Genomic DNA, 72,089 nt, shown 5'->3' with positions numbered 1-72,089 from the left:
ATCTACCAAGGGCTACGGCAAAGATGCGTGTTAGCCCAGATCCTCTTTAACCTCTTCCTAGCGGACCTTCCGCCAAGCCTAGCGCAAATTAACTCTCACTCACAGAAGCTGGGAAATACTCTCCTCCTGTGTTTGATGTATGCTGACGATTTGGTGCTACTCAGTCAGACTGAAATTGGCCTCCAAAGGCTTATTGAGGCCACAGCTCAAAACTCTGATGTAAACTCAATGGAGATTATTCTAAAGAAACTCAAAATAACGATTCAGGGTAAACCACCTCAGAGCCCACACCAGTGGCATATGGGCAAGGACAAAATTGAGGAGGTTCAAGAATATAAGTACCTGGGGATGCTCTTAGGCAGCCGGAGTTCTTTTAAATCAGACCCTAGATGTTATACTTTGTGAATCAGTTGTTCTCACTGCTGCTTTAAAGCTCATTAAGGCAGGCACAGGATCTTCCACATTTCTACTGCTCCTGAGAATAACTCAGGCCAAACTATTCTCTACTATCGCCTATGGAAGCGAGGTATTAAGGGGGATAGATGCCGTCCAACTAGGCGATGCCATCACTAAATTCTTTAAGTATGTCTTTTTCCTGTTGGCAAACTCGTCCCCTGCCCAGCTGCGCCTCAAATTCAGGCTAGTTAAACAATCCATAGCAACGTAGGGAGCCATCATCAAACTCTGCTACAAATTGAAGGAAGCCAGCAGTGATACCTTTAACCATCAATTATGGGGAGAAATCAGAGGCAGAGACCACTCTCTGGACAGAGTTTATCTCGCCTGTTTCCTGGCATCACTAGGCCTAACAGATCAATAGAAGATCCTCTCCACCTACTCCCAAGTTAATATCACGGTCAATAAGCATGTTAAAATTTGCTCGCTGATTACAGATAAAGAGGAATTTGCATGGAGACGGCATGCTTGGCTCATAGTGATGTCCTACACTAAGTTAGCACCTTAACCGTACTTGGGCATTGCCATCAAAGCTCAGTAAAAACATTATTTCTGAGGATTTGTGTGGGTTGCCTGCCATCAGTTTCACATCTACCTCCATGGAAGCTTACTGGCTTGATGGAGCTCTGTTGACTTTGTGGAAAAGCTCCTGAGACCCTGGTCCATCAGATCTGTATTTGTGAAGCCAATGCAAAAGACCGAAGATCTAGTCTGAAACCAGCTTGAAATCAGAGGGGGATACGCTGCTGAGTGCCTGCAATACTAACTTCTTTTAATGCGTTGGGCATGCGGCTTAGTTGCATGCTCACAAAATGCCTGACTTCACCAAATAATAAGCAGTTCATCTGACACTATATTCCCTGTGGCCACTTTAGACCACTGAACAATCTTTCTCATGTTTTTTGTGATGTAGTGTCATCTTATTATAAACTAGCAATCAGGGACTGAAGCTGCACTTAACCTTATGGACAAATTGGTCACATTTGGTATTTTAGCCTTTTTAGAACTTGAACTATGTCTTAATGATTGTTCTTAACCTATGTGTTACTTTGCTACCCTCTATTTTAATGTTTTTATGTAAGCACTTGGTGCTATGATTTTAATTAACTGTACCCTTACTAAAATAAACTTAAATATAATTCCTGATGAATGACTACCTGTGGATGGTAAATAACCCCCCCCCCACACACTATTGACACTCAAATCCCCAATTCTGATGTAAATGGTTTGCATGATATAAGGAAAGTGAAAAGTCTTCAACTGAAAGCCATACGTTTTGGGATCCTTTATCTCATAAAAAAGGAGAGAGGAGGACATTGGGGAAAGACATTGTATAATGATCCTACTTCTCAAAAACAGTTGCTGGACTGGATGTTCTGCTTGAACGACATTGTTCATCAAAGATTCTCAGATCAGACACTCTTTCCTAAGACTGCTGCCTATTTGCAAACAATGTTATAAAAGCCAACATAGAAGGAGCTGCCTTAGGGTAGAGCATCCTTGACCTTCCCTCAATGGCAAGGTTGCAGCAACTTTAGAGGGTTGATCTAAGCTTGCCAATCTTATTAGGGGAGTTTTCTAGGGATCCAGCGTAAGTCTTGGGAGAGCCGAGCATGGCTGCCAGGAGAAACTCTTACGCCTGCTGGCCCCCATTACAAATAATCCCCAAAGCTTCAACTGCAGTTGTGAGCACTCCAAAAATATCACCAGAGAGCCATCATAGTCAGTCAGACCAATTCATTTTTATTCATAAGTTTCTTGCACAATATGTTCTTGGCAGACAACACATGTCTTGCCACCTGGAAGTATCTCAATGACTTCCTGAAGGCTAGAGGAAATATATACAGATTTGCAGACAGTCTGTATGGACGTTTCGTGGAAATTTACCTTTACCTAATACAGTGAAAACACCTACATACACTAGGGAACACTATGCGTTGGGGTCCCCCTGTGATTAGCATGGCCTCCTCTGTAAGCCCCATGTATATAATAGGGCAGGGGGATTAAAACTACCTCTTAAAACGTGCCGCAGGGCGTGAGTTGGGAGATTAAGTCCCCTTGAATCTTGAGGGTCCCTAGGGTCCACTAGCCCACTAGGTACCTCCAGTAAGCGCCACAGAGCTGCGTTACATAGAGGTGTAAAAATGGGCATGGTCTAGTCCACCTCTCTGTAACGCAGTGCAGTGGCGCTTACTGGAAGCACCTGGTGGGCTAGTTGGCCCCCAGGGGCCCTCAGGTTTGAAGGGGAATTATTTCCACAACTTAAAACCCGCCACAGGGAGTGTTTGCACGCTGGATCCCTAGAAAACTCCCCTAATAAGATTGGCAAGCTTAGATCAACCCTCTAAAGTTGCTGCAACCACCGCAGGCCCCGTCCCCTCTCTTCCCCACTGTGTAAACACGTCCTGTGGCCGTTTTAATTTGGGAGAATAGGTCCCCTTGAATCCTGAAGATCCCTAGGGTCCAACTAGCCCACTACGTAACTCCAGTAAGCGCCACATAGCTGCGTTGCATAGAGGTGTAAAAAGTGGCACGGACTGGACCACCTCTCTGCAACGCAGCACAGTGGCGAATACTGGAAACAATTGGTGTGCTAGTTAGCCCCCATGGGCCCTCAGGATTCAAGGGGAATTATTTCCCCAACTTAAAACGTGCCATCAGGGCCCGTCCCCTCCCTTCCCCACTGAGCAAACACGCCCTGTGGCCGTTTTAAGTTGGGAGAATAACTCCCCTTGAATCCTGAGGGTCCCTAGGGGCAAATTACCCACTAGTTACCTCCAGTAAGTGCCATTGCAAAGAGGTGTAAAAAGGGGCAAGGCCTGCACCACCTCTCTGCAACGCAGCGCAGTGGCACTTACTGGAAGCACCTGGTGGGCTAGTTGGCCCCCAGAGTCCCTCAGGATTGAAGGGGAATGATTTCCCCAACTTAAAACGCGCCACAGGGCGTGTTTGCACATGTCACCTCACGCCCTGTCCCCTCCCTTCACCAGTGTGTTAACGCGCCCAGAGGCCGTTCCAAGTTGAGAGATTAAGTCCCCTTGAATCCTAAGGGTCCCTAGGCTCAAACTAGCCCACTAGGTACCTCCAGTAAGCGCCACAGACCTGCGCTGCAGAGAGTTGTAAAAAGGGGCGTGGCCTCTGACGACCTGTCTGCAACGCAGCTTCCTGGCGCATACTGGAGATACATGTTGGGCTAGTTATCCCTCTGGGACCCTCAGTATTGAAAGAGAATTAATTCCCCAACTTACAACTCGCCACGGGGGGGCTGTGGAAAAGTACATTTTGCCATGTTCTGTGTCCCTACGTGTTCCCCATCTTATGTTATGTGTGCATGATTGATATGCATATGTATTTCCCCATGTTTGATTAAAGACGCAATTACAGTTGTGTCCATCTCTAGTATGCCAGTTTCCAGTTCTCGTGAAAGCTACGAGTATTAAGCCTATGTAAAGTTACGTTGCCACGTTTCCCAGTGTGCACGTTATTTCATTGTAAAGTCCCCGTTTCTAGGCCTCAAAAGGGCCTGGACACCAGATTCAGCTCCTGTCTCCTGAGCCCTCGCTGAGGAGCGATACAGCCCCCACCTGTATCCTCGACCCTTCACTTACTTCCTGCCTCACAGTGCCCGGCTCGGCCTGGCTCTGCCTGCTAGTCTGCCAAGAGTATGTTATGATTCTAGTTATCAGTCCAGCCCTCCTTCTCTGCATTCCTAAGCTACTGAATCGCATCAATAGTTTCCGTCATTGTCTACCCTTTACGTCTCCATGTAGGAGAAATACTGTATTAATGGTCATTTAATATTCTTCAACACGCACTACATGTAGAATAATGCATGCACCAGCCTTAGAGTCTGTTAGCCTTTACCCCGATAACTTTTAGTTTATATCAACATGTTCTCTAAACATCAGATACTAGATATTGTTTAGGTACATGTCGCCCTGACTCTCCAGACTTCAGTCTCTACTCCTAGCACAGAGTTCATAGCCCCCAGCTTCTCCTAGTAACACGTCATTGTCAGTTTGCGCGCACCATTAGGTTAGAGGTCCCGGCTCCTTAGGTAGCCCCCTCCATGTTTCCGCCCCATTTATGACATATTCTGTTACGTCTACATCACATGTCTATGTATACGCCTCTTGTTACACCTACTTTCACCCTTATCTTTCGCGACTACTATTGACCACACCCACTGCTCCGCCTACTGTATTCATTGTAATGCAACTGTTTTAGTATATATGCTTGTGTATTGTTATTAAAGGTAGCGCGCTCATCCCAGATCCAGCCCCGGCAGCTGCCGGGCCACGCCAGCTCATTCCCTGTCCCCCCTGCCGGGCTCTGCTATCCTATTCCTGTGCAGGTTGTCCTGTTCCTGTCCTTTATGCTGTATTAAACCTGCAAACTCCTACTACCTCGAATCTTGACTCTTATTTATTGAGCTATCTGTTATTACTATGTCCAGTAAAACCTAGATCCGGTATTATTTATTTATATACCACATAATGGCGCCCGAATAGGGACTTGCCCTTTCCCCACGCGCCGGTGAAGCCACGCCGGCCCCCTGACCCTCTGCAGCCGTGACGGAACCATACCGTGCACGTGCAGATATTTCTGCTTCAAGTATCCCTCAGGCCCACGGAGGAGACAGAGGTGGCGGTCCAGCATCCAGACGAGGCGGTGGAGGAACGCGGCGAGTCCCAACCAGAGCCCAAGCCGAGAGTCCAAGGTCCGAGGTATCCGGAGGCCCACCCGTAACTGAAGTCCGAAGTTCGTCCGTCCGGCGTCGAAGCAGTCCAGTCCAGTCCGAGGCCTTCCGTTCTTGCTGCCCGGTGAGTACCGTTGCTGGGGTAGTATCTAGACAGGGTCAATCTAATTGTCTCTGGTCCGTGGGGTTTGGTGGTACACAGATCCCAAAACGAAGTGTCCACTCCGGTGGATGCGGGTCCTGACGTGTCTCTTAATGAGACCGGTAAGTTTCGTACTGTTTCAGCAGTGTATCTAGTTTCTGTTCTAGTCAGTTCTGTTCTCAAGAAGATTCATGTATTCTGTTTTCCGTATTCCAGGTAGTATTCTGTCCGAACTGTTATTTTAAATGTTCTTCATGTATTTTAATGTCGTGGTATGAGAGTGGTGTAATTATCGTGTTCATTGTGTATTGTATTGTGTCCAGATTACAGTTCAGTCATGCCGTTATTTTCCAGACTACGTCAGTTAAAAACTAGAAAAGGTCTGTTAGAAGAAGCAGTTCCTGTCCCGCCTAGGGACAGTCCAGGTCATTTTATGTATCAGAAGCATGGCATAAGTGCCATATTATATCTAGATTTATGGGTAGAGTATACCAAACAGTTAGAAGAAAAGTATAGATGGCCCGTATCGGGTACATGGGATGCCGAGTGCATCATGCGAGTAGAAGAAGCATTATGGAAAAAGAAAGCCAGACAGTCACAGAAAGATGCCATCGAGTTATGGCGCAAAGAATCTCATAAAAGAACCGAAAAAGAAATCAGAAAGTCAGAATTAAGTAGAGAATCCTTAGAACGAGCCCAAGAAAGGGAATTAATCGAGATAGGTGAACGAGTCAGAACCGAACAGTCAGACAGACAGAGGAATGCCCTCATTAAGGGTATGTATCCTCTTCTTGCCGAGGGCTTGCCAAAAGCAACCCCGGAGGCATCCAGTAATTTTCCGCCACCATTAGTTCCGACCAAGCTACGTCACAAACCGACCGCAGCTGATATTTTTGTTTCGTCCTACTTGGACGACACGGTTCCAGAATATGCAAATCCTGTTCCGCCAGTCCCTGTAAATAATGTAAATCCTGCTCCTCCAGACACCGGAGTACCTGCCACGGTACCCCCGGTTCAGCCCACATTACAATTTCCCACTCTGCCAGCACGAAGAGTATCAGTCGATGATACCAGTTTAGGGGCCGCAGGAGGAGGTCCTCCTGGTACCCCGCCACCACACCAACGTTTAACATTAGTCGAGTTACATGAATGTGCGTTACAGCGTACGCCCAAATATAAGTCCGTTGCAGATATCCGACGAGCCCTTACTGAATGCCGCTATGATCCAGTTGCAGGTGATGATAGTACAGTTATATATTCCATCCGTGTAAGACGGGTGACCGGGTATTTGGACACCCTACCAGATATGAAAGAAGATCTAGACAGAATATATCGTTTCATCCGTACGGGGAATGATCCAGAAAGTATTGGTGAAGCCATGTCTCAAAGGAAAGCTGAGATCCAGCTCATGTTATTAAAGTTTCTGATTAATTGTTTAATAAGAGAACAAGATTATCCGACCAAAGATCCGGCCGAAATGAGAATCCTGACAAGGTGGAGTGATAATATAGCCGAGGGTAAACACAGAACCGTCAGTAGTATAGAAAGTATGTACAAGAGAATTCGTAAAGAAATAATAAAGTTACATGAACAACGTAAAGCAGCACAAGTAAGCGAGAAAGAGAATGACTCTTCTACTGAAGAGGTAGAGGACGAGAATCCCGCCAGAATAGCGTATGTAGGTAGAACTAGATTTCCAGACCGACATTCACGTCTAGACTACAAGAAAACTGTTCCTCACCCAGCACCAGAACAAGGTTCTCTAGAACAAGTATTCCAAGCTACCGATCATATTCTGAAATCACGAATCGGTTATAGTGAGTTAAGTACTATGCATGAACAGGAACTAGCCCGATCAGCAGTCCGATGGATTACTGATTCTACCACTTTTCCAGATGAAATAGTGGCACAAATGTTTCTGAAATTGCCCCCAGCCGAGCAACGACTGGTGGGTATGTATATGATCCAGCACCTCATTACTCTGTATGAGGGTCAACATTCTGATCCAGGTCCGTTACACGATGTCCTGAACGAGTTACTCCAGTATAGATGGAAAGGTTTAGGTACCGATTTAATTAGTGTCATTCTAGAACAGCGTCACAAATATAGAACGTTCCTGAACCCGCATTTTGTTCATGTCTCACCTCCAGAAAGTAAACCGTTTTACATAGATAGACAGAATCCGTTACGAGAAGTACACCCAGTTAGGACAGCGGATGGTGAAATGCAACGAGTATTTGTTTACACCCCGATTACAAAGATGGAACTCTTAGAGATGAAGAAATTAATTCCCTGCCATGACAAAGATCCAGCAGGGTTCCACCGAGAATTAAAGGACATGCTCCGTATGGGAGAATACACGTATCCAGATATTATTAAAATGCTAAAGGTCCTGTTGCCCGCAGGCATATATGAAAAACTCAAGGAAAAAGAATGGGAGGTGGGAGAGAAAAAGATCGATTGGGCAGTTCTAGAAGCTGAAGATAAGATACGAGTACCAGGTACCGGTCTTGGAGAGAAATGTAAAGAATTACCAGAACTATTAATACAAGTTTTGCCCAGATTATTAGCCACTAAAAAGGAAGACTGGGATGCAATCTCAGCTTGTAAACAGAAACAAGATGAAGACACTAGTGATTTTTATTCTAGATTTGAAAAATGTTTTATTATAAACAGTGGCCTCAAGACAAGTAGTGAGTCATACCCTCATCTTTTTGTTACTAAATTAGTCGAGAATTCAAGTCCACAAGTTAAGAATCGAGTTTTGAAAGTCGAAAGTACATGGCAAGCTAGTACCCAGTCCCAGATGTTACAGATGCTTCAGTATCACCAGAATAGAATCAGAGAAGAGCAAGATCACGAAAGAAAACGTATGAAAGACACGAAAATGAAAGTACTAGTTGCACAATCTGTTCCTCAAGACAGTCAGAAGAGGGGTACGAATCAAGCCAGTCATCCTACAGTTCCCGTTAAAGGGACCTGTAATTATTGTAAACAGCCAGGTCATTTTATAAACGAGTGTGCAGTTCTGAAACATAATATAGCCACTGGTAAAACTAAAGAAAGACCACGTCCGCCTAGACAAGAACAAGTTTCACAGACTTCTCAGCCACAGAATGCACAACAGACAGTTCCAGCACCGCAGCCTATTGCTGCAACACAGCATGTTACACAGCAGATGTACCAGTATGCACAGTCTGAGTATCCAGAGTATCAGCCATATTCATGAAACAGCCTAGAGAGGGAGGTAGGCTTGCCTCTCATCGAGATTCCTGTAGATCAAGAAGGTCCCTATGTTCATAGTCAAGTACTAGGGAAAGACAGAAAGTTTCTGATTGATACAGGGGCAAGTAGGACGACTATCAGTCACGCCGAAGTTCCAGGGGCTCCGCTCTCAGGCTCTAGAAATGTTTCCCTTGGATTTTCAGGAAAGCCTATTGTAAACGAGATATCTAAGCCAGTTACTCTAGAAGTAGGTCCATTGTCCCGAACTACTGATCTGTTACTTACGAAGTCATGTCCAGAAAATCTGTTAGGTATTAAAACACTGAAAGAATTAGGTGCAGTTATTTGCTGCTCCCCAGAGGGAATACGCCTGTTTCTACGTGACTTCAAGGGTCACTATGTATTACGAGATTTTGATCCGAGATTGTCTAATGTTCCGCAGCATCTATGGGCGCAAGGTCCAACTGATGTAGGTCTTATGCAAATCACACCCCATCGTGTGACTCTCAAGCCAGGTGTAGTGTTACCACGAATCAGACAGTACAGATTGCCACCTGAGGCTGTAGCAGCCTTATCCAAAATTATTGACGAGCTCATCGCTCAAGGAGTAGTTGTAGAAACTGACTCCAATGTATGTAATTCTCCGATCATTCCAGTCATGAAACGTACTGATCCAAATGCACCCCCAGTATATCGATTAGTGATTGACCTTCGAGAACTCAATAAATGTATTATTCCCCAGTATCCAGTTGTCCCAGATATCTCTTCCCTATTGACAGCCATTGATTCCGAAGCCTCATTTTTTACAGTCATAGACCTCAAGAACGCGTTTTTCAGTGTCCCCATTCATCCAGACAGCCAGTTTCTTTTCGGATTTTGTTTAAATGGAAGGAGCTATATGTTCACACGAGCTCCTCAAGGTTTCACAGAAAGTCCTAGTATTTATAGTCAAGCACTTAAGAGACAACTAGACAACATTCACATGCCAACTGACACTGCCCTGCTCCAGTATGTCGATGATCTACTGATCACAGCCCGTTCTGAACGTGCTTGCGAGCAAGCATCACTTACAGTCCTGTATTTCCTTGCCGAGATGGGGCACAAGGTGTCCCCTTCGAAGCTTCAATTCTGTGTCCAGCAAGTGATCTACTTAGGCCACTTACTGTCCAAGTGGGGTAGGCAGTTGACACCAGACCGTATCCAGTTAATAGCGAGTCTTCCTCAGCCCAAGACCCAGAAGGAGGTACGTGCTTTTATCGGCCTTACTTCTTATTGCAGACAATGGATTCCTCAGTATGCATTTTTGGCCAAACCACTGATACAGTTAACGACACAGGAGGCAGTCGTATCGACTGTCCTCCCTTGGACATCTGAACATACACTTAGTTTCAATGAGTTAAAGAAAGCTTTATGCCAAGCTCCAGTTCTAGCTACACCGAACTACAGTAAGCCTTTTACACTTTTCGTCACTGAACGTGAAGGTACAGCATTATCTGTTCTCACACAAGATCAAGCAGGACAATACAAGCCTTGTGCTTATTTTTCGAGCACATTAGATCCTGTAGCCCAGGCTCTGCCTGCGTGCCTCAAGTCAGTTGCAGCCACAGCACTAGCTATCAGACAAAGTGATTCCATAGTATTAGGACATTCCTTGACAGTACAAGTTCCACACTCCGTGGAAGTTCTTTTAAACCGAACCCAGACTCAGCACTTGACAATTGCACGTTTAACAGGTTATGAATTGACACTGTTCCAGCCACACATAGAAATCAGACGCTGCAACGTTCTAAATCCTGCTACACTGTTACCGTCAGTTATTTCAAATCCTGCCACACACGACTGTGTGGAAGTAGTTAACACTATGACAAAGCCAAGACAAGACCTGACAGACATTGCCTTACCAGATCCCGACCTGACACTTTATGTGGATGGTTCATGTATGAGAACGAGTACAGGAGAACTAGTAGCCGCGTATGCAGTGACTACTGACACTGAAGTTATAGAAACACACCGTATTGACACCCTGTCTGCTCAAGCAGCAGAGCTAGTTGCTCTGACCCAAGCCTGCATACACGCCAAGAACCTGAAAGTTAATATTTATACAGATTCACGCTACGCATTCGGAGTCGTACACGACTTTGGAGTACTCTGGCAGGAGAGAGGTTTCATGACTTCTCATGGAACCAAGATTCAGCATGGTCTCCTTATTCAAGCTCTGTTAGATGCCATACACTTACCGACATCTATTGCCATCATGAAATGCAAAGCACATACGAAAGTTACTGACATTATTTCACAAGGTAATGATCTGGCAGATCGCACAGCCAAGCTTACAGCACAGACTCCAGACATGTCAGTTAATCTGACACAGACACCTACTCCAGATTCAACTACCTGTATGACAGTTAAGGACCCTACTCAAGATGTCATAGATATCCAGTTACATGCTACTCTCGATGAAATCAAGAAATGGTCCGAACAAGGAGGGGTCCAGACAGATCAGGGATGGGTAACGAAGGGTAGAGCCACATGGTTTCTCCCCGACTCTATGGTTCAAGTCATTATCAATACCGCACATAGTCCAGCACATTTAGGAGAAAAAGCTATGTTAGACAGTATCCAGAACATTTGGTTCAACAAGCATTTACGAGCTGCAGCCAAGCAGAAAGTCCGTACCTGTATGATATGTTGTCAGTTTAATCCAGGTAAAAGTGTCCCGGTGGAACAAGGTGGATTCCAACCTCCTGACCACCCTTTTGAAGTCCTCCAGATGGATTATATTCAGATGGAGCGATGTCGAGGTTTCAAGTATGTCCTTGTAGTTGTATGCGCTCTATCCAGGTGGACAGAAGCATATCCAGTCCCAGATTACACAGCCGCGACCACTGTCAAGCAGCTGGTTCGTGAGTTCTTCCCCCGTTATGGACTCCCTAGAGTCGTATATTCTGATAACGGCCAGCCATTCTCATCTGAGCTTATGAAACATGTCTCCCTTTTGTTAGGGTACCAGTGGAAGTTCCATTGTGTACGCCATCCTGAAGCAGCCGGTCTCGTAGAGAGACATAACCAGACCCTGAAAATCCGCATTGCTAAAATATGTAAAGAGAAAGGTGTGGACTGGCTAGTAGCTCTGCCAGTCGCTTTGTTTTATATGCGCATGGTCGCACATTCCAGATCAGGTCTGTCCCCGTATGAGGTCGTATTCGGCCGCCCCCCTAATATGTGGGGTACACCTAGACCCCGAAGTATTACAGATGTTTCAAGTAATATGCTGACAGATTACCTAGCTTCCTTGATGTCTGCCCTACACTCTTGTCGTTCACAGGTTGCCGCCGCATTTCCAGACAATACCGAGGTGGCACCGCATGACATCGTTCCCGGATGCATGGTTCTTGTCCGGAACTTTGATCGTTCAAGTCCGCTGGAGCCCCGCTGGAAGGAACCCCGACAGGTCCTCCTGGCCACCCGTACTGCCGTCAAGCTGGAAGGCAGGAAGGGCTGGGTCCATCTGTCTCATGTGAAAAGATTTTACGGACTGAAGCCTGTTTCTAAGAACATTTCCCAGGATTTGAAAGACTGCCAAAATACTATTCTTAAGGACTGTCCCGCAAAAGACAATGATACTGAACCCTCCCTGTTAGAGAAAACTCCGCAACAGGAGTATAAGAAAAAATTAAGGTCTAGTAAAATAAGTCAGCCAGTTTGATTGTCTAAGTCCTCCCCTAGGTGAAACGGTTAGACCGGTTTCTGACATGTATAAAATAGACCCCCATAGTGAGAGAGTTAGTCAAAACTCAATCCGATGTATCGTTTTTCTAAGTTTCATATTGTTTTTCAGCCTCATGATTACCTGCACAGGTTATGCTTTTTATGTGTATTTTCCAGTTTCTCATGTAAATAAGTCTTCTATTGCTACAGTAGAGCACACGTTTAGTGATCTGCCTCCTCATGAACTCTCATATCGTCTTGCTATGCGTAATAATTCCTTTATCCGCATGTTACATTATTCACACCAGACCAGCAATGCCACTAATTGTTGGGTGTGTGGTCGACTCCCCCCATTCCAGACACCGAAGGGAGTTCTGCCACTCTTTCCTTATCCATTTTCACATAATGGTTCATGTGGAGCATGGTCCACGTTAACGTCATCCTCAACAGATATGTCTTTTCTTAACAGTACATGTTTTCCAGACAAGCAAGGTCTTCCCCACAGAACAGGGTTAGATCTAGAAAATGAAGTTTATAATTTAGGTAATTATTCTTCGAATTTCATGGTCCTGAATGTTCAGTCTGATACTACTCCAGACTTACCTGCTATGTCAGTACTACCAGTCAAAGGTGAATTATGTGTCCGAAAGAATGGTTCCGTACATGTAGGACATAGTGATTGTACTACTATCGTCAAGTATAGTGACAGTGGGAAATCTATTTTCAAAGCTTCACGTCATTCTTATTTTGTTTGTGGTCAGACCGCATATGTTCGTCTGCCCCTCGATTGGGAGGGAACCTGTTACATTGCCTTCCTACTGCCACCAGTTTTTCTAGCCCCACCCGACTACCATAGGAATTCCCACCTAGTACATACTAGACACAAGAGAAACCTCCCGATTGTCGATTATACTGAAACTGCTCTAGAACAATACATAGATATCAATAAAGGTGTCTTCCCTTATTTAGGTACTGTTGTGAATAGTAAACTGATACGTAGATTAACCAGAACCCTTGAAGCAGTAGTGATTGAGACTACTTCTGCTCTAAGTAACTTAACCGAAGAGCAATCCTTTATGAGAATTGTCGTGCTCCAGAATCGTCTCGTCCTTGACGTCATACTGGCCGATAGGGGCGGGGCATGTAGAGTCATCGGATCTAGTTGCTGCATTTTCATTCCAAATAACGCGCCGTCTGTTTATTCAGCTATAACCAGACTCCATAAAATTGCCCATATGTTACACCAAGATCCAGGCACCTGGACATGGTCCGGTTGGTTCTGGAATATAATTTCCGCCTGGGGATGGAAAGTCTTGTCATTTCTAGGTATTGCAGTAGCGATCATATTCAGTTGCTGCCTATGTATACAATGTGGCCCTGCGATTTGTGGCATTTGTGCTACCTCTTGTATTCCTAGTCCCAAGTCCCGTTCTAAATCCCGTTCCAAGAAAATTCGAGACGAGCAAATGATACTGTATGAAATGATAGATGGTATCATGAATATTGATGTTTCCTGATGGAAACGTAGTGACAAGGAGGGAATGTGGAAAAGTAAATTTTGCCATGTTCTGTGTCCCTACGTGTTCCCCATCTTATGTTATGTGTGCATGATTGATATGCATATGTATTTCCCCATGTTTGATTAAAGACGCAATTACAGTTGTGTCCATCTCTAGTATGCCAGTTTCCAGTTCTCGTGAAAGCTACGAGTATTAGGCCTATGTAAAGTTACGTTGCCACGTTTCCCAGTGTGCACGTTATTTCATTGTAAAGTCCCCGTTTCTAGGCCTCAAAAGGGCCTGGACACCAGATTCAGCTCCTGTCTCCTGAGCCCTCGCTGAGGAGCGATACAGCCCCCACCTGTATCCTCGACCCTTCACTTACTTCCTGCCTCACAGTGCCCGGCTCGGCCTGGCTCTGCCTGCTAGTCTGCCAAGAGTATGTTATGATTCTAGTTATCAGTCCAGCCCTCCTTCTCTGCATTCCTAAGCTACTGAATCGCATCAATAGTTTCCGTCATTGTCTACCCTTTACGTCTCCATGTAGGAGAAATACTGTATTAATGGTCATTTAATATTCTTCAACACGCACTACATGTAGAATAATGCATGCACCAGCCTTAGAGTCTGTTAGCCTTTACCCCGATAACTTTTAGTTTATATCAACATGTTCTCTAAACATCAGATACTAGATATTGTTTAGGTACATGTCGCCCTGACTCTCCAGACTTCAGTCTCTACTCCTAGCACAGAGTTCATAGCCCCCAGCTTCTCCTAGTAACACGTCATTGTCAGTTTGCGCGCACCATTAGGTTAGAGGTCCCGGCTCCTTAGGTAGCCCCCTCCATGTTTCCGCCCCATTTATGACATATTCTGTTACGTCTACATCACATGTCTATGTGTACGCCTCTTGTTACACCTACTTTCACCCTTATCTTTCGCGACTACTATTGACCACACCCACTGCTCCGCCTACTGTATTCATTGTAATGCAACTGTTTTAGTATATATGCTTGTGTATTGTTATTAAAGGTAGCGCGCTCATCCCAGATCCAGCCCCGGCAGCTGCCGGGCCACGCCAGCTCATTCCCTGTCCCCCCTGCCGGGCTCTGCTATCCTATTCCTGTGCAGGTTGTCCTGTTCCTGTCCTTTATGCTGTATTAAACCTGCAAACTCCTACTACCTCGAATCTTGACTCTTATTTATTGAGCTATCTGTTATTACTATGTCCAGTAAAGCCTAGATCCGGTATTATTTATTTATATACCACAGGGCGTTGCACAATGGTGAAGGAAGGGGGCATGGCCTGAGGTGACATGTCTGCAAACACGCCCTGGGGCGTGTTTTAAGTTGTAGAATTAATTCCTCCTCAATCCTGAGGCTCCCTGGGGGCCAACTAGCACACCAGGTACCCCCAGTATGCCTCAGAGAGCTGCGTTGCAGAGAGGTGTTCAGAGGCCACGCCCATTTTTACAACACTCTGCAGCGCAGCTCTGTGGCGCTTACTGGAGATACCTGGTGGGCTAGTTGGTCCCCAGTGACCCTCAGGATTGAAGAGGTATTAATTCCTCAACTTAAAACGAGCCACAGGGCGTGTTTGCACACGTCACCTCAGGCCCCGCCCCTCCCTTCACCACTGTGCAAACGTGCCCCGTGGCGCGTTTTAAGTTGGGGGATAAACTCCCCTTGAATACGGAGGGTAGTCCCCTTTCTTTTTCTCATTTTTTGGCCCTGGGCACCCCATCCCCCAGGGTCTGCCCCCTAATTTATTTCTTTAAATGAAAAATTCGGGAAGGGGGCCACGTGGCCCTGCTCCCGAGGCCATAATCGCCCCGGGACCCCATCCCCTGGGGCATGGTCACTTTTTTTGTTAATGTTTGGAGGGGGGCTGCGTGGCCCCCTCCCGGGCCACTTCTGGCCCCGGGGATCCGGACCCCGGGGCCTGGCCATTGTTTTATTTTTTTGGATGGGGCCGCGTGGCCCCCTTCCTCAGGCCTAATATGGCCTCGGGGACCCATCACCCGGGGCCGGCCGGCCTGCCTCATTTTTTTTATTGTAAGGGGAGGGAGACCGCGTGACCTCCCCCCAATCCCCCCACGGTCCCAGCCGGCTCCCCGGCACCTGCGGGAGCCGGCATTGCTTTTCCACATGGGGAGCAGCTACCATGCGGCTCCCCATGTGGAAAAGCAATCTGCTTTGCTTTATTGAAGCGAGAGCAGGTTTCCCTGCTCTCCCTTCAATGAAGCAAAGCAGTTTGCAATGACAGTGAGGGAGCCGCGTGGCTCCCGCCCTGTCATTGCAAACAGCAGTGTCCCGGAGGCGGGTACCCCGGGACACTGCAGGAGCCTGCCCTGGGGGGTGGCGGTCCCCAGGGCCATCAATGGCTCCAGAAAGGGGGGCCGCGTGGCCCCCCCTCCTCACATTTTCATAGCCCCGGGGGGGTGCTGGTCCCTGTGGCTGGGGGGGTCCATCACGGACTCCCAATCTAAATATTTAGAGCCCCAGGGAGGTGGCAGACCCCGGGGCGTGTGGGGTGGGGCTTGAGCCCCCCACACAGGGTATTTTATTTTTTAAAAGCCCCGGGGGTGGCGGTCCCCGGGGCTGCGGGGGGCAGTGTGCCCGTCGCAATCAAAATGAAATCGAGCCCTGGGGGTAGGTCCCCGGGGGGCCGTGAGCCTCCCCACCATTCTTTTCTGAAAGCCCCGAGGGGTGGCGGTCCCTGGGGCTGGGGGCCAGGGGAGCCCCACAACTAATTCAAAATAGCCCCGGGGGTTGCGGTCCCCGGGGCTGGGGTGGGCCTGAGAGCCCCCCACCTAATGTAAATAAGCACCGGGGGGTGGCAGTCCCCCGGGCTGGAGGGCCTGAAAGCCCCCCCACCTAATTCAAAGAAGCCCCGGGGGGTGGCAGTCCTCGGGGCTGGGGGTCCAGGCCCCTTTTAAATAATAAGTATTGCCCCCGGGATTTGCCCCCCCCGGGGGCTAATTAACAATGTAGTTTTAAAAAAAAAATTCGGCTGAAATTCGCGCTGGGTGCGTGAATCTCGCCGATTTCTTTTTTTTCATGCTTTTTTTGGCCCTGGGGGGTCCTTGTGGGACTCCCTGAGCAGGTCTAGGGGGTCAGGGTGTTTCTACTCTGCCCCCTTTTTGCAAGTTTTTTTTTCTGCTTTCTTGTGCCTCTGTTCTACCGAGGCACAAGATGGCTGCCAACACTTCCTTGTTTGGAGTGTTGACAGCCAATTAGCATACATCTCGTGCTCGGCAGGGCGTGCGGATCCTGCGCGGCCATAGATATCACTATGATTTTACGTTTGATTTTCTCAGGAACTACTGAACGGATTTACACCATTTAACAAAAAGGCACGACCATGAACCAAAGGCTACCTCCAAATTTGGTGTAATTCCGTTCAGCAGTTCGGGCTGTAGCTGCAATTAAAGGTTCCTATGGGAAATTGCATAGGGAAAACATGTTTTGGGCCCCCCTTTTTCTCGGCCCCTGCTTGACGAATCATCCCGAGACTTTCCGGATAGGAGCGAACCGGAGTGCCCCACCAGTTTTGAAACTTTCGCGAAGATTCATCAACTGGCGCCAAAGTTATTCCAAATAGAATGTTGTGGATTTCCTATGGATAATAGGTCCTAACTATAGCTACCAACTTGCGACCGCCAGTAGGTAATATTTATATATATATATATATATATATATATATATATATAAAAACGTACTTCTTGAAAAGAAGAAAGAAGGCCAGCGGGGATTTGTGAAAGAACAGCTTGCTTTAATTCAGGATGGCGCCAGCAGCGACGAATGCATTTCGGTCTAACAGACCTTCCTCAGCGTCTAATGCTGTGTCCTTTTCAAATGCTGCTCACACTGCGCATTATACTCGAAAGCACTACTTGCTCCTCCCTCTGATGCTATAGGCACACCTGCGCAGCTCCCAGTTGGTTGAAGGAACTACGATTCCCAGCATGCACTTTCCGGCAACAGTCTGGTAAGTGGCGTGAGGGGGAACTAGACTGTAGGTCCGTGCTTTCACAGGTGAGTGGGAAAGGGCAGTTGACATCACCCCAAAGTCCGCAGTCATTCTTCTTTGTCCCCGCAATACTGACACAGCCCTTTCCCTGATGCGAGAAAACGAGAGAGCTGCCAAATGCGAGGCGTGTTGCTCCTTTGAAGTATAATACCTCCTTCCTCGCGCTGCAGCATCAGGTTCCAGGCGGACACCGGCTCTTGTTGATCCCTCAACCGCAATACAACGCTGGAAACAGCGAAAAGCCAGTAAAGAGTCGGGTCGCTTCTTGTGTCAGGGCCTTTCTGAAATGCGCCTCTGGCTGGAGCATAGTCTATGAAAACGTACTTCTTGAAAAGAAGAAAGAAGGCCAGCGGGGATTTGTGAAAGAACAGCTTGCTTTAATTCAGGATGGCGCCAGCAGCGACGAATGCATTTCGGTCTAACAGACCTTCCTCAGCGTCTAATGCTATATATATATATATTACCTACTGGCGGTCGCCAGTAGGTATATATAGTTAGGATTTTTTCTCTATGGGATTTTTGAAAATTCTATGTCTAATAACTTTGGCGTTTGTGGACGGAATTGGCTGAAATTTTCAGGAAAATGGCACATTTTGTTTCTGAGCAGCCCTTGAAAATTTGGGGGGGGGTTCGTCAAGGGGGGGCCGAGAAAAAAGGGGGGTCCCAAAACGTGTTTTTAACATTGAGTTTTCCATAGGGCGGTTGGCCTCACTTTTAGCCCGAACGGCTGAATGGATTTGCACGAAACTTGGCAAAATTGTAGGGACTGGTAGCCCGATGTGCCTTTGCTAGGTCTCAATATATGTGCTTCAGTGGATTTTGAGAAATTAACGTTCAAAAAAAGATATATATCTGTAACAGCGGACCGGGCAGCGCTCCGGTTCGCGGACTTTTCGCGGTACGGAGCTTTGTGAAGCGAAGCTGATTGGTTCTCCGGCGTCTGTGAACATTCCAAACAGTCCGTAGCGGCCGCCATCTTGTCTCTCGGTAGGATCGAGAGACAAGAGGAGGCCAAAGCGAAGGGGCAAATGACCATAAGGGGGCATAGTAGATCCTCGCTGACCCCCTAGGTTTGATGTGGAGGTTTTAAAAGGACCCCGCGGGGCAAAAAAAAAAAATAATAATAATAATCGAACGGCTGAATGGATTTGCACGAAACTTGGTAAAATATTAGGGACTGGTAGCCCGATGTGCCTTTGCTAGGTCTCAATATATGTGCTCCAGTGGATTTTGAGAAATTAACGTTCAAAAAAAGATATATATCTGTAACAGCGCTCCGCTTCGCGTAACGGAGGTTTGCGAAGCTGATTGGTTCTCCGGCGTCTGTAAACATTGCAAACAGTCCGTAGCGGCCGCCATCTTGTCTCTCGGTATGATCGAGAGACAAGAGGAGGCCAAAGCGAAGGGGCAAATGACCATAAGGGGGCATAGTAGATCCTCCTTGACCTCTTAGGTTTGATGTGGAGGTTTTAAAAGGGCCCCGCGGGGCAAAAAAAAAAATAATAATAATAATCGAACGGCTGAATGGATTTGCACGAAACTTGGCAAAATTGTAGGGACTGGTAGCTCGATGTGCCTTTGCTAGGTGTCAATATATGTGCTTCAGTGGATTTTGAGAAATTAACGTTCAAAAACAAGATATATATCTGTAACAGCGCTCCGCTTCGCGGAGATAAAATTATATCTGTATTACCTAGCTGTTGCTAACACCAGTTAGCGACGGCTAGTAGGAGATAGCGACCATCTTGGGCCCCACTTTGCATGTGAGTGATATTTATCACTAATGACATGCAAAGTGGGGATGCCAAGATGTTAGCGACTGGAAACAGTCGCTAACATCGCTATCTCCTATTATCAACTTTTGGAAATATTCGCGATAAGCGCGAATATCTCCAAAAGCTAGCACCTGCCCTGAGCAGTTCTTAGCCATGTCATCCAATGGGAGGTGGATAACATGGCTAAGAGCATTAGCTCGGTAATGCATGAATATCGCTGAGTTTTCAGCGATATTAATGCATTGCGGTCGTTTTTTATCGTATTTGCGATAAACCTTGATAATAGCAAGGTTTATCTGCGATAATTTCTGACGATGCTTAGCGGTAAAAAAATCGTTGCTAAGCATCGTTAGGGATAAATATCGCTTAACTTTGGTAATATGCCCCAACGTCTGTTAACGTTCGATTCGAAGGAAATCAGGAAGTGTTGAAAAACATTGTCTGCGCCATCTTGCCTTTTTTCAAATGCCACACTTTTGTCGTGCACAGCAGTCATTTTAGATGCCTTGACCAGACCCACTCTGTGCACGCTGTCGATCCTTAGCATGGCTCCCCACCCTCGCAAGCATCTCCCCCAGGCAGTGGTCACCCCCGCTCTCTGTCTTATGCATGGGTAATAAACCACCCCCCATCTGCGCTGCTCTTCCCTGAGAATCACACCCTGTGCCCGCCCGACACCTCCCTTTCGCCCTATTCACTACCGCACCCTCTGACACTCCTTTTCCTCTGTGTCCGATTGTCCAGGCCGGTCCTAGGGTATCAGCTAGCTCTGCAGATGTAGTTTATGGCCCCAGCTGTAAAGAATCACCCCTCTTCAAAGGAGTTATAGTAGATCAAGGCCCACACTCGATGAGATCCGTCACAGCAGACGCGTTCCTATTATCTGAAAACCATCCTGTATTGTGATTGGGGAGGGGATCGAGCCTGAAGCGGAAGATTCCAGGGATGACTCTTTGTACATCAAAGTTTTTACAATTATGTGTCACATTAAAAATATATAGCACTCCAACAAAGTAGTAAGATTATAAAACTTTAATAACTTATAAATATATACAAGAAAACAAAAACAGTAATAACATATAAACATTTTTAGGGAAAAACAACGAAGTAGCGGTCGGCTGTGCGAATAGTCCCAACGCAGCACAACGTCCAGATTTCTGGCGTGGGGCGTCGCGGGGGTGGGTCATCAGTAGCAAACTGTTGTGCGAATAGTTCCAAGGCAGCAGAACGATGGCACCAAGGTGATGTCCAGTAAGTTGCCGCACTGGTTTTGGTATCCTACAATGCTGCTCCGAATAACGGCGTGGGGCGCCCCGGGGGAGGCGGCGTGAACGGGCCTCTCCAGGTGGAGTCTCATCTGTTGTAGTGGGGCGCCCCTTTACCGTTTCAGTTGCCATTCCGTCCGCTTTTGGTCCACTGTGTCAAAAGCCGCAATTCAGCTGAGTTGCGCCCACTCTTGCGGTGCAGCGATAGGCGGCTGCGCCCACTCTTGCGGTGCAGCGATAGGCGGCTGTCACAGGACTCTCAAAATGGCGGCAGGCTCTTTCCTTTTTGGGCCTGGTCCACTGAAATGGCCCTGGGACACCTTGGAAATCGGACGCTAGTCTGCTAGGTCTTGGACCCCATTCTCGAAAGCGTCCCCTCCGCCTTGAGGATTCATCAAAAGTTTTGGGGGCCCCCGACTCCTGTAGGCTTCTGGTGGGGAGCGGCTGCCATGATTGCTCGCGGAATGACCACGACGGAGCTACGAGATGGTGGTGCTCTCATGCTGACGCCAGCTTCAGTCTGAAACATCCAGAAACAAGGTGGGGCTTTCATCGTTTGGGAAAAAAAAAAGTTTTCATCCAATGAAAAGTGTTGTTTTTAGGTCATATGATCAAGCCTTCCATCATTAGGAAACCAAAAGTAAAATGAACCAATGAAAAGTTTTATAAACAAGTCACATGACCTGTTATGCGGCATAGGGTATAAAATGCGGAGAAAATACGTTGGCACGTGAGGCGGCGTCAGTAGCGGACTGATGTGCGAATAGGCCGAAGGCAACACAACGCGCCAAGATCCGGATGGCACCGAGGTGGTGTCCAGCAAGTTGCAGCACTGGTGTGGCCATCTTACAATGCTGAAAGTCGGCGTGGGGCGCCCCGTTGGCCTGTGAGTTTGCGTCAGTAGTGGACCGATGTGCGAATAGGCCGAAGGCAGCACAACGCGCCAAGATCCGGATGGCACCGAGGTGGTGTCTAGTAAGTTGCCGCACTGGTGTGGCCATCCTACAATGTTGAAAGTCGGCGTGGGGCGCCCTGTTGGCCTGTGAGATGGTGTCAGTTGCGGACCGATGTGCGAATGGGGCCAAAGGCAGCGCAACAATATTTCCTGAATAGAAGACACCACTAGGCGCTGAGATGCCAAGATCCGGATGGCACCGAGGTGGTGTCTAGCAAGTTGCTGTACTGGTGTGGCCATCCTACAATGTTGAAAGTCGGCGTGGGGCGCCCCGTTGGCCTGTGAGATGGCGTCAGTAGCGGACCGATGTGCGAATGGGGCCAAAGGCAGCGCAACAATAGTTTCTGACTGACACCACAAGGCGCTGAGATGCCAAGATCCGGATGGCAACGAGGTGATGTCTAGCAAGTTGCTGTACTGGTGTGGCCATCCTACAATGGTAAAAGTCGGCGTGGGGCGCCCTGTTGGCCTGTGAGATGGTGTCAGTTGCGGACCGATGTGCGAATGGGGCCAAAGGCAGCGCAACAATATTTTCTGTATGGAAGATACCACTAGGCGTTGAGATGCCAAGATCCGGATGGCACCGAGGTGATGTCTAGCAAGTTGCTGTACTGGTGTGGTCATCCTACAATGCTGAAACTCGGCGTGGGGCGCCCCATTAGCCTGTGAGATGGCGTCAGTAGCGGACCGATGTGCGAATAGGCCGAAGGCAGCACAACGCGCCAAGATCCGGATGTCACCGTGGTGGTTTCATAGTTGAGAGGCACTTCATCTGCAGTGGGGCGCCGAGATCCGGATGGCACCGAGGTGATGTCTAGCAAGTTGCTGTACTGGTGTGGTCATCCTACAATGCTGAAACTCAGCGTGGGGCGCCCCATTAGCCTGTGAGATGGCGTCAGTAGCGGACCGATGTGCAAATAGGCCGAAGGCAGCACAACGCGCCAAGATCCGGATGGCACCGAGGTGGTGTCTAGTAAGGTGCACTGGTGTGGCCATCCTACAATGTTGAAAGTCGGCGTGGGGCGCCCCGTTGGCCTGTGAGATGGCGTCAGTAGCGGACCGATGTGCGAATGGGGCCAAAGGCAGCGCAACAATGTTTTCTGAATAAAAGACACCACAAGGCGCTGAGATGCCAAGATCCGGATGGCACCGAGGTGGTGTCTAGCAAGTTGTGGCACTGGTGTGGCCATCCTACAATGGTAAAAGTCGGCGTGGGGCGCCCTGTTGGCCTGTGAGATGGTGTCAGTAGCGGACCGATGTGCGAATGGGGCCAAAGGCAGCGCAACAATATTTTCCGAATAGAAGACACCACTAGGCGTTGAGATGCCAAAATCCGGATGGCACCGAGGTGGTGTCTAGCAAGTTGCTGTACTGGTGTGGTCATCCTACAATGCTGAAACTCGGCGTGGGGCGCCCCATTAGCCTGTGAGATGGCGTCAGTAGCGGACCGATGTGCGAATGGGGCCAAAGGCAGCGCAACAATATTTTCTGAAGAGAAGACACCAAAAGGCGCTGAGATTCGGTTACCACCGAGGTGATGTCTAGCAAGTTGCCGCACTGGTGTGGCTATCCTACAATACTGCTCCGAATAACGGCGTGGGGTGCCCGAAGGGGGGGGGGAGGCGGCGTGAACGGGCCTTCCTAGGTGGAGGCTCGTCTGCTGTAGTGGGGCGCCCCTTTACCGTTTCAGTTGCCATTCAGCTGAGTTTCGGCTGCTCTTGATGCTACAGCGACAGGCGGCTGCAACAGGACTCTCAAAATGGCGGCCTGTTCTTTGGATTTGGGCCTGCTCCACTAAAATGGCCCTGGGACACCTTAGAACTCGGACGCTCGATTTTTTTTCACCTTTCCTGTACATGCAAAAAAAGGTAAATGCCCGGTACGTTACACGCTTCATCTGCCACGATGAACTCTCCAGAGGAACCGAAAAAAAATATAGTTATGGTAACTATACCATGCATCGTCATATGGAGAGGTGGCACCAATTAATTATAGTGCTGCATAAAAGAGATATTTGGAGGAGAACCCCTGACCTGCTAGTACATTCATCAAAGAAGTGGCACTGACAGCATCAGAGGCAAGGGAAACGGTCCCAAATATTTAGAAGAACTTTGGAAAGATTAAAATGACATGTTAAGATTGTGGCAAATTAATTTCATGTGGACAGATGAGTGTTACTCTAATAAATACAGCATATGAACATCATCATAGTCGATGGTTGGTAGAGACATTTTGACTATATCCTGGACCTGCCCGTCCTCGCCCAAAATGGCGCCGGAATAAATGGGACTCGTAACTCCTTGTTGTGTACTGGTTGCAGAACCTTGAAATCACGAGATACGTATGCAGTTTTGAAGCACATGGCGGGCGGGGACGAGAATTGATTGAATATTTCGACATCCCTATTGATATTAAGTTCTGATGTGTTATTGATTACTGTACTATTGAAAGTTTGAATTAACGTCACCCATGGTACTTGTCCGCAAATGTATATCTAGATAATTTTATTGTAACTGGCCCTGTCGTATTTTAATTATAAAATGTACGTCCACCGATTCCGTAACTGTGAGACACCTTAGTTCTTGCAACCTAATGGCCCGCCCGTTACGTTCCTCTACAGTGTAAATGTCTACTCATCATATACGATTACAGTTTGCTCCGTGGCCGGCCCACGTGGTTATAGGCTCGTATTTGTATAATGAAATTTTCACAATAAAGGTTTTTAAAAGAAAACATGGTAGTAGTATATACATTGGTAAAGTTTTTAATAATAGTCACTGTTTTAGAATCATTAAAAGGCAAGTGAAATAAAGCAGACCAATTACATGAAGGGTAAAAGGTATAATACGAAGGAACGCAGTAAAGATAAATGGTCAAGGGCTGTTGTGTTTTCTATTCCTGCAACATAAAGTGATCGATAAGAATCTCATATTCAGGCGTATCGGCGACTAAGACAGCAGGTCGACCCTCTTTTGCTCAACGGCTCCGTCATGGGACGAAGAAACGCTCTTTTTCTCGAAAAAAGAATATATTTTACTTGCAGGATAGTTGTAAATTTTCCGGGAAAGTACATTAGCCTGGAACATTATAACATATATTTAAGAAAAAATAATGTTCGGAAGTAATAAAAAGCGTAATTTTTAGGTCATATGACCAAGCCTTTCATCATTAGAATAAGAAAAGTAAAATGAACCAATGAAAAGTTTTATTAACAAGTCACATGACTTGTTATGCTTACGTTACGCGCTGCGCGCCCCGGATGACTTCCGGATGCACTAACGCGGCGCGTCATATGACGCATTACGCGACAACGCAGGTCCAGAATATAGTCAAAATGTCTCCACCAACCAGCGGTCGGAACACAACCCCTTTCAGCAGGCTAAATAGTTCTGTTAAATGACAACAGAAGGGACAGGCAACAAGAACCATTAGTCAAAGAGGGGAGGGCTAGTTCTTCTCTACCGGGTTACATTGGGGCGCTACCGGAACTGATCGAATTGGTAGTCTACAGTGTTTCTGGATGTTTCAGACTGAAGCTGGGGTTAGCATGAGAGCAGCACCATTTCGTAGCTCCGTCGTGGCCATTCCGCAACCAATCATGGCAGCCGCTCTTTATCGTTATTTTGGGCGGGGTGGGTGGCGGAGCCGAGCTGTTTTGCAGCCATCATTGTGTGGAGTTCAGTTCATTTCACTAGTTTTGTATTTGTCATGAGGGGTTGTTCCTAATGTTTCTATTTTACCGAGGTCAAAAAGAGATCCCATTAGTGGCCTACTGATTTTGCTCGATTCCTTTTCTTTTTTTTTACACGATTTTTCGTTATCTGCAAAGACTAAACAGAGTATTGCGACTCTGTGTTTGTTTGTAAATAGAGAATGAACCAAAGAGAACCAATTCTAAAACAGTAAATACTTGGATAACAATCAATCAAATGGAGAGAGAAGCAGGCACGACGTATTACAACGGGGGCAAAGGCCTGCGTTAACTACCCTTCACTATGTGCAAAGAGAGAGTACTCCTAATAGAAATGAGGGGGGGGGCACCATTCAAAGCAGATCAGTGTGCATAAACACGAAAATGTTTTCACTTACCACGTACTTGACATTCGACAGCTTATGATATTTGCTATTAAAAAACCATTGAAATTCACTGAAAAAACCATAGGTTATAGATCATATATAGTTAGGAATTAGCATTTACAAAACCTTGAAAATTCACTGAAAAAACCATAGGTTATAGACCATATATAGTTAGGAATTAGCATTTAAAAAACCTTATTTTACTCACACAAAACCATTGAAATTCCATATATAGTTAGTTGCACTAACTATATATCGCGCACCCGCAATCCACTGCTGATGATGTCACATATTACATCATTCATGACATGGTCAGTGACATCACTGATGACATCACTGATGACATCTCAAATGACATCACTGATGACATCACTGATGACATCTCATTTGACATCAATGACCACATCACTGATGATATCATTCATGTGACAATACAATGCATCTCCTCACATTTTAATATAACCTCTGTTTCACCCAGTGTTAAATACAGAGTATAATTTTTGAAACCATTGACACACCAATACTAGTTACTACATATGTACTCACTGATTCCTACGTCTACACACACATTCACTCATTCACCCATACAATCATTCATACATACAATCACTCATCTTTACAACACTATCATATGCACTCATACACCTATACAGACACTCACACTCTGCCACTCATCCATGGAGTTACTCACACACCTAGTCAGTCCTGTAAAGAATCAATCACACTTCCATTTTCTTGTCTATACAGTTAAACATAGAGCACCTTACATTTTCAAACATATACTAACACATACTTACCTTGTTATACAATCATTGATATAAGTACACATTGATCTGCACAGAGTCACACACCTCCCAGCCAGCCACACACACACTCAGTCTCCCATACAAATACTTGGACAATCAATCAGTAACCCATATAGTTAATCATATAGCTACTGATCAACACATGCAGCAGTTTACAGAACAACAGACATAATGATGCACAAATTAAGACACTTTAGTCACTAACCCATGCACTCAGTGAGACACATTTAATCACTCACTCATACATTCAGTCATGCACCTACTAAATCCTTTGTCCAGACACTTATACTTCCACTCATTCTTCAATATGTAAGACACATTTTAACTTTACAGAAACATACAGTCACTGGATGTTGTCATCAGTGATGTCATCAGTGATGTCATTTGAGATGTCATCAGTGATGTCATCAGTGATGTCACTGACCATGTCATGAATGATGTAATATGTGACATCATCAGCAGTGGATTGCGGGTGCGCGATATATAGTTAGTGCAACTAACTATATATGGAATTTCAATGGTTTTGTGTGAGTAAAATAAGGTTTTTTAAATGCTAATTCCTAACTATATATGGTCTATAACCTATGGTTTTTTCAGTGAATATATATATATATTGTATATGAATGAAAGGGCTCCCAATTCGAGTTTTTCTCCCAGGAACCAGACAGATGACTCGCACACCAGGGTCCGTGTTTAGAAATGCGTTTATTGGCGACGCGTTTCGACCAAACGGTCTTTTTCGATAGCCAGCCACAGATAAACACAATCACCATTTTATACATTTAAAAGTGCTCAAGGGTAGTGGTGGAAACCGAGGTAGGACCACAAAATTTGAAATGACTACCATTCATGAAACTACAAAAGGGGTAGAAGACAGACTAATTAGTATACTGTCTCACACAAATTATATTGCTGGAATCATGAATTTTAAGGTAAATCACAATTATAAATTTAAATTAAATGCATGACCAAATTACACGTGCATTTAAAACATATTTACACTTTTTCTTTTTCATTTTCACAGGTCATTTTGATTTTTATTTACACATGGTGACAAATTTAAATGATACCAGTGATATAAAAGATAGACAAAAAGATCACAGTGGTAAAGGCTAAGTGGCCTATGATTCCCAGAATTTAAAAAAAGGAAAAAGACCATATGTTATTGTCACACATTGTCCGTCCTGTTCGGGTTGATCCCCTGAATTATCAATGGTCAAGGGTAGGATGGGAAGTGAGTTTCAAATCTCGGCCAAGTGGCCAATTCATCCATGTATTTTGATCATGGGTAGCTCAATTGAGGTCTAAAGAAAACCTACGTGTCCCCTAAATGGGTGGTCCTCCCCAGTTTAAAGTACCGGACTGCTCCCATTTATTGGAAGAGCACCTCCGATAGAAAATAAAATAAAAGAAATTAAGGGTGAGAAAAGGTACCAAATTGCCTCTTCCAGCACCGTGAACTATGTAAAACGTGAACCCTGTGCTGACTGTGGTTCGCCTAGCCAGGCAAGTACCTAACAGTCAGTCTGTTTGTGATTGTGAAAATAAAAGTTGTGAAGTGAAGATGTGCCTACAAGGGAGTCAGGAAAAGTCAATTATTCTACTGGCGATATGTGATTGCCCATGTGTTGGCCAGAAGTGGTTCTGGCGTTGGCGTTAAAGTTGGTCTTTGGTCTTAAGCTTGGTTGTGAAGCTTCCACCTATCTGCCCTGCACCAGAGAGAGCCCTCTCTGGGAGGGGTTTGTGAGAAGGAGAATGCAAACACAGAAGCCAGGGGATGGGGATCCGGGCAAATAATGAATAAAGGGGGACTATTGGACAGTTGAGGAACAGGTGCAGTGTTAAGGCAGATCTTCCGGCTTAACATAAGGTTCTCAGCCAATGTGCACGTGAAGTTCCTCATCCTCGTTTAAACCAAAAGGGTTTCTTGAATCCAGACGGATGATGTACCGGGATTCCAGGAAACGTAGTTGTTTGAGACGGTTACCCCCTCTGGGATTCGCTGGAACTCTGTCAATGCCAAAAAAGGAAAATTGGTTAACATCACTGTTGTGGAAACGTAGCCAGTGGCGTGCAGTAGCATAAGACATATCAACATTCTTGATCGCTCTCATGTGCTCCAAAATTCGCTTCTTTATTGGGAAGATGGTACTCCCAATATAGAACTTTGCACATGGACAGACAATCACATATACACAATGGTCAGTGTTACAATTCATGAATTTCCCAATGATCTCACTCTTTCCAGTGGGGAGGAGATAGGATTTCACGTTTTTACTAGTAGCACAGGCCTTACACTTGCCACACTTGTAAAAACCTTTTTGTTCCTTTAGCCAGTCCTTCTTTTTGACTGGGCCTTCAAAGTGGCTCTTCACTAGCATGTCTTTTAAAGAGCGTGCTTTTCTATAGGTAACCTGGGGTTGCCTGTTGATCAGTTTTCCTATCATAGGGTCACTCTTAACAATGTGCCAATGTTTCTTTAGGATTCCTCTCACTTTCCCTGCTTCCACGCTATATGATGTTATCATCCTGACATTGTTGGATCCCAGGTTATTGGGGTTAGTGGTTATTTTCTTGCTCAAAAGTGTCTCCCTCTTCCTGGCTTTGGCTTTTCCTCTTGCTACCTTCAAAACCTGGTCCGAGTATCCCCTGGCTTTAAACCTCTGGGTCATCGTAGTCTGCTCTTTCTCATAACTATCATTGGAGCTACAGTTTCGTTTGGCTCTCAGAAATTCTCCATACGGAATACTATCCTTAAGGCTGTTAGGGTGGTGACTTTTAGCATGTAAAATGCTGTTCCCTGAAGTTGGTTTTCTATACAAGTTTGTCTGAATGGCCCCTTCTACTATTTTAACTGTGACATCTAAGAAATCCATTTCTGATTGATCTACCTTGTTAGTGAATTTCAGGTTCACATCATTCCTATTGATGTCTAGAAGGAATTTGTTCAAATCAGACCTTGTGCCATCCCAGATCAGAAAGATATCGTCGATGTACCTGGTATAAAATACAATGTGGCGAGTGACATCAACATTATCCTCTGACCATAGGGTTTGCTCTTCCCACCATCCCATCAGCATGCAGGCAAAACTTGGAGCAAAGCAGCTCCCCATAGCAGTGCCCACCTCTTGCTTGTACCATTTGTTCTCAAACAAGAAAAAATTATTCATAAGGCAGAATTCCAGCATTTCAAGCAACATTTCTGTCTGTTTGAGGTAGAAGATCGACCGGTCTCTCAGAAAGTGTCTGCATGCTTTTAAACCATCAGCGTGTTTAATACACGTGTACAGTGAGACCACTTCAATCGTAACCATACAAAAACTGTCCTCCCCTCTGATGCCCTCAATCGTAGTTATAAAATCCGTGCTGTCTCTACAGTATGATGGAAGGTTTAGAACATACGGGAAAAGAAAAGTGTCCAGAAAAATAGAAGTGCTTTCTAGGAGACTGTTATTAGCTGATACAATGGGCCTCCCAGGTGGGTTGATCTCGTCCTTGTGGACTTTTGGCAACATATAGAAACAGGGGGAGACCGGATTTTGTACACATAAGAATCTAAACTCTGATTCAGCTAGTAAATTCTTACCTCTCCAGTTCCTGAGTTTATCATGGTAAGTAGAAATACTGGTCAAATACTCCTCCCTGTTAGATCTTCTATAGTTACCTGAAAGTTCCAGCTGTTTTCTCGCTTCCTGTCTATATATATCTTCACTGAAAAAACCATAGGTTTCAGGCCTTATATAGTTAGGAATTAGCATTTAAAAAACCTTTGAAATTCACTGAAAAAACCATAGGTTTCAGGCCTAAAATAGTTAGGAATTAGCATTTAGAAAACCTTTAAAATTCACTCAAAAAACTATAAGTTTTAGGGGTGTTACAGTTAGCTGGACATTTCACTCATACAAAACCATTGAAATTGCTCCTATTTAGTTAGTTGTACTAACTATATTTCGCGCACCCGCAATCCACTGCTGATGATGTCACATATTACATCATGCATGACATGGTCAGTGACATCACTGATGACATCTCAAATGACATCACTGATGACATCACTGATGAAATCATCCAGTGAATGTGGTTTGCTTCGTTATTTAAATATGCATTATATATATAGCAATTTGCATTGAAGAATGAGTGGATATATAAAAATAAATATTTGGATGGAGGATTTAGTAGCAGTGTAATTGACTGTTTACTTGACCAATTTATAGTGTCTCACTAAATATAGTGGATAGTGACTAAACTGTTTGAATATCTGTATCACTTTGTCAGTTGTTGTGTAAACTGGTTCTCCAATTGGTTACTAGCTATGTGAAAGTCTATATTAGTTATTGATTAGTTAACTGAGTATTTGTTTGGGGAGTGTGAATGTGTGTGTGGTTCGGTGGGGGGTGGTGTGACTGCCCAAAGATGTGTGAATAGTTGATTCACTAGAAATATGAAGTTAAAACTACATGTTCTAACAGTTGTTTGGGTGAGTGAATATCTTTATGGGTGTGGTGATGAGCAAATACATTTCTCAATGGTACATGTCCAACAAACTAGAAAAATAAAAGGCAGTGTATGTGTCAGTTGTTGTATATAAATAAGTATACATAAGACTCAATGATTGTGTGAGTGACTGCATGGATAACTTTATACTTGTAATAATGATTTTATAATTCACTAAGTATGACTTACTATCTAAATGAATAGATGAAGTTGTGTTTGTATAAGTGTGTAGCTGAGTCAATATGTAAGTATGATCCATTGTTTGCATAAGTGAGTAGGATGACTTGATATGTGAATAGGTGTGTAATGTCGATTTAGTTGTATAAGTATTTTTGATAGTGTTCTATTGTTCATTGACCGCATGTATGAGTGGATCTACAGGTAAGTGATTAGATGTGTGTATACATCTATGAATCACTGAGTGGGTTTTTAGATACTTGTATTGCTGTAACAATGCATTCAAATATGATACTCTGTATTTTACAAAGAGTGATGAAAGATTTTACTAGTGTATGAAAAGGTGTATGTGATTGTCACGTGGATGATGTCATCAGTGATGTCATCAGTGATGTCATTTGAGATGTCATCAGTGATGTCACTGACCATGTCATGAATGATGTAATATGTGACATCATCAGCAGTGGATTGCGGGTGCGCGAAATATAGTTAGTACAACTAGTTATATAGGAGCAATTTCAATGGTTTTGTATGAGTGAAATGCCCAGCTAACTATAACACCCCTAAAACTTATAGTTTTTTGAGTGAATTTTAAAGGTTTTTTAAATGCTAATTCCTAACTATATATGGCCTGAAACCTATGGTTTTTTCAGTGAATTTCAAAGGTTTTTTAAATGCTAATTCCTAACTATATAAGACCTGAAAGCCCACCACGAATCTCCACTATGCGCCAGGGTACTGCATTGCAGAGAGGTGTAATGAAGCCACGCCCCTTTTTACACCTCTCTGCAACGCAGCCCCCGTGCATGTTTGAAGAGGGGGAACTAATTCCCCTTGCATACTGGGGGCCACTGGGGGCCAACTAGCCCACCAGGAACCTCCAGTATGCGCCAGGGGGCTGCATTGCAGAGGTGTAATGAGGCTATGCCCCTTGTTACACCTCTCTGCAACGCAGCCCCCGTGCATGTTTGAAGAGGGGGAACTAATTCCCCTTGCATACTAGGGGTCCCTGGGAGTCAACTAGCCCACCTGGAACCTCCAGTATGCCCCAGGGGGCTGCATTGCACAAAGGTGTACTGAGGCTATGCCCCTTTTTACACCTCTCTGCAACGCAGGCCACTGGCGCGTTTGCAGAGGGGGGACTAATTCCCCTTGCATACTGGGGGTCCCTGGGTCAAATCTGCCCAAACGCCGATATTCCGAGCGATTGAAAATGACTTTTCTTGAGAAACATTTGGATTTGGATTATCATGTCCTATACTTTGGAATTTTTGAAAGACTGACTTTGAGGATGCTATAAATTACTCAAGTCTGCCCGAATTGTGTGGGTAAAATTGATACCTAGTCACTTTGAATAAGAATGTACTTACGTCTCGTCTAACATTTGGAAGAAATATCTAGTTATATGACAACAGGATACCGACATAACTTGAAGGAAATAAGAACGCCCTGAAGAAGTTCTGTTGTACAGAACGAAACACGTCGGCTGGCTGTGGTGCATAAACTTAAGGAAAATAAAAGCATTTGAATACACACCAAGATTCAGCGCTTAAATAAGGACTCTAAGTGATATGATTTGATTGGACTTATTGTGCAAGTGGTGCTGTGCCAAACTTTGGAATATTCTCCACTACTCTCTACTACTTACTCTCTACTACTCCACTACTCTCTAATACTCACTCTCTACTACTCATTCTCTACTACTCTACTACTCTCTACTACTCTCTCTCTACTACTCACTCCCTACTACTCACTATCTACTACTCTCTACTACTCACTCTCTACTACTCTCTACTCTCTACTACTCACTCTCTACTACTCTCTCTCTACTACTCACTCTTTACTACTCACTCTCTACTACTCACTCTCTACTTCTCACTCTCTACTACTCTCTACTAGTCACTTTCTACTCCTCTCTCTCTACTACTCTCTACTACTCACTCTCTACTGCTCACTCTACTACTCACTTTCTACTACTCTCTACTACTCACTCTCTACTACTCTCTCTCTACTACTCTCTACTACTCACTCTACTACTCACTCTCCACTACTCTCTACTATTCTCTCTCTCTGCTACTCACTCTCTACTACTCACTCTCTACTACTCACTCTCTACTACTCACTCTTTACTACTCTCTACTACTCACTCTCTACTGCTCTCTACTACTCACTCTACTACTTACCCTCTACTACTCTCTACTACTCACTCTCTACTACCCACTCTCTACTACCCTCTACTACTCACTCTACTATTCACTCTACTACTCTCTACTACTCACTCTCTGCTACTCTCTCTACTGCTCTCTACTACTCTCTATTACCCACTCTCTACTCTCTACCTCTCTAACTCTCTCTACTTCTCTCTCTACTAGTCTCTACCTCTCTACCTCTACCTCTTACCTCTACCTCTCTACCTCTACTTCTCTACCTCTACACCTCTACCTCTCTACCTCTCTCTACACGCACACATATACACATATATATGCATATATATGCATTTATATATCTATATATATATGTGTATTTTTTTTTTCTCACAAGAAATTGTTCGCCGCACTCAGGAATTGTAAATATCGTATTTATTCAGCAAACGCCACAATCAGTCTGTCACACCGACGCGTTTCGGGCACACGCCCTTTCTCACGGTAGGTGGCACCACTTTTTCCTCTGTTTTTAAGGGCTATGCATTGTGAACCTCTCCCATGGGATTCTGGGATTGGTAGTTCCTATATATACAAACAAAGTAACACCTATTTGTGACAGTGGTCAACGTAATTCTGCAAACATATTGTATGACACAATTTAGTGATACTACTGCACTTGGATCCCCTTATAATCAAATCATAATTAATGGTATAGTACCCTTTTTACAATTATGAAAGGCATTTGTAAACAAATTATTTGTTATCTACATTAATGCAGTTGTGTATTCAGCCGATATGCCACGTTTTTTTGTGTATGTGTATACAATCCATACTCTATTTTAGGTATAGTACCTGACATTTGTTGACTTGTATTTATACCTGGCTATTCTACTATCCCTATCAACCTATAAGCTCAGCAGTGTCTCAATTGTCTGATTTTAGTCCTTTCAGTTTTGACAATCACATGATTGATTGTGATATTTCTTATCCCAAGTGATTGCTACAAATGTACAAAAAGCTCCTCATCAAGGTTCATCCCCCTCGGGATCTTGGTTTTCATGCGAATTATGTACTTCGATTCTAGTTGGCGTAATTTCAATTTTCGATCTCCCAGTCTTTCATTTGGTTCCATGTTGTCTATTCCAAAAAAGCACATTTTCTTCCAATCTCCACCCTGGCATTCGAGCATATGCTTGGCTGTTGCATATGTCATATCTCTGTTCTTTACAGCTCTTATGTGCTCAAGCATTCTCTTTTTTAGGGCACAGATTGTGCTTCCTATGTGCATTTGTGCGCAGTCACATTGGATTATGTATACTACATACTGAGTAGTACAAGTTATTTTTGGTTTTATTTCAATCAATCGTCCTTCTGGGTCTCTGAAGGATTTGACATTTTTCCCAATTTTGCACGCTTTGCAATGTCCACATTTTTTTATAACCATTTTGTTGATCCACCAAGCAGTTGGTGGATTTCTTGCTTGTTATTTGAAAATGGCTTTTTACGAGCATGTCTTTCAGAGAGAGTACTTTTCTGAATGATAGTTTGGGCTCATTTCCAATATTTTTGTACACATCCTCGTATTTTATGTGCCTCTTTACTGTAATTTAGGATCAGTCTTATTGTCAATATTGTCTGGTATCAATTGGAATCCTGCCTTTTTACTGGTTACAATAGATGTTGTATCCCTTTACACATCAATCAGACACACAATAGGACTAAATGCCTGTGCCTACTTTCTCAAACAAAGGAACATCTCACAACTGGAACACTCTGCCATGCTGCTAACTCTGATTAATACATGCCTAAACAATAACATATTCCTCTTCAATCAAAACATCTACCAACAACTATGTGGATGTGCAATGGGCGTCTCCTTCTCCCCAAACTATGCAAACCTTACCATGGGCTGGTGGGAGAAGGAGATAGCATGGGGACCGGAAAATCAAGAAGAACTGGAAAAAATAATGTTATGGTCGAGGTATATCGACGATCTCTTCCTGATATGGAATGGAACAAAAACAGAATTCATGCAATATTTCTCCAAACTAAATAACAATGATGTAGGACTATCATTTACATGTAACACAAGCAAAAGCAGGATTGATTACTTGGATATTACAGTCTATATTGAAAATGACCAAATAAACACCACACTCTATAGAAAAAGTACGGCAACCAATAGCATCCTACATTCTGAAAGCTTTCATCCGAAGTCAGTGATAACAACATTCCATTTGGAGAATTTGTAAGAATAAAAAGAAACTGTTCCAAGGAAGAAGAAGTGAATACCCAAATTGCTAAATCTGCATCTAGACTAGAAGCGAGAGGTTACAAAAAAAGAGAACTCAACAAAAACATGGAAAAAATCAAATCAAAAACAAGATCAGAGATTCTAATACATAAATCAAAAGTTGCAAAAAACACAGATGAAACACCAAGACTGATCCTAAATTACAGTAAAGAGGCACATAAAATACGAGGATGGGTACAAAAATATTGGTCATTACTACAACAAGATGCTAATCTAAAGAAAATTTTGGGAAATGAGCCCAAACTATCATTCAGAAAAGTACTTTCTCTGAAAGACATGCTCGTAAAAAGCCATTTTCAAATGCCATTCAGAAAAGGGGTGGTGATGGACAGAGCATCTGAATTAAACAGAACACTCATACCCAGTCAAAAGATCAGGGCTTGATCCATCACCGTTTTTTAGCTCACTGCACCATCCCTGTTCAGAACCTGGCTACATGCAAATTAGTCTGTCCATGGCCCAGTGCATCATGGGAACAGGGCAGACCAAACTACCAAGCCAATTCTTTACTGGAAAGGAAACAAGCTTCCGGGGACCGGTTTCTGGCATTGCAGCCGTCTTCGGCCCGGCTTGCTTGAATCCTGATGGTGCAGAGAGCAAGGGACTCATTTCTGAGCATACCCTGCCACTCCTATAGTGGCCAAAACGATTCAGAAAAGGGGTGGTGATGGACAGAGCATCTGAATTAAACAGAACACTCATACCCAGTCAAAAGATCAGGGCTTGATCCATCACCGTTTTTTAGCTCACTGCACCATACCAGTTCAGAACCTGGCTACATGCAAATTAGTCTGTCCATGGCCCAGTGCATCATGGGAACAGGGCAGACCAAACTACCAAGCCAATTCTTTACTGGAAAGGAAACAAGCTTCCGGGGACCGGTTTCTGGCATTGCAGCCGTCTTCGGCCCGGCTTGCTTGAATCAATCAATCAATCAAAGCATTTATATAGCGCGCTACTCACCCGGAGGGTCTCAAGGCGCTGGGGGGAGGGGGTCCGCTACTGCTCGAACAGCCAGGTCTTGAGCTGCTTCCTGAAGGCGAGGTGGTCCTGGGTCAGGCGGAGGTGGGTCGGAAGGGAGTTCCAAGTCTTGGCGGCCAGGTGGGAGAAGGACCTTCCTCCTGTGGTGGCTCTTCGGATGCGGGGGACGGCGGCGAGGGCGTGGTTGGTCGATCGAAGCTGGCGTTTGGGAACGTAGAAGTTGAGGCGGCTGTTGAGGTATCCTGGGCCTTCGTTGTATAGGGCTTTGTGTGCGTGGGTGAGGAGCCGGAAGGTGATTCTTTTGTTGACCGGGAGCCAGTGCAGGTCTCTCAGGTGTCCGGAGATGTGGCTGCGGCGGGGGATGTCCAGGATGAGTCGTGCTGAGGTGTTCTGGATCCGCTGGAGTCTCTTCTGGAGTTTGGCGGTGGTTCCGGCGTAGAGGGAGTTGCCGTAGTCCAGACGGCTGGTGACGAGGGCCTGGGTGACCGTCTTCCTGGTCTCGGTGGGGATCCATCGGAAGATCTTACGTAGCATGCGCAGGATGTTGAAGCTCCTGATGGTGCAGAGAGCAAGGGACTCATGTCTGAGCATACCCTGCCACTCGTATAGTGGCCAAAACGATTCAGAAAAGGGGTGGTGATGGACAGAGCATCTGAATTAAACAGAACACTCATACCTAGTCAAAAGATCAGGGCTTGATCCATCACCGTTTTTTGGCTCACTGCACCATCCCAGTTCAGAAACTGGCTACTTGCAAATTAGTCTGTCCATGGCCCAGTGCATCATGGGAACAGGGCAGACCAAACTACCAAGCCAATTCTTTACTGGAAAGGAAACAAGCTTCCGGGGACCAGTTTCTGGCATTGCAGCCGTCATCCAGTGGTGCAGTGAGCTAAAAAACGGTGATGGATCAAGCCCTGATCTTTTGACTGGGTAGGAGTGTTCTGCTTAATTCTGATACTCTGTCCATCACCACCCCCTGTTATGAATCGTTTCGGCCACCACAAGTGTGGAAGGGTATACTCAGATGTGAGTCCCTTGCTCACTGCACCATCAGGATTCAAGCAAGCCGGGCCGACGACGGCTGCAATGCCAGAAACCGGTCCCCGGAAGCTTGTTTCCTTTCCAGTGAAGAATTGGCTTGGTAGTTTGGTCTGCCCTGTTCCCATGAGGCACTGGGCCAGGGCCAGACTAATTTGCATATAGCCAGGTTCTGAACTGGGATGGTGCATTGAGCTAAAAAACAGTGATGGATCAAGCCCTGATCTTTTGACTGGGTAGGAGTGTTCTGCTTAATTCAGATACTCTGTCCATCACCACCCCCTGTTATGAATCATTTTCAAATGCCAAGCAAGAAATCCACCAACTGGTTGGTGGATCAACAAAATGGTTATAAAAAATGTGGACATTGCAAAGCGTGCAAAATTGGGAAAAATGTCAAATCCTTCAGAGACCCAGAAGGACGATTGATTGAAATAAAAACAAAAATAACTTGTACTACTCAGTATGTAGTATACATAATCCAATGTGACTGCGCAGAAATGTACATAGGAAGCACAATCTGTGCCCTAAAAAAGAGAATGCTTGAGCACATAAGAGCTGTAAAGAACAGAGATATGACATATGCAACAGCCAAGCATATGCTCGAATGCCAGGGTGGAGATTGGAAGAAAATGTGCTTTTTTGGAATAGACAACATGGAACCAAATGAAAGACTGGGAGATCGAAAATTGAAAGTACGCCAACTAGAATCGAAGTACATAATTCGCATGAAAACCAAGATCCCGAGGGGGATGAACCTTGATGAGGAGCTTTTTGTACATTTATAGCAATAACTTGGGATAAGACATATCACAATCAATCATGTGATTGTCAAAACTGAAAGGACTAAAATCAGACAATTGAGACACTGCTGAGCTTATAGGTTGATAGGGATAGTAGAATATCCAGGTATAAATACAAGTCAACAAATGTCAGGTACTATACCTAAAATAGAGTATGGATTGTATACACATACACAAAAAAAGTGGCATATCGGCTGAATACACAACTGCATTAATGTAGATAACAAATAATTTGTTTACAAATGCCTTTTATAATTGTAAAAAGGGTACTATACCATTAATTATGATTTGATTATAAGGGGATCCAAGTGCAGTAGTATCACAAAATTGTGTCATACAATATGTTTGCAGAATTACGTTGACCACTGTCACAAATAGGTGTTACTTTGTTTGTATGTATAGGAACTACCAATCCCAGAATCCCATGGGAGAGGTTCACAATGCATAGCCCTTAAAAACAGAGGAAAAAGTAGTGCCACCTACCGTGAGAAAGGGCGTGTGCCCGAAACGCGTCGGTGTGACAGACTGATTGTGGAGTTTGCTGAATAAATACAATATTTACAATTTCTGAGTGCGGCGAACAATTTCTTGTGAGAAAAAGATTATTGGACCTGTGGTTGGTCCCTCGCTCGCACCCGCTGTAGAGCGCTCCAGCTCTAACCGCCATTGCTGCATCATATATATGTGTGTATATATATATATATATATATATATATATATATATATACATACATACATATATAAACATATATAATCTGCATATCTATATAAATACAAATATAAATGCATGCATACATATACATATATGCACACATATGCATGTTATTTACATGAAAGTTTTAAAAACACTAATAAAAGCAAAGCTAAAAAGCCACCTCATTACAAACAGAATGGCTTTAACTTAAACGAGGGCGAGATCTATTGCATTTTCAATGCTTGTTTACTTTGGTTCCATCAAGAAGGCATTCAGATGTGTCACACATTTGCCATAAATTCTGAATGTTAGCACTCTAGTTGCTCATTAGATCACTGTAGTAAAGCTACTGCTCACCAGGGAAGTCTGCTGCTGGTATTCAAAGTGCATGTTTCAGTCTGCATGTCAGAATTTTTTTACCGAAATAGAAGAGGATTTGAGAAGTCACTCAAAATGTGCCCTAATTTTTCTTTCTGAAGCACTAATCATACTTTCTTTGGCAAAATGAACCCCCTCATTTTGTTCCTTTTTAAATTAAATGTTTTCAGACTTACCACTTCATTACAATCAAGATGGCTTCTGGTGTGCCATACTTTTGTCATAAGTAAGACTGTTAGCGCTCTAGTTGTTCTTTAGAACACTCTGGGACATTCTGTCATTGGGCTATACTTGGGCTACATCTGGGTGATATTTGGGCTACATTTGGGCTCTTTTGTCTCTGGTGGCCATCTTGGGAGACTGCATGTCAGAATGTTTTAATGAAATAGAAGAGGATTTGAGAAGTCACTCAAAATGTGCCCTAATTTTTCTTTCTGCAGCACTAATCATACTTTCTATGGCAAAATATACCCCCTCATTTTGTTTCTTTTTAAATTAAATGTTTTAAGAGTTACCACTTTATTCCAATCAAGATGGCTTCAGGTGTGCCATACCTTTGTAATAAGTAGGACTGTTAGCGCTCTAGTTGTTCTTTAGAACACTCTAGGACATTCTGTCATTGGGCTATACTTGGGCTACATCTGGGTGACATTTGGGCTACATTTGGGCTCTTTTGTCTCTGGTGGCCATCTTGGGAGACTGCATGTCAGAATGTTTTAATGAAATAGAAGAGGATTTGAGAAGTCACTCAAAATGTGCCCTAATTTTTCTTTCTGAAGCACTAATCATACTTTCTATGGCAAAATGAACCCCTCATTTTGTTCCTTTTTAAATTAAATGTTTTCAGACTTACCACTTCATTCCAATCAAGATGGCTTCTAGTGTGCCATACTTTTGTCATAAGTAAGACTGTTAGTGCTCTAGTTGTTCTTTAGAACACTCTGGGACATTCTGTCATTGGGCTATACTTGGGCTACATCTGGGTGATATTTGGGCTACATTTGGGCTCTTTTGTCTCTGGTGGCCATCTTGGGAGACTGCATGTCAGAATTTTTTAATGAAATAGAAGAGGATTTGAGAAGTCACTCAAAATGTGCCCTAATTTTTCTTTCTGCAGCACTAATCATACTTTCTATGGCAAAATATACCCCCTCATTTTGTTCCCTTTTAAATTAAATGTTTTAAGAGTTACCACTTTATTCCAATCAAGATGGATTCAGGTGTGCCATACCTTTGTAATAAGTAGGACTGTTAGCGCTCTAGTTGTTCTTTAGAACACTCTAGGAGGCTGCAGTAGAACACAAAGGAATGAAAAATTGTCTAGCAGACGCGACAAAGAATTTTCAATTCTATTAAGGACACGGAGGCGAGGATTATGCTTCTCTTTACTTTACTGACAAAAAACAGCAGCCAATAAAAAACTTTAAACTGGCATGACCCCGGAAGGACAACCCCCTCCAACAGTCTGCACCAATCACTATCCAGTCCAATGTATAATAGTCCATGAACACAATACGACCTCCTCTTTCTTTGCGAATACATCCTCCGTCCAACGAGACCGGAGGCCAACGTGGCAACCATCGCATCCAACGTCGAGGAAGTCACCCTCTGCATAACTGCAAACATTCCAGATCAAAGGCTGGTCGACTCAAGTCTGCTTCTGTTGATCACCTGAAACAAGAATATATGTCGTAATGGCTATTCCCCAAACTGGAAATACAAGCAGGCCATCATAAACATTCGGGTGGGTACAATACATCATATAATCATCCAATAATGCATGAAATCACAGTTCTGCAAGCCCGGGTGGGATAATCCTCGCCTCCGTGTCCTTAATAGAATTGAAAATTCTTTGTCGCGTCTGCTAGACAATTTTTCATTCTATGTCAGTCCACGGAGGCTCAGATTATGCTAGTTTAAAGTTTCTCCACCACCACTGAGGCCACATCCACAATAGGCTTATGATAAAACGTCTTGAAAGTGGATTCAGACGACCAATCTGCCGCAGTCATAATATCTTGGAGCCGAGAGCCAGCACCAAAGGATTTAGAGGCCATAGCCCCCCTCACAGAATGAGCCCCAAATTTTGAGGTATCAATACCAGCAAGGTCTAACAACCAGGTAACCCACCTGGCCAGAGTCGCACACGTGACTGGGCGGAAAGGCCTCTGCAATGAAATCAACAATTGGCCAAAACCAGTTCTAAACTCTCTAGTACAACTCTCATACACTTTAAGACATTGAACTACACACAATTTACTGTGATGAGGAAAAGCAGGATAAGTAATACATCTTGTATGTGTCTTCGTACGTTTAGAAATCGTAAAAGAGACTCCCGAGGGAGTGAATACTCTACCTGCCAAATCCAAGGCTCGAATATCCGATACTCGCCTGCATGAGATCAAGCAGAATAAAATGGTAAGCTTCGCTGAGAGCTGCTTGCGAGACAATCCCTCATTGGCCGGCCAGGCCGTCAAAAAGCGCAGGACCACTGAAACGTCCCAAAATTCAGTGTACCTGGGTTGAGGGGGATTCACCAAGCGGATCCCCCTAACCACTTTACACACCAGGGGGTGCTCCCCCACAGGTTTACCCTCAACATGCGGGTGTCCTGCCGAAATAGCTGACCGGAAATTATTCACCGATCTATAAGCCATTCCTGACTTTGCCAATTCAGATAGGAAATTCACGATCACAGTGATATCGGATCCCATCGGATCTCCCTGCCGTTCGTTACACCAACCAACCCATCGTCTCCAAGCTGACTCATAACGCTTGTGAGTGGAAGGTGCCCATGCCTGAGACAAGAAAAAGAGAGTGTCTTGCGAAACTCCCGGCACTTGTCAACGGCGCCGGAAAGTCTCCACGCCATAAGAGACAACTGCTCCTGAAGGACCAACGGGTGGCGAAGACCCACCGGGTCCGTAAGAAGGTCCGGGAAGGATGAGATCCGCACCGGCGGCGCACAGGCGAGACTCATCGCCCCCGGGAACCATGCTTGTGCCTTCCAACACGGGGAGATCAAGATCACCTCCGCCGTCTGCCTCCGAATTTGAGCCAGAACCCTCGGGATCATGATAAACGGAGGAAATGCCCGTCGTCCATGATTGAAGAAAGGCGTCCGAGCTGATCGCCAAAGGATCCGGACGCCAGCTGTAAAACTGAGGCACTTGTCTGTTGAGCCGTGAGGCAAACAGATCCAGTACACACGGACCCCATTTGTGGTCCACTGCCTTGAAGATTCTGGGGTGCAGCTTCCAATCGCTGGCATCCCTCAAATACCGAGAGTTCCAATCCGCCGTCACATTGGCGGACCCCGGTATATACTCTGCCGTCACCGAAATCTGATGGGCCAGGCAATAATGCCAAAAATCCTTGGCTATCTCCGCTAGGAGACGTGACTTGGTGCCTCCCAGGCGATTTATGTAACGTACCGCGGACACATTGTCCATGCGAAGGAGAATACAACACGAAACTCTCTGAGGGGACAGAGTGCGGATCGCAAAAGAACCCGCCAGGAGTTCCAGACAGTTGATGTGGAGACTCAGCTCTTCGCGGGACCATCGGCCCCCGGTCTCCACTGAGCCGCAGCGGGCTCCCCAGCCCCACCGGCTGGCATCCGACTCTATCACCACCTCCGGGGTGGCTGCGAAAATGGCTCTGCCGTTCCACGCATCCATATGCTCTAACCACCAGTTTATCTCCGTACGAGCCTCCGCAGAAAGGGAAACTTGTTGGGCATAGGTCAGGCCCTTGCGTAAATGCAAGGCCTTCAAGCGCTGCAGGGCCCTGTAATGTAAGGGACCTGGAAAGATCGCCTGGATCGAAGACGCCAGAAGCCCTACCAGGCGTGCCAAAGTCCTCAAGGAGATTGTCGGAGAGGCAAGCGCTCTCCTCAACTCCTTCCTCACCGCCACCCTCTTCTTGAGGGGCAAGAGTAACTGAGCTTTCACCAAGTCCACCTGGAAACCCAGGAACTCCATCACCTGAGAAGGTCGCAAGATTGACTTCTGTATATTCAGGAGGAAGCCCAGTTCCTGAAGGAGGTGGATCGTCCATGACAGATGGAGCGACACCACCTCCAGTGACTGACCTAAAATCAAGATGTCGTCGAGGTAAATAATGAGGCGAACGCCCCGTTCTCTCAACCTCTGTACGACGGGTTTCAACAACTTGGTGAAACACCATGGGGCGGATGACAGTCCAAAGGGCATGGCGGAAAATTCGAACCACCGGTCGTGCCACTGAAACTGAAGGAACCGCCTGTGCGGAGGGTAAATGGCCACCGCCAAGTAAGCGTCCTTTAAGTCCAGACGCACCATCCAATCCTGTGCCAATAGAATATCGCGCAGGAGGTGTATCCCTTCCATTTTGAAGTGTCGATACACAACCCAGCCATTGAACTCTTTGAGGTTCAACACCAGTCGATACCCCAGGTCCTTTTTTGGGACCACAAAGACGGTGCTGACGAAGCCCAGCTCGTGTGGGGAGGACTCCACTATCGCCCCTTTCTGGAGCAAGGAACATATCTCTGCGTCGATGAAACTCTGCTCTGTCTGGGAAAAATACAGTGGATCTGGTCTCCGCCGCTGTACCGGGGAGGCATAAAACTCTATGTGGAAACCCTGTACTGTTTGCAACACCCAAGGATCGTTCGTGAGTTGGCGCCACCTGTGGAGGAAAAGAGACAGTCTGCCCCCCACCATATGTTCTGACGGACATAGAAGTCGTACCTGAATAGGAGTAGTCTCCTGAGTTCGCCTGTTGTCCACGGTAGTTGCCTCTCTGCCCCTTGCCTCGACCTCCTCTATCACGGGAGGGGTAGAAATTGGGGCGTCGATTGCCTCTGCCTCTCTGCTCTGCACCACGAGAGGTCTGTGCATAACCTCGGCCGGACCCTCGACCTCGTGGGCGTCCGGCCCTATCAAAAACACCACTGTGGAGAACCCTCTTGATGTTGGACTGCGCCTTGTCCAGTGCGGAGAACGTGGCAACATATTTACCCATTTCCTTGACAAATTTGTCTCCGAAAAGCATACTATTAGCCAGGGAACCTGGTTCGGAGGGGGCCATCTCCGCCAGCTGGGAGTCTAGTCTCATAAGAAAAGGACGCCTCCGTTCTGTAGATACTGCCACATTAGCATTACCCAAAAAACACATGGCACGTTGTGCCCATTCCAGCACCTCCGATACATCCAGTGGCATGTTTTTATCCTTAGCCATAACTGCAGCGTCTAGAATCTTCGTGAGAGGGCCGGTGACATCTAACATCTTGTCTTGGACACCTCGCCACGCTCTATCCAGCCCCTTCTTTGGATCCTTCGCAAACTTTTGCATAAATGCCGCCATAGTGGGGTCCAAATCCGGAGTGTCGGCTACCTTCCCTGCCAAGGATGGTCTAGGGCATTCAGATCGCAATGTGGCTCTCACCCCATTGTCGAAACCCTGCCTCAGGTTGTTACCCACATATTGTGCCACCTCCGGGCACGGTATCCATTCAGTGGCTCTAGGATGCACAATATTGTTGGGATTAAACAGAAGGTTCTTGGGTACCTGGCCATCGTCCGCCTTATGGGCGTGCTTCACCTTCCTAGATCTCTTTTTAGGAGCCACCGATTCCGCCTCCGAATCAGAGGAATCCGGTGGAGTCGGGGAAGAGTCCCCAGACGTGTCGTTCGCCATTGAGCCATGATCCTTCAGAACATTCCTGGCCATCCGAGCCACCACTTGGGCCGAGGATTGCGAAGAGGTACCGCCCTTTCTGGCTGATTTGAACTTTCTTTTGCCATAATTCTGAAGGGGTTTTGCAAAAGGCTTAAGAGCCTGGACTAGCGCACTTTTCACTGACCCTTGGACATGGGTATCCAGGGCCTCCACTAAATTTTCCTCCAAATGCTCTTCTTGCGGCTCATATTCCTCATACTGATCATACTCTGCCCATTGGTTATCCTCCTCGGCGTAGTACGCCATAGCGCTAAAGCAGGGAGGAGTGGAGGAACTTCAAGGGGGGGGAGTAGCCCAGGGGTGCCTCCAACACACACACAAACACTTGCAATGGAAAACACTACAGTCAATGAGGCTGAATACAAGGTGGAAGGAGACCCCTTAGCACACACTGAAAGCTCCCCTAGAGCAGAGCTCTAATGCGGATACGCTCCGTTTAGCGTTCTATGAGGCCAGGATTTATGCAGCCTGAAGACGCGCTGCTCGAGGAGCCGGTAATGCGAGAAAACGAAAGCCGGCTCCTCGCGCATGCGCGTTGCGTGTGGGGGCCGGGCTCGACTGCCTCCTGAGCGCGAGCGTCTCGCGTCTGCCTCCTCCTGCTCCACCGCCCCCTACCGGGCACACCGCATGCCGCGTTTCGCGCGCTCGAGGTAGAAAAAAACACACGCGCGGGCTACAAACAATAAAACGGGGTCAAAAGCTGACAAGCAGTAATATTAAATAAAGTCACCAAACACTTCAAACCACGAGCGAGGATCCGCTCAGCTCACCAGATCACTAGCGCGCGCGCCGTCAACAACCACCGCCCTTACACAAATTACCCCTAAGAAAGAAGTAAAACAGAAGGGCACTTAACTCGCTGCTGCAGCAGCAAAGAAAGAGGAGGTCGTATTGTGTTCATGGACTATTATACATTGGACTGGATAGTGATTGGTGCAGACTGTTGGAGGGGGTTGTCCTTCCGGGGTCATGCCAGTTTAAAGTTTTTTATTGGCTGCTGTTTTTTGTCAGTAAAGTAAAGAGAAGCATAATCTGAGCCACCGTGGACTGACATAGAATTAACTGACAGTCTGTGTCCTTGTTGGATGTACATGTTTTACTGAGAATGTCAGACTTCATTCTCACATGACTGAGAAAGATAATGTGAATTTACAGAAAATATGCTTTCAGTTTAGCTTATAGATCCCCTTCCAAACCACTGTGGGAAAAGCATGAGATAATAGTTTTCTTTCAAACATGATTCATGATATCCCAGCAGAAGGCTTTTTCACATGGTAAAATCACCTTAGAACACACCACAATTCCTAAAATGAGTATGGTACCATCAACAAATGATTTATAATGTAACTAAAGTCCTAAACCCCTCTATTAACTACAATGCTTTTTAATGAGGTGCTATCATGTATATTGGTCCCAAGATGGCTGCCAACACGTCTTGGATGAAGTGCTGACAGCCAATCAGATCTCACGATGAGATGTGTGGTTAGGCTCCGCCCAGATATATAATTTTTTTTTAAGTTAATTTTCGTAAAAACCACTGGAGCAATTTTCACCAAATATAGAAAAGGCACTTCTGCGTACCAGTCCCTACAATTTTGCAAAGCTTGGTGTAATTCCATTTAGCGTTTCGGGCTGTAGCCTTGTCTATTAGTCCTATGTAAATTAACATGGGGAAAACACGTTTTGGGACCCCCCTTTTTTCTCGGCCCCCGCATGACGAATCCCCCCGAAACTTCCAGGGAAGAAGCGGAGCGGAGCTGGCCTAAATTTTGGAAAATTACACGCAAATTCCTCAACCGGCGCCAAAGTTATTCCCAATTGAATGTTGCGGATTTCCTATGGTAGCTAGGTCCTAACTATATATACCTACTGGCTATCGGCAGTATGTAATATAATAAATTTTATATATATATATATATATATATATACATTACACAATTGTACATTTTAGTAAATTAGTGCATGTAATAAATATATTCTGGCTCATATCATATTGCGTTGATTTACTCTAAAATATTAAATTGTGTGTTTTGTGTATGTGATTTGCATAGAATACTCCATAAGAAAAGTGGAAGAGGTATTACGAGGTACGAAAATGTAGTGTCAACATTATGTAAAGCCCCATATGACCTTACTAAGGAGATATTATTGTCCATTGTGGGAATGCAATTGTGGAAGCAATTGGAATTTTTAGATGCAGTGAGTGTAGGACGCATGTTTGGTTGAGTGAGGATGATTAGCATGAAAAGATAGGCTATGGGAATCGTTATTGTTTTAAAGGCAGTATCCCTATATGTAGCAAATTATGAGATTGAATTGTTATTCATTAACATAATGTATGAAATTAAAGTGTTGCAAGTTGTCATTTTTAACATTAATGAAATAATGTCAAATTGATTATCAAAACGGTGTAAATCTTCTCATATAATGCATGTATTGTGTTGATGAGAAAATATATGAGGGGATCTACTACCTAGAGTGAAAGTATAAATGTAGTAAAGGTGTCCTACATAGGGGAAGAACTGAGATGGAAGGAACACATCGCAGAATGAGTGTAAATACACACATAAGTGTTCTTTCTGTTAAAAAAAGTATGTACCCTAATAAACATGATTTATGCGGACATATGAAAAGTGTACTATATATATCTCCTCATATATGTACCTTGATGATATGTATATCTTCAAGGTGCATAGGTGTGGAGTTAAGAATAGTAAATCTATACTTACCTATTTGCACTTACCTTCTCAATATTTTCGTCCTTGATAGTTTTGAAACGATATTCTGTCCACGTGATATTTGTGTTTCCTATATTCTGTCAGTGACCCATCAAACTGTTCTGCTATGTAAATGCGCAGATTAAATAGTGTTTTTAAGGCTTGGTAAGAGAGAGACCTGCTATAAATGGGAAGTTATTTTAACTCGTCAGACCCACAGTTCACCAGTCCAACTTAGAGGTAGGACTGACAAAGCATCAGCTTGCTCCTATGACCCAGTGTCAAAGCAAGGTCAGGTGGTACCCGATGCAGAAAATTTCACCCCCGGCGTGACAAAATGGCAAACAAATGTGTTTAAAACACATATTTTTGCCATTTTGTCACCCCCTCAATGATGACACCCGGCGCGGCTCGCAACCACTGCACCCCCCTTCCTATGCCACTGCTTCAACCCAAATCTCTGATCTGGCAGCCTGGCCACACCAGGGCTGCAAGTTTGTGGTGACAGTCTCCTCACCTATTTAGGAACGATCGACCATTACTAGACACACCACTGACCAGGACCCCCCTACAAAGCCACTGTGCAGAAAACTCAATAATGTACTTGAAGCACAGAGAAATATCCCGATGCCCACCAGGACCATTTGTTTTTTATTTTCCAAGAACTAATCTCTGCTTCAAGGTTGGTTTAAAAAACACAACATCATTTGCAAAGCGGGCACAACAAAAAGTCTCCCTTAGCAAAATTCACAGCCTTCACTGCAACATCTGTGCTGGGTACCTTTGCTATTCTTCCAAAATAACCCCCAAAATGAGTTTACAGACAACATAGTGGCAATCTTCCAAGTATAAACAAGCATTGACATAGCCAGTAGGTCTCGCCTTGGGGGTCTTATATGTGTTTTGCCATGCAGCGCATCATCCTCGGTGCTCTGCCACCCGAGATTGAAGTGCTATACAATTACTACATACTGGGTCATGCAGTCTGAATCAGGAATACATGCTATACAACAGCAACTATTTTGTGAAGTAGGCGCTACACATTTTAAACTGCCCTACATATTAAAGTAGTAAGTACTTTTAAAAACATATTTCACTGAAGATAAAGAAATAACATAAAAAGTGTTTAATCATTGACAATAGTAATGTTGGTAGGAAATACAAACCTGCAAAAATCAAAGAAACATGTTGTTTAGCAAAAACATAATGTGTGTTAAATAGTCGCTTGACTTCCGTGTTTTAGAATCGTAACACAGGTAATAGATTTTCACTACCAGCATGCTAAACACTATTTATTTGTAAAATAACTGTTAGTATCAGTTGTGGGTGTATCAATTAATTGTAATGTGGCTGCAAGAGGGCATATTGATAGGATCAGGCCTGTGTTCTTCCTAAGCACTACTGCAAAATGTTATACATGGGACCATGTATGCAGGATGAAGGGACTGATGGAGGCGGGGCGCTAGTAGACCAGGGCTGGCACTGCTCGCTCTGCAGCACCATGGTCTGCACTGCCCGAAGCCTTGGACTAAAGCATGCCGGCTCCAAACTATGCAGCACTTTCTCCGCGATGCTCATATCCATAAACATAGAGCAGAATAGCGCATTGCCTGGTTGACAAAGGCCATATATTCCCGCCGTTCCTTGGACACATACATGTAAGTGATGGCACCCTGTAGATGTGTGCAGCCTCAAGGGCCATGCTTGTCTGAAATGGAACCCAAAGAGGAAGAAATACTTTAATGGTGCGCTTAAAGCCTGCAGATCCCTGCAAATTCATCCACAAGGAGCACATGTGCTGTGATGCAAGACAAACTAACAAATTTAAAATGGAATAAATCACTGTAGCATCGTGCTACAAAGAAAACACAGACTCAGAGTCTTAGTCTACTGGAGCTTTATTGCATGCTTCTGTTGCCTTCTCTGTCCCTATTCTATCTGCCCTCTTCCTGTGTCCGCTCCTCCTCTTCCTCTGGCCCCTTAGCTCCACCCACTCCCAACTACTAGTATGCTAACATCATAACATCTCCCCCCTTTGTGACAAAAAAACCAAACAAAACATACTGACTTCTCAGTCGGTCTCTACGATCAGTCTCTTGAGTGGATGTATGTCACGCTGAGGTCGTGGCGACTTGGCTCTCGGACTATTAGTACTTAGTGTCTCAATGATCGGAGCAGTGCTCTCACGATCATCTGAATGCAGTTCATCCGAACTGGGCATGTCCATTTCACTCATCAGGATTCTGGAGGTATCCTGTGACAGCTTCTTAAAGTGCGAGATGTTTCTCGTGACTCGCCACTGCTCGGACTCCGCCGTCAACATAGTTCCTTTCCTCTTCGTGATCGCCAATGGTTCGTCTTTGAATAGACAAGCTCTGTTGCTGATGTCTGGAGAGATGGAGCCTTCTGTGTCTGAGGTGCCTATGGCAAGCTCAGTTTGATATCGGCAGTCTGTCCTCCTTTGTGGCTCTTGCTCACGTGACGCTCGGCCTCTTTTCCAAAGGGATGTTATCCTAGTTCCCTGGCGAGTGTCTGCATGTATTTTTACTTCCTTTTGCTTTGTCAGGTCAAGAACCACACTGTCTTCCTGTTTCGAGTCTGGGATGCCAGCCGGTGGGGTATGAACGGTGGAGGTCATCTTGGTATGACTTGGAGATTGATTTGCTGTCTCGGGTTGTCTCTCCCACGCCTGCTCGCGCCTAGAACAGGCAAACCCTGGAACCGGCTGAATATTTGCGTGTCTTGTTCTCATCCGATGATGACTTGGCTCTCCTGACATGTCTGGCTTCCTTTGCAGATCGACTGGTTGGTCCGTTTTTATTTGGGTGCTAATGGCCACGATGTCTGATTCCATTTTATAGGACCAGGACCAGGACCAGGACCTTCGAGTCAAACTTGCTGCCCCTACCCGGGGTGACGGTGTAGTATTTGTGTCGCGATGCACCTGTGCTCGATGTGACAGGTTGTCTGGTGGAGTGATCGAGTGTGCATTGACATTGGTGTGAGACATGTCGCTCTTGACGGTAAGAGTGTCCCTTGGTTCGCTGATGTGTTCAGGTGCTTGGCGCCATGGCCGTTGTCGGGACCACGACTCTATTGACTCAAAGGATCGGACCGAAATGCTATCTGAATCAGAGGGGTTCTCCCTCACTTCCCTCTGAGAATGTTTCTTTAAGAATGTTGCGCGTGGTCGTTGTCGGGACCACGACTCTGCTGACTCAAAGGATCGGACCGACGTGCTTTCTGAATCAGAGGGGTGCTCCGTCAGTTCCCTCTGTGAGTGTTCCTTTGGGAATGTCTTACCAGGTGGCCTTCGGAACCGGGTAGTCCGTGACGAGCTGCTTTCCACCTCGGAATTGTCTTTGAAAAGCTTCTCCGTGTGTCTTTGTTGGAACATCTTCAATGTTGTCTCATTTGGGAGATTGTTTGAAGATTCCGTGCTTGTTCCTTGTGCTTGATCCCAAGCTTTTGCCTCTTCGTCCTTCTCGCCTGATGTTACCCATCTATGCTCTGTTTCTTCGTTGTCGCGGGGCCCATGGATGCTTTGGGGCCCATGAATGCATGGATCTTTTCTTGCTTGTTGTTGTTGTGAGGGACCAGTCCGTCTTGTGTGATCTGGTTCTCCTTCCCAATTGTTTGGTGTTCTAGTATCTCTGATCTGTTGGTGGTGTGTTCTCCTGCCAGCTGTTTCCTCGGACTCATCTTCACTCCTTGGCGATTGATGTTCCGGCGTCGATTTCCTGTGTTGACCACTGCAGCCCCTTCTTCTATGGTTTGTCTTTCTCCCCCACTGGTTGTGCAGAATGCCATTTTGTCCAGGAGTGCAATCTGTCCCACTGGACGCTCCCTCTTTATCAGAGTAGCGTGTGTTATGCTTTGACTGACTTCTTGAGGGACTCCTGGGGGATGAATAATTCCGGGGAGTTGTTCTTTGGATGGTTGACTCTGAGTAATCTTTGATTGTTTCTGAGTGGTCGGACGCTGAGTAATCTGACTCTGAGTATTCCTTGTCACTTTCCTTGTCACCGTGTCTCCCCCGCTGTCTTTTCTGTCTTTTCTGTCTTTTCGCTGGTCTGCCTTCTCTCTCTCTCCTTTTGTGTTTGTTGGATTTCTGGGTTCTCTCTTCCCAGGTATCTCGAAGTTTTGTACTCAGATGCACATCCCTCAATTTGTCTCTTGTTTGGACTTGCATTCCAATTTCGGCTTTCTTGATAATTTCCTTTAGCGACCAATGCCCTCTCAGTATTTTGTGCCTTGTTTCGGGGTTTTTACAGCCTTCAATTATTCGGAGCCGAACAGCATCCTCATTTGTAAACGTGTTGAAATGGCAGCCTTGTACCAGACTTTGCAACCGAGTGATGAAATGCGGCAATGGTTCGCCTGGTTCCTGCCGTGCTGTGTTGAAGACCATGCGATTATGATCCACCTCTGCCTGTGCATTGAGATGGGCACAGAGCTCCTCTTGGAGTCTGTCATAGATGTCCGCTTCTTCTTTGGAAAATGTTCTAATTGGGCATCGGCCCCCGGGACCCACCAGATGGAGAAGTAGCACCAGACATTTTCCTTCTCTTTGCTCACCGTTGGCTTTCAAGAAATTGTCCAATGCTTCCAGCCACCAGTGCCGTTTGAGGCCCTGGATCCAATCGTCAATCCGCGCCGCTGGGGGCGATACTTCAAGGTGTGGATTGAAACATTGAGCTACGTCTCCTCCCGCCATGAGAGAAGAAGGTTCTGATCTGTCGTAGACGCGGGGCATTATGCTGTACACTTTTCTTCGGGTTTCAGTTGCTTCTGCTTGTGTTTTAGCTTGAGCTTGATTGTCAGTTCTTTTTTCAGTGCACTCGTGTTTGGTCAACATTGCACCCTTGAATTTATCCATGGTTAGTGACAATGTTGGGTTTCACTTGCTTGTTGTGTGTGTTCACCGGCTACTCCACACTTGCATTGGCTTGTGCTCGTTGCTGGTTCCGTTGTAATTATTTGTGCGTCGTCTTTGTTTATGTTTGCTTGTCGCTTCTTTTATTTTATGGACACGCGTTACTGCATTACATTCGCCACTGCGCATTCGCTTGCGTTTCTCACTGTTCGCGTTTCCACCCGTGCTGACCTTTGTTTGTCAATGCTTGTTTGTTAAGTCACTCTCGTGGTTGTTCTTGCTTGTTAGTTGATTCACTCTCGTGTTAGCATGTGCTTATTCTGTTTGGTCGCCAAGACTTGTTCATTGTTGTCCACACGCCGTTATCCACGCTTACTTCTTTGCATGGATCAATGCTTGTTTCTTTGCATGTACCAATGCTTGTTTACTCTTCGCCAATACTTGTCTTTGCATGTACCAATGCTTATTTACTCTTCGCCAATATTTGTTTCCGTTTGTCCAATGGTTGTTGATTTGCATGTATCAATGTTTGTCTATTTGCATGTACCAATGCTCGTTTCTTTGCATGTACCAATGCTGGCATGCCCTTCGCCAGTGCTTATTTATTTGCTCTTGCCAGTGCTTGTTTCCGTTTGTCCAATGTTTGTTGATTTGCATGTGTCAATGCTTGTTGATTTGCATGTATCACTGCTTGTTTATTTGCAGGTATCAATGTTCGTTTACTTGCATCTACCTTACGGTTATCAGTGCTTGTTGACTTCCTTTTACCAATGTTTGTTTCTTTGTTCTTGCCAATGCTAGTTCACTTTTGCCAATGCTTGTTCACTTTTGCCAATGCTTGATGATTTCTTGTGGTTGCCTGACTTCAAGATGGCCGCCTATGGACCACACAGGGTATGTCCTTAGAGCCTGCCTGACTCAAAGATGGCCGCCGTAGTTGTCTGCAGGCACTACTTTCTTTCACTGCATTCAGCCCTTTTTCTTCACCCAGGACTCACCGGCAGTCGTCTTCAGGAGCAGCACCCTCCAGATCTAGCTCCCTCTGGTCACCACTGCAGTCAGGTGAGGTTGGGGTGGGCTCCCGCCTCACTTTGCAGGGTCCTTCGACGGCGGCGTGCCAAAACCCACGCATTCGGAGTGAGGTTTTTCCGACGCCGGGCTCCAGATTTACCACGCTCAGCAGCGCTTGACAGTGGACCTTCGCAGGGGCAGTCCACACCAGGAGGCACTCTCTTTCGGCCACAGCAGGCCACAGCAGTCCTCAGGTGAGCTTGGGGTGGGCTCCCAGCTCATTGTTACAGTTCCCGCTCTCACTTACGCCGACAGCATGCCAAACCTCACGCATCGGGCGTGAGGTTTTCCGATGCCGGGATTCTTCGAGCTCCGTTCTGAGCTCAGCTTACATTGCGTTCATTGGCGCCTGCCAGCGGATCCTCCAAGGGCACTTCCTTGTACCTTGGGTACCTCTTCTTCACTGTGGGGTGCAGAGCAGAGTCGGGGTGGGCTCCCGACCTCTGTTTCACTTGGGACACGCCAAATTACACGCATCAAGCGTGGGTCCCGTTTTTGGCGCAATGAAGCGTTTCTTTCCTGCCGACGCTCTGGCGCTCGTTTTTCAGTCCCTTCAGACCTCTGGCAATCCCCTGGCTCTGGGGAGAGGGTCACTCACTGCTGGCCTTTCTTCTTTAGACGGCAGCACGGCTCCACACAGCAGCGTTCTTCTTCCTTAGATACTGCACAGGACAGGGTGCTCTTGATAGGGTTCTGGGGCACTGGACATGCCGATCCCACCCTCGTCGCCAGTTGTAGCATCGTGCTACAAAGAAAACACAGACTCAGAGTCTTAGTCTACTGGAGCTTTATTGCATGCTTCTGTTGCCTTCCCTGTCCCTATTCTAACTGCCCTCTTCCTGTGTCCGCTCCTCCTCTTCCTCTGGCCCCTTAGCTCCAACCACTCCCAACTACTAGTATGCTAACATCATAACATCCACTTGTTTGTTCAGATCATTTATTTTAAAAAGTACAAAACATTGTGCAAATGTCGCAATCGAACACCAAGGTATTGTTCATATAAATTGCAAAGGGCAGTACAATAAAAGAGCCATCGTACTTAGTGTTTTGGGTTCCTTTCCTCACCAAATCGTTTAAGGTGTTTTTGCATCAACAATGCATTCCTTCATAAATATGTAGCTGCCACAACACCAGGGCCGGACTCGGAACCGAAACCGGCCCTGGCAAACAGCGCGGCCGCCCCCCACCCCCCGGGGGGAGGGGCGAGCTGTTTGCTAGGGCCGGTTTAGCCCTATATTGCAGACTCCGGTAACAAAAATGGCCCCCTCAGGGCCCCAACACCGGCCCCCAACCTGCCGGCCTGCCGGGGAAACGCCCGGTGCCCGCTACAGCCTGTCCGGCCTTGCATTACACCACAGCGAAACAAAAAATTAAAATAAATGTTTCTCAGCCAATACAACTGGCTGGTTGGAAGTCTGCATGCTTCTTTGCAAGTTTAGCTACAGTGCAAGTGTCCGAATCTTCATCCCCCCTACAGGTTGTCAACTAGGTGCAGAACAGCTCACAGCACAAATTATCAGGAACATTCCCCGTGTATACAGATTCTGGTAAATACAACCTACGCGCATGTGCCAGTGTAGACGGCACTCTGTCACACTTCTGTAGCTACGCTTCTGCTTCCTGTCTTCACTCTCCACCTACCGTAAAAACAGAGCCTAATTAAGCCTGATAGGACGGCCGTAATGGAATTGGTAATGACTAATATACATATAGTAAACAAGCAAGAAGTAACTGCTGGCCAGCCTCTAGGAGTGCATGCAGCTGCGGGGACTGTGTATGAGCAGACACAGGCAACGTGAGGGGAGGAGAACAGCGCGTCCCAGCTTGACCAGTGTACACTGATAAAGCTGCCCCGTTCTCCCCGCACACCTCCCATGCCTGCAGCCCAGGTGGCAATAAGCACCTGGGCTGCAGGCACTTATCAAATAAAGTGTTTAAAAATAAAGCGCAGCCATGTTGAACCTGTATGGTCCCTACCACACCGCACATGAGAGCTTAGGCAGAAGAGGCAAAAAATATTAAAGGTAAAAAACAACAGTTTGTTTATGTTTTCCGATAGAGACCAGTGGGTTTGCACAACAAACCCACGTCATTAGCTTTTTAATCAGGAGGCAAAGATATGCATTATTCTTAAATTCTTTGAGAGTAGTGCTTAACTTCACACCACTGACCGGGCAGACCTGAGGCTCGCAGTAAACGGTGTGGGTGTCAGGATTGGCGTGAGAGCAGCTGCAGGCAAGCAAGAAACGGCGCAGGACCGATTCAATTAAAAAAGAATGTGCCTAACAAACAATAAATGAATTAAAGAGTTACAGGGGCAGTCCCCACGAAAATGAAAAACAACACCCAAAGGCGGGACAAAGAGCAATGTTTCTCCAATGAAATTAAACAAATGTATAAAGGCACAAGAAGGAACTAATAGAAAGCGGTGGGCGTGGTCTTCGCCCCCAGAGTAGATACAGCATGTCAAGAGACAGCGCATGCACGCTACCAAGGCTCATCCTAAAAATAAAATTTGAAGATGTCCGATCGCTCTTATTGGCTTTGACAATTCTGGTGTATATGTACATGCCTCAACATTGCCAAGAATAGCGTGCTGCAGACAAAGCTAGAGAGATGAGGTGGAGAGAGACAAAAATACCATGCTGCAGGAGTGCTCGCTATTGGTGAAGGGGGAAGGCTAATGAAGCACTCAAGTGTACAGGAACTGAAGATAATCTGGGTGTGGAGAGAGAGAGATGGGTGGGGTTTGGAAATTGGGAAAAATGCATGTGGAGAGAGTGACAGCCTGCAAATAGAGGAGGACATGTAATCACACAGATTGCTAAATCAACAATGCCACACAATGGAAAAATAGTTCCTGTCATCAACAGTTGCATAAATCAACCAAACAAAAAGCAGGATAAAATCTACATGTCCTAGTGGTGGGTCAAATGCAAGGAAAGGGAAAAGAAGGGAACTGAATTAGACAAGAAAGCAATCCAATCAAGAACACGGGGTAGCCAGAAATCCCATACTCCGTATTTGTTAAGGTATTGGTCAGAGTGCTGTCTGCAACAGAGCTCTAAACCACAAAAACATCAGAGACCATTCACAATAAAGTAGATCCCTGATTCATCCACACCCACTGTTAAAAATCTAAAAGCAAGGGATTTTACCTTTTTTAGGCTCTACTATTGTAAAAGAAAGCAGAAAAACAAGTTTAAATGAAATAACTTTCTATTGAACAGCTAAACAAAATAAACTGCGGTGACATAAGACATTACTGAACAGTAAAGAAAAACAGCAGCAGCCATTGACAAAGACTCTGAAGGAAAGCTACATTACAACATTGGACCATTGCAGCAGCATTCCACAGTTTGGTGGTCAAATCTACAGCTGCACAATCATCAGTACTATCTAGGGGTTCACAGATTTTTCTCCTATACGCATTCCACTTACCCCATATTTTAGTCCATTTATTTGGGCATCCTCTTCCCACATATACCCCCATCTCAGCTAGCATGCGCCAGTCCATGTCTTTCTTCCAGTCCCTCAAACTTGGGCTCAATTTGGATCTCCACGTGCAAGCTATATTCCGGTTGGTCACCCTTATTCCCAAGATGAACCAGAGTTGGTCCATACGATTGAGGTCTGTTTCAGCCCACATGTTCAGAAGGCACCATTTGGCTGACAATGCCATATCACTTCCCACCACTTCATTGAGGCAGGTCAGTACCCTCCCCCCATAGTGTTGAAGTGCAGGGCAACTCCACAGCATGTGGAAGAACGAGCCTTCCTGACCCCATCCCCTAGGACACCAAGTTTGATCTAATTTGCCCATTTAAACCGGGGTAGTACATGCATAATTGCTGCGATTAAGTATTTTCAGTTGCACCAGTCGAAATCTGGAGCTTATGGCCACCTCCCTAGAGGAGGCCAGGGTTTCCGGCCCGCTCTCCCTATTCCAAATCACTGATATCCCAATCCCAACTTATTTGCAGGTTGGCCAGGGGGTCAGGGGAGTTACCGGTAGGTGAGCGAGACTGCCTGCTTGGCATGTACTCATCTAACAACCGATCCTCAAGTGGAGAGGACCTCGAGAGATCAGTCCACCTGGGAATTGCCATCCGAAGGGCATTCCTAATCTGAAAATATCGGAAGGTCTCAGTGAGGGCCAACTTCTACTTCCCTTGTTGCTCTGTGAAAGGAAACACATGACTCGTCTTCACAGATCCCCCACCCTTGACAGACCTATCAAGTCCCATTTGTCAAACAGAAAACCAAATTTGTCCAAAACTTGTCATTACATCCTTTAAAAAGGCTTGCCTGCTAGTGGTTAATATTTGCTCTTTGTCTCTCCTTTTTGTGTTTTGTTTCCTCACAAGGAGCACCGTCCAATTCCTTGCAGCCTTACACTTTGCTGCTTATCTGTTCGTGTTTTTCAGCACTATTTTGTTCTTTGTTTCCTGCTCATGTTTGTAGAAACTTGTTTTGCTTTGCCTTCTTTGTTGCTTCCTTCCACCCCTGTTGATGCTTGCCTGTCTCCACCACCTCTACTCCATCACTGCTTGCCCGCCCCCACCATCCCTCCCAGGTCGCAGCTTGACTGTACCAACTCCGCCTGCATTGCTCTTTGGGGCCCATTGGGGAAAGGGGGGGGGAGAAAGCACCGACCCGAGACTCAATGTAAGTGTGATAAAGGCCGCTTTATTGGAAGCAGGTGCATCCTACACAATAACATCCTCGGCCTGCGCCGCACAATCTAAACCTCACAAATATGTAATTTCCTGCCTCACCCCCACCCCCTCCCCTAACTGATTCCCACAATCCACAAACATTAACAATTAGCATAACGTCAATTTGCCTCTCCACCTGGCTAAATACTTTATTGTGCTAGACCTACCCCCCGATACTCCAAACAGTTCTCCTCTCTTCCCCCATATATTAGGAAGAACCACCCCTACATACAGAATGCACCCCACACCTGCTCCAGCGACATGCGAAAACCCCCCACCCAATCCAAAAACCCCCTTTTTGCACAGAATCCAAAACATTGTCAATAGCCTTGAAAAGCCCTGGCGCAATTCGCCACAGAGGCGAAGCACATGTCGGCTGTCTACGTTTTCATCTATACAAATAAAGAGCAATTATCCACAAAGCAAGAACTCTTCTGCTTCTATTCATACCAAAAAAGGATTGAGCCTAAGGACACCAAGATGTGACGTCCACCAAACTCATCACCCCGTTCAAACCCCTTCTTGCACCAGCCTCCAACAAAACCTGCCCAAAATCCCCATTTCCCCCAACTCCCCCGCAAAGGAAAATCCCCCGTAAAGAGTAGTGCCTGACCGTGGGCACCCCCCCCCGAATCATGGCCCAGGGAGGGAGGGAGGGAAAAAAATTGTCCACCCGCCACCCCCCGCCCGGCGGCCGAGACACCTCACTTAAAATGGTGTCTCTGCCGCGTGGCCGGGCGGATACTACCGCCCCGCCCAAAAAGAAGCCCAACCCAGCCCCGCCCCCCAGCCCAAAAGCTACCAACACACCCAAAACCCCGTCCCCGTGCGGCGCCATCTCTACCCCCCCTCTCCCCGGCCCCAAATTCCCCCGGGCGGGGCAGGCCTCCCTACGGTCGCCCCCCCCCCCCAGGACCCCATTGGGGCCCATTGGGGAAAGGGGGGGGGGAGAAAGCACCGACCCGAGACTCAATGTAAGTGTGATAAAGGCCGCTTTATTGGAAGCAGGTGCATCCTACACAATAACATCCTCGGCCTGCGCCGCACAATCTAAACCTCACAAATATGTAATTTCCTGCCTCACCCCCACCCCCTCCCCTAACTGATTCCCACAATCCACAAACATTAACAATTAGCATAACGTCAATTTGCCTCTCCACCTGGCTAAATACTTTATTGTGCTAGACCTACCCCCCGATACTCCAAACAGTTCTCCTCTCTTCCCCCATATATTAGGAAGAACCGCCACTCGAGGGACGTGCTAACGGTCCTCGACCCCCCCCTAGGACTCCCCCTCCCTAAACCCGGGACGCGCCACCTGCCCCATTCGGCAGGACCACCCCCTAATGATATGTCTGCCGCGGACCCCCCTCAAACCCTGTGCTCCTATCCACGCGTTCAAACCGCCGGCAGGTCCTCCCCCCAACCACAATGCCATGCCCTCCGTCCCAATGTATAGGGCCATGCCCTCCGACACCACGACAGGGCCATGCCCTCCGTCACCACGTATAGGGCCATGCCCTCCGTCACCAATGTATAGGGCCATGCCCTCCGTCACCAATGTATAGGCCCATGCCCTCCGTCACCAATGTATAGGGCCATGCCCTTCGTCACCAATGTATAGGGCCATGCCCTCCGTCACCAACGTACCGGGCCATGCCCTCCGTCACCAATGTTTAGGGCCATGCCCTTCGTCTCCAATGCGTAGGGCCATGCCCTCCGACACCCATGCATAGGGCCATGCCCTCCGTCACTAACCGTATAGGGCCATGCCCCCAGTCGACGTCACCCCCGGGGCGTGCTTCCTGGCCACGGAATCGAGCTCCCTAACAGGTATGCCGCACTAACACGGGGCCGTGCCCCCTCTCTGGCGCAGAGGCCCACCCCTGTCAACACCAGGCCTGAGAAGCCGCTCAGCGCCTGCAGGCAGCCCGCCGAGCCGGCCGTCCCACCAGAGAGAAGCCCTCCGGATGCGTGTCCCACACCTGCGCCCGTCCGCCAGGAAGAAACCCCTGCCGCACCCGTTCGGCGTCAGACCCCCAGTCCTCCGGCGGGTGTGCTCCCTGGCCATGGAGTCGAGCTCACCACGGAGATGACCACACTGACATGGGACCGTGCTTCCTCTCTGGCACCCCGAAAGAAGTCCTCCACACAGTGCGTCACCCCCAGAGCCTGTCCGCCAGGAAAAAACCCACTGCACAACGTACCCCTCCCTCACGCGCGACTGCGACCTCGTTGCGACCCCCCCTGTCCTCGGCGGGCGTGCTCCCTGGCCATGGAGTCGAGCTCATTACGGAGACGACCACCGACATGGGACCGTGCTTCCTCTCTGGCGCCCAGAAAGAAGTCCTCCACACAGTGCCTCACCCCCAGAGCCTGTCCGCCAGGAAAAAGCCCACTGCAAAGAACGTACACCTCACCCACGCGCGACTGTACATCTCACCCCCGCGCGACCGGAAACGCCTGCGGCCCATTAAACGGTAATTTTGTCCGCCGTATTCACCAGTGCATCTGCAGATATTTGGTAAGGGTTTCCACTCCAGGACGTCAACTGTGAAAATGTCACTTTTGTAAATTTTATAAGCTTGCCTCCTTCATACTACTAAAATGGAAGAACGTACCTCTTACCCACGCAAAATATCACATTTATAAACTCTATGCGCTTGCCTCCTTGTGTCCTACAAATAAAAAGGGTTCTACAGAAGACATCATTGTGGTACTCCGCAATGCCCCTTCGCATAGAAAAGATCAGCAATAAGTCCACCGTAAAGAAAAGTATGTATATATTTTAAAGCGTGGGATTCGAACACAGAATGCAAGAACAGTAACCTGGGCCCAGATTCAACATACTTCACTGCACGGAGGCGCAAAGTGCTACTCCGCCTTGCTCTATAGAAAACCGTGTAGCACCAAATGTACCACGAGCCGCCTTTCAATTAGGTCGCCGCTGGCCCCCGCGCTAAAACAGGCTGGACCCCCGCAAATAACTTTCACATATCACTATATGAATCCCTTATAGGTTCCGGAGTAGCAAGCTACCCCACTGAAAAGCGCTTCGGCACCTCGTCAGGGTAGGAAGCGCTATTTAAAAGTACTCACAATACAATACTTGGCCCTATAAGGCAGTGACCAACGTCTGCGATGGGATGGGGGGGGCGCACTGTGTACGAAGCCACCGGCCTAACTATCCGAAACATAAATCCCAATCGTAACTTCACCATGAGAGAACATCTGAACGGGGAATTAAGTTGTTTGTGATATGACCCCTCACACTCCAAATGCCTTCACATATATTTTCTACAGAGTATTCCCGATCAAACCTAGTTTGGAGAATACCTTTGTCCCTTAATCCATGGGGCCCCATCATCTTTGTGACACACTGGTTTCCACGGATTTAAATTAAAGGCAATGCTTCAACGGCATATGGCAAACGTTCAAATAGCTCGAGACTTTATTGCACACATCTTACTAAAGCGGTCACAAATGTTGACATACCGCGACAATATGGAGATATGTTATACTAACAATACTGCAGGAACATGAAATGAATGAAATGCTGAGCAAAATCATCTCCTAAACCCCTCCTCTCTGTCGATGAACCTCTCTCTGTGCTCAGTTCTTCCTGTGTAAAATCATCTCCTATACCCCTCCTCTGTAGATGAACCTCTCTCTGTGATCAGTTCTCCCTGGTGTAAAATCATCTTCTATACCCCTCCTCCCTGTCGAACCGCTCTCTGTGCTCAGTAGTCCCTGTGTAAAATCATCTCCTATACCCCTCCTTATTGTCGATGAACCTCACCCTGTGCTCAGTTCTTCCTGTGTAAAATCATCTCCTATACCCCTCCTCTGTAGGTGAACCTCTCTCTGTGCTCAGTTCTCCCTGTGTGAAATCATCCCCTATACCCCTTCTCCCTGTCGATGAACCTCTCTCTGTACTCATTTCTCTCTGTTTAAAATCATCTCTTATACCCCTCCTCTCTGTCGATTAACCTCTCTCTGTGCTCACTCTCCCACGTGCATATTCATGCGGATTTCCCCCTTCTCGCTTTGTATAAGCCTGTCTCTCTCTGCTCACTCTTCCCTGGGTATATTCACCCTTCTCTCTTCATCGTCCACGCCGAGCGCTTGCTCTGCTCTCTCTCCGTTATCTAGCCGCGCTCTCCCCGTGATCTGTGTGCTCTCCCCTCGTGATCTATCTGGTCTCTCCCTGTGATCTGTGTGCTGTCTCCTCGTGATCTAACTGCGGAATGCGCTCGCTTCCCGAGCACACTTGATCACGTTCTGTGCCTCACTTGTCAAGAATCCTGAAACGTGCCTCCCTCTCAGTTCGCCGTGTGGCGCCCGTCACCGCTCTGTGAGCATTATCTCTCTATCTGCTCAACGTGTTCCCCGCCTCTCTCGGTTCAATCCCCTCTTCCTTTCCCTTTTGGGTCTTCGCTGTGCTTGTTGCTGGCTCTTAGTTCCGATATGCTCAAACCCCTCTCTCCTCGCTGCCTGTTTCCCCCTCTCTCGTCTTTCTCTGTCATTCTGTTTGATCACTCGCCTCCGTCTTTACCCCCCCCTGCCCCCACGTAGCACCCCGGCGGCCGTATGGACCCTTCGGGTAGGGGGCAGAAGGGACTCACCTAGTCCCACGTGGGAGCCTGACCGCCCGCACTAGCCAGAACAGGCCCATCCACTCGGTCGCGTGGAGCCGCATGCTGCTCTCCCGAGCTCCTCCCACGTCCAGCGATGTGTCCCGCGCCGTGAAAGTCTCCTCACCAGCCTGAAATGTCCCATCGGAAAGCCCGCAAAGTCCCATCACACACACACCATCGTGAAGTCCCCTCCGCTGCAGGCCCTCCGCTCGTGCCGCTAGCAACCATGGAGACTTGAGGAGATTGTCCAAAAAATTGTCCACCCGCCACCCCCCGCCCGGCGGCCGAGACACCTCACTTAAAATGGTGTCTCTGCCGCGTGGCCGGGCGGATACTACCGCCCCGCCCAAAAAGAAGCCCAACCCAGCCCCGCCCCCCAGCCCAAAAGCTACCAACACACCCAAAACCCCGTCCCCGTGCGGCGCCATCTCTACCCCCCCCTCTCCCCGGCCCCAAATTCCCCCGGGCGGGGCAGGCCTCCCTACGGTCGCCCCCCCCCCCCCCGGACCCCATTGCCCCGCCCCTCTCCCCGTTGCTGCTTGTTTTTTTACGATTAGGTACAGATGACCGAGTTCCTACCTTGCTGGCAGCATCTCTGTTTTGTGAGAAGTTCATGACTGCAGAAAGGTCTGGTGCCAGATTTAGTTGCCTTTAGAAACTTGAAAACATTTCTAAAGGCGCCCTATCCTATGTTGACAATCCAGCTGCCATATTAGATAGTCCAGCTTCAGAATCGCAAGCCAATTACAGTCAACACCCTACCTTGCAACAACATCTGTCAATGATAGAATAGTGCTCCGTGACTCAAAGTAGCACTATGCCGCATAGAACTGCCGTGACTGAATGTGACACATTGAGTAAAGGATGGAAACACAAAGTAAGAGAGACAAAACAGATGCTCTTTGGTCGTTTGGGCGGAGGTAATTGCAAGATATTCACCACTGAAAGTAGATGCTGACCATGTTAACCAGGAAACATTTAAAATTCAGCAGCGATTCGTGCAGGTTACAGCTGTGGGGGGGATTGCGACAGACAATGCAGAGGGAAAATTAATTATTTATTTAATTTTCCCTCTGCATTGTCCCTCAAAATCCCTCCCCACCTGAGTAGGAAGACGCTCGGAAGCAGTGAGTATTAACATATACCTTTTATTTAAGTTCTATGAACAACACACCATTTACAGGAGTTAACAGTGTGGAAGACTATAAGCAAATGACATGTGACAGTTGGAAGACTACTCCGCTGTCACTGTGGAACTTCCAGCTGTCAACGTTCCAGCTGGTGACATCATGTAAAGGAGGGGTCTAGCAGGGGAGAGGGAGTGTTGTGAGGAAAGACAGGAGGTGATAACTAATGAACACAACACATCTCCTTTCCTAAGGAACTTTTAAAAAAGAGGAAGGAATAACTAAAAGAAGCACAGTAAGAAAACACAAAGATTGACTAGTTGCACACAAAGTCTTTGTACTTGCTAGGTTTGAGCAACTTGCGCCCGCATTTGCTGGTGCTTGCTTCTTCTTCCGTAATGTCTCTCTCCAAAACATTGTCCTGTTCTTGCAATTTACTATCTTCCGAGATTGCGGGCTACATGCTTCTGTAGTGATGATATCACTATTCTCACCATCCTGTTTTTCTCTTTTAGTGGTAGAGTCATTAGAGCCAGGTGACATCTCTGAGTCAGAAGACCTAAGGTCTCTGTATTCACCAATGGACTCTATAAGTTCAAGGTCAGTTCCCTCTCTGCTAGCATTGCTACTTGTTGGCCTGGATATGATATCTCCTCCGTCTGAATCCTCAATTTCTTCGCACAACCAGCCATAGTTATCTAGTTCAGTGACATTTTCCTCCTCCTCCACGTGTTTACCCTCATTTGTGTTCTTTGGAATAACATCAGGTTTTGTACAAACAGAAATAGGGGAGGCATGCCAGACTTTTCCATCGCTAAGGAGCGCAGAGTTACAAAATACTTTTTCTACTATAAGGGGATCTGTGAACCTATTCTGTCCCTTTCCAATGTGTTCACTTTTTTGACTCTCACTCTGTCTCCTTCTTTTATTTTGATTTCTTTGCACTTATGTTTACTGTCAAATTTCTCCTTGCACATACTTTGTGCCTCTTGAATTCTTTTTCTGACCGTTTCTGCCGACCATTCTGTCCTCCTTGCCGTCTTGAGCCATCCAATATTGTCCTTGGAAATAGGAGTCCTTCCTCTCATCATTTAGAATGGGCTTACCAGAGTATTCTCCCCTAGTGTTATTCTGTATCCCCATATCATTTTGTTGACTTCCTTCCTCCAACATCGTCCATTTTTGTTAGCTAATTGAATGGTCCCTTTTATTACCCTATTAAATCGTTCCACGGCTCCATTGCCAGCCGGGTGATAAACAGATGTTGTTTTGTGGCTAATTCCATTTCTCTCAATTAACTTTTAAAAAATGTCTGAAGTGAATTGACTTCCATTACCACTTACTATTGCTTTCCGTATTCCTTCTCTCGTGAATACACCGTCCATGAAGCGGACCACATCGGTTGCATCCACCCTCCTGCAAACCTTTATTTCTGGCCACTTCGAGAAGTGATCTACTAGGACCAATATGTTTACTTGTTCCTCATGAAATTGTATGGGTCCCATTATATCTATTCCTACTCTCTCCCATGGCTTGTTTGGGCATTTTAATGGTTGTAGAGGTGGTTTGAGAGTTACCTGTGTCTTATCAGAATTCTCACAAGGTATACAGTTCCTTACCGCTCTTTCAATTTTGATATCACACCCTGGCCACCAATACAAATTTTGTATTCTCTGTTTTGTTTTATTAATGCCTAGATGTCCTTCATGGCAAAGATTGATTACACTTTCTCTTAGTTTTTCCGGTGGTATCACTTTTCCCTGTCTTAAGATGATGTTCTCCTGCACGGATAATTCACTACGTAGTTCCCAAAAAGGTCGCAACTCATTTTTAAGATATCTTTTCTTTGGCCATCCCTCTACAATCATTTTACTGATTTCTTGTAACGTTTCATCCTTTAGATATTCCCTGTTCCATTCATCCTTCTGTATGCTAGGAAATTCTTCGTTTATGCTTGCCACACAGAGTTCCTCTTCATGAGGTCCTTTTTGATCATTTTGTTATGGTAGCCTACTTAGGAAATCCACTACAACATTTTTTACTCCTGGTAAGTATTGTATATCATAATTGTAATCCAGCAGTCTCATAGATAATCGTGCCAATCTCGGAGATGCATTGTATAACCCTTTGACTGTGAGAACTTTGGTTAAAGGTTTATGGTCGCAACGTAAAATGACCCTTTTTCCCCAAATGTACTGGCGGAAATGTTCCAGTACCCACACGCAAGCTAATGCCTCCCGCTCAATAACTGAGTACTTTTCCTCAGTGCTAGTTAAAGAGCGAGATGCGAATGCGATGGTGACTTCTTTGCCATTGCTTTCCATTTGGGTGAGGACAGCTCCAATACCTTTTCCGCTTGCATCTGTAGTCAGCACACAGTCCAGATTGGTATCGAACCCCTGCAGGGGAGGAGCCTCACAGATTTCTTTTTTTAGTTCTTTGAAACTTGCTTCGCAACATTGTGTCCATTCAAATTTGGTTTTATTCTTTAGAAGAGTTCTTATGTTGTAAGTTTTTGTTGAAAAGTTCCTTACACATTTGGAGAAGTACTCCACCAGTCCTAGGAATGCTCTAAGTTCTTCCTTGTTTTGTGGGACTGGAGCATCCTCAATTGCCCTGAGTAATTCTCTTTTTGTTTTTATTCCTTCGTGGGTTATCTCATGACCCAGGTACGTGACAGTTTTGTTACTGAACCTGCATTTCTTGTACTCTGCTGTCATTCCACATTTTTCCAAGATTTTCAGTGCTTGTTCCAGTCTCTTGTCATGGTCACTCTGATCTCTCCCCATTACCAGTATGTCATCTTGGAAGATGAGTAATATTTTAACTCCTTTAAAAATTTCTTGCATCAGTCATTGGAATAACGCCGCCGTCGACGCTAAACCAAAAGGTACCCTTTTGAATCTGAAACACCCAAATGGTGAGATAAAGGTGGTGAGGTGTCTGCTTTCTGGGTGCAAAGGTACCTGGTGGTGTGCAGCAGCGAGGTCTATGGTTGAAAATACAGTCATGCCTTTAGTTAGCGATAGCATCTCATTAATTCTTGGTAGTGGGTATTGGTCAATTAGTATATTTTTATTAAGGTCAAGCAAGTCCATGCATAATCTCACTTTTCCATTAGGTTTTCTAGCGACCACCAGTGGTGCAACCCATTCGGAAGATTCTGTAGGTTCAATTATTTCTGCTTCAAGCAACAAGTTTATTTCTGTTCTAACCTCTTCCCTAAGTGTCAAAGGAATGTGTCTTACCTTGTGTAGACAGGAAACAGCATCTTCCTTAAGTTTAATTCTGTGCTGGAATCCCCTTAATTTACCTATTTTGCCATTAAATACTTTAGGGAATTTTTCAATTAAGTCACTACCCCCTATCTTGTCCTGTTGTAATACTAGTAAGGGTTCTGAGCTGTTTGGGTTAAGGGTGATGCCCAGTTTACCCTGGTCTTTCCATCCAAGCACTGAAGGGCCAGTGGCAGCTACATATAACTTACTGTTTGTTGCTCTTTCCTTAAATGTAAAATTTAGTTCTCTAAAACCCATAAGATCAATTGGTTCGCCCGTGAAAGTTTTTAGAGTTATATCAGGTTTTTCCATGTGCCCTCCTAATTTTCTTTTGAATTTTTCTCTCCACACATCACGGTTGATTATGGTGCAGGGTGAACCGGAGTCTGCTACTATTTCAATGTTCACAACTCCTATCTCCACTATGCACATGGGTTCCTTCTTTTTACCCTTCTCTGTTTCCTCACCTTCACTTCCTTCCATCACGTTTAATACACATAGGATGTAATCCGAGTCATCCAAAGATTCTTGTTCCTCCTCTTCTTTGTCCTCTACATATTTTACATTCGCCCATTGTTTCCGTTTACAAGCTTTTTGAAAATGCCCTATTAGTCCACACTTTGTACATTTGTTATTCCTTGCCGGACATTTCCAGTCGCTTGCTAAATGCTTGTTGCTATCACAACGGTAACATTTTAATTGTTCGGATGTTTTCATTTTCCCTTTGTATTTTTGTCCTTCCCTTTCTTTGTATTTATACTCCGTTACCTTATTTTTCTTTCCGCTAATTTTTGCCACTACGTTTGCGTCATCCGTTTTACTTTTATTTTTACTGATGACTTCCTTAGCGCAACGCCCAGTCAATTCTGCTTTCTTTACGATCTCAATGACTTGTTGAAGTGGTCTCTCACCCTTTGCCCATAATGCGTCTTGTATGTTAGGATTGGCAGCACACATTACTATCTGACCCCTAATGAGGTCATCATGCATGTTTTCAATTTTTGCATTTAAGCGCTAAATTTTTTAATGCTGACACATAGTCCTCCATACTTTCCTCCTTACCTTGTTTTCTTCTGTAAAATTTATATCTGTGTACAGCAGCACACACCATGGGCTTATAATAATTATCTAAGTCCTCTATGGCATCATTGAAAACATTTCTCTCACCTCCTTCTCTTAACTTTTTAATATTATTGTACACTTTTAAACCACCAGCTCCCAAACAATGTAACAGTATCTTTTTTTTCTCCTCTGGTTTTAGTGGTTCTTCACCCATATCAGATGTCGAAATGTAGTTACAAAAGTACTCCTTCCATTCCTCCCATTTTACTAATGGTGGTCCTGCACCCTTCAAAAATGCTTCTAGTGGCTGTAGGTTGTAAATATTTCCTGACGCCATAATCTATATTTTCACACAAACTATTTTTTTTTACTCCTACAATGCCAATGTATCTGAACAGCTTAGATCCTTATAATGTAATACTGAACTATGTTTTAAACTTGTACTTGAATCTGGCTTTGTAATACTCTCACCTGTTTCTAATGCGCTTCGCTTTTACACCCAGTTGAGCAAAGAATGTCCATTTCTCCTTGAGATCCTGTTGCAATGATAATCTCCTAACCGACTCGTTTTACGCTAAAACAGTCTCAACTTCCTGGTTCCTGACATGGCATGACGCACGCTTCCTGTGCGTAACAAAACTAGACAGGTTAATTCCCTCCTTCAATATGGCGCTGATGCGTCTGACGTCACTCCGCCGAGTTTCACTGCACCACTACTCCTGAAGAGAATTCCTGTTAAGTTTGCTTTACTTATATAGGCCTGCTCTGATGTGAATTCACCACAAAACTTTCAGGTACCTGTCTCTTTGTTATTCCGCTTACTTTTCTATCTTTGCAAGTTCCCATAGTACCATGATTTCAGTCGTCACCTCAAGGACTTTTCCAAACCGCCACAGCTCACAACCAACACCTGAATTTTTCTCACACGTGACAGGCTCTTATTATTTTTTTTTTCTTAAATCCGCTGATCTCTGTGGATGCTTTTCTGTGAGCCTATAGTTTTTTCAAACACTCTTCCCCAAAATTTCTGCTCGCTGAAGCTCACCATGGTGATAGGATAATTTCTCTTCACCCCGTTAGCTTCCTTAACGCTTTCCATACTTGCTTAGTATTTATATTTTCTTTACTCTCTCCTGTCAGCCTTCACTTTTAACATTCTTCACTCCTTCTCTAAAATAGATTAACTCTTTCCTTTTCCTCTCATCTCCACAAGCTGATGACTTGCCTTATTTTTACGCTTGTCTCCTGCCTGTGTTCAGATGATTTTCGTAGATATTTTTTGAGAAGGTCTGCTTCCTTACATTAATTTCTCCGCAATTCTTTTCTTTGGTGGGTTCTCTGGTGTGTTGTCCAGCTACCTCATCGCCATTATTGTTAGGAAGACGTCCGGAAGCAGTGAGTATTAACATATACCTTTTATTTAAGTTCTATGAACAACACACCATTTACAGGAGTTAACAGTGTAGAAGACTATAAGCAAATGACATGTGACAGTTGGAAGACTACTCAACTGTCACTGTGGAACTTCCAGCTGTTAACGTTCCAGCTGGTGACATCATGCAAAGGAGGGGTCTATCAGGGGAGAGGGAGTGTTGTGAGGAAAGACAGGAGTGTGATAACTCATGAACACAACAACCTGGCCCCACTGTTGTTACCTGCATGGACCACAGCTGTTCAAATTTGATGTTACGTTTTTGGCTTTGTTCAAGATGGTGAATCCTTCCATTTTATCACCGAGATTTGTTTTGCCACACAGGGTAGGAAAAGCATGTTTACGTCCATGATTTTTAAACCAAGGTATTACACTTTTCTTCCTGTTTTGCAAGTCTTGCTTGAGTTTCCATAATGCCCGCTCTATATGGCCTACATAACAAATCTTTTTTTTTTAAATATGGAGCCCATGTTGAAACTTTGAATCATTAGAGATGTTTCGAAGATGGCTGACACCCTTTTCAAGTGTAGTCTTTTCTCTATGTTTGTCCAGAAGGTCACAGTCACACAAATTGGCGGCACCAGTGGCTTCCAAGAAGGTTTTCAGACATGTGTGTCCTGCATACCATGGAGCTTAGCAAGCAGTAAGTGGTGATGAGGGGTGTGTTGCCATAATACGTTTGTCTGACAGTAGATTGCGTGTGAGAGGGCACAGCTGAATAGTTTATGAAGTCGAGGACAAGCAGGCCGGTCCACCACGAAAGACACAACTGTAAATCCCCACATTTGGAAGCATCCATGAGGGGGTCTTTGTGTTTAAGACTTAGAATGGGATATTTTATTTGGGAGAACTGTAAAAAAACTATTAAATATATGAATATTTTACCTGTAGAACAAGATGTTTTGGCATTAGAGAGCATGCACCAATACCCAAGACTTATCTGTGTTGTACAGGAATTATGCCACTCAGTGTGCACTACTCAAACAAGATCCATGTAGTATTTCCCTTCGATATAGGAAAGAGGGCTGCAGATTACTCTCCCCATGGAGCCCGCCCTTGCCCCTCCTATGCTCCATTTACAAGGCTGTAACAGAACCCTTTAGTAGCACATTATGTAACATGAGGATGACAGATTTTTATTTTGCTGTTTTAGTTCTGATATCCACTGCATACCACATGAGACAAACACAAGACATAAACGTGTTATTCAAGCAGAACACTCTTAACACAAGCACTTTATTACAGACATGGTTATGGAAAAGCGGCGCATTTCAGAACCATGACAGACCATGGTTTTAATTTCGCTCCCCGTAGCTTCTACTGGCAACCATGTTTATTGTGACCTTGTTCATTGGAGTTTAGGCAGTTAGGTTCTTTAGCTAAGTATGCAGTCTCACCCATCGATTCCCATCAGTTCAAAACATACATTTTTTTACTTAAAATTAGTTCCTGAAAGATTCCACATCTATAATCACTCGATAAATTCACACAATCATACAGAAGCACCCGTGCCTGTTCCTGCTCTTCAGTGACACATCTGGCGCAAAGTGTGTTTTATGTTTATAATTATTTTAAATAACATCTATTTTTGCCTGCATTTTAGGGCCCAGTTAGATGTTATTTATTTCCTATCACCTTCTCTTGTCGAGCCTGCTAGAGCACGAGCTTTTGCTTGCGAGACACTTGCGGTCAATAGTGGGCTTGGCCTGCCCATAGCTCACCATTCTTTGTCATCATTGTTCCTCTTCTTTGCTGCATTCTCATTGGGCAGCGATTGCTTT

General features: G+C 45.7%; 1 long non-coding RNA gene across 1 annotated transcript; it reads right to left on the bottom strand.

Annotated features, from left to right (window-relative positions):
• Positions 1–27,334: 27,334 nt before the first annotated feature.
• On the bottom strand, positions 27,335–70,331 carry LOC144781122 (uncharacterized). Its single transcript, XR_013600883.1, has 3 exons — positions 69,348–70,331; positions 41,186–41,337; positions 27,335–28,650 (listed from the first exon to the last, which is right to left on the bottom strand). It is a non-coding gene; the product is annotated as an uncharacterized LOC144781122 (long non-coding RNA).
• Between the last annotated feature and the right edge of the window lie 1,758 nt (positions 70,332–72,089).

Source organism: Lissotriton helveticus, chromosome 9, assembly GCF_964261635.1.
Source record: "Lissotriton helveticus chromosome 9, aLisHel1.1, whole genome shotgun sequence".
In the NCBI taxonomy this organism is placed as follows: Eukaryota; Metazoa; Chordata; class Amphibia; order Caudata; family Salamandridae; genus Lissotriton; species Lissotriton helveticus.
Note: the sequence above shows the minus strand (reverse complement) of the source record. Positions and strands in the feature narration are given on the sequence as shown.